The 71,943-nt window shown below is 42.5% G+C and overlaps 3 protein-coding genes across 8 annotated transcripts; 2 read left to right on the top strand and 1 right to left on the bottom strand.

Moving 5' to 3' along the window:
• Nucleotides 1–5,107: 5,107 nt before the first annotated feature.
• On the top strand, nt 5,108–9,797 carry Armcx2 (armadillo repeat containing X-linked 2). Of its 2 annotated transcripts, none has more exons than XM_038316828.1 (4): nt 5,108–5,190; nt 5,690–5,794; nt 6,079–6,128; nt 6,412–9,797. In XM_038316828.1, the coding sequence occupies exon 4, from the start codon at nt 6,534–6,536 to the stop codon at nt 9,432–9,434; it is 2,901 nt and encodes a 966-aa protein (XP_038172756.1). In that variant the 5' UTR covers nt 5,108–5,190; nt 5,690–5,794; nt 6,079–6,128; nt 6,412–6,533; the 3' UTR covers nt 9,435–9,797. The 2 variants fall into 2 exon arrangements, with proteins under 2 accessions (XP_038172756.1, XP_038172757.1); XM_038316829.1 differs by having other exon boundaries at nt 6,063–6,128.
• Nucleotides 9,798–48,988: 39,191 nt separating this feature from the next.
• On the bottom strand, nt 48,989–53,709 carry Armcx3 (armadillo repeat containing X-linked 3). 4 transcript variants are annotated; one of them, XM_038316384.1, is made up of 5 exons: nt 53,574–53,709; nt 52,994–53,070; nt 52,622–52,687; nt 52,285–52,356; nt 48,989–51,983 (listed from the first exon to the last, which is right to left on the bottom strand). In XM_038316384.1, the coding sequence occupies exon 5, from the start codon at nt 51,835–51,837 to the stop codon at nt 50,698–50,700; it is 1,140 nt and encodes a 379-aa protein (XP_038172312.1). In that variant the 5' UTR covers nt 51,838–51,983; nt 52,285–52,356; nt 52,622–52,687; nt 52,994–53,070; nt 53,574–53,709; the 3' UTR covers nt 48,989–50,697. The 4 variants fall into 4 exon arrangements, with proteins under 4 accessions (XP_038172312.1, XP_038172314.1, XP_038172311.1 ...); XM_038316386.1 differs by having other exon boundaries at nt 52,273–52,356; nt 52,994–53,082; nt 53,574–53,706; XM_038316383.1 differs by having other exon boundaries at nt 52,994–53,082; nt 53,574–53,706.
• A 5,309-nt stretch (nt 53,710–59,018) lies between these two features.
• Nucleotides 59,019–61,400, top strand: LOC119805269 (protein ARMCX6-like). Of its 2 annotated transcripts, XM_038317204.1 has the most exons (4): nt 59,060–59,111; nt 59,432–59,508; nt 59,846–59,923; nt 60,246–61,400. In XM_038317204.1, exon 4 carries the CDS (start codon nt 60,389–60,391, stop codon nt 61,316–61,318), a length of 930 nt encoding a protein of 309 aa, XP_038173132.1. In that variant the 5' UTR covers nt 59,060–59,111; nt 59,432–59,508; nt 59,846–59,923; nt 60,246–60,388; the 3' UTR covers nt 61,319–61,400. The 2 variants fall into 2 exon arrangements, with proteins under 2 accessions (XP_038173131.1, XP_038173132.1); XM_038317203.1 differs by lacking the exon at nt 59,432–59,508 and having other exon boundaries at nt 59,019–59,111.
• The last annotated feature ends 10,543 nt before the right edge of the window (nt 61,401–71,943 follow it).

Below are 71,943 nucleotides of genomic sequence, written 5' to 3'. Positions count from 1 at the left end.
AGAATACATGAAGCTCTCTGACCTGGTAGATTTATCACTCCCCTGTGGCTACCAGGACAAGTTGTTTCCACTCATTGATATTATTTATGAATATTACTTTTGTGTGATACCAGTAAACAAGTAAAAATAACCTTGAAAAAGATGTATGTTCCACTAAGGGATAAAACAAAGGAGAAAAATGAGGAGGCTCTCGAAAAAGTAATGGTCAAACCAAGGAAAATAAAGAAAAGGAAACTTGAATATTAGAAGGGAAGAAACAGCCAACATAAAAAATCTTAAGGTTTCATCCTATTTTGGATTTGGCATGTATAAATTGGAATTACGTGTTTTGTTGGCAATTTAATTCTAAAAGTAGTACACGGAGAGAGACTATCAACTAATGATAACTCAGGGTTAGGAACGTTTTTTATACCTTTTTAATATATGAAAATAATTTCTATTTCTGATTTCCTATTTTTTAACAGACATTTTCAAAGTTTGTATGAGTATGTGTTAGTATTTAGTTCTCTTTTCTTGACATAAAATCATTTTGTCATTTCTGTATAATGGTATGCTAAAAACAAAAACAAATCTTGCCTTTTTATTTATTTATTTATTTATTTATTTATTTTCCATTCAAAAATTTACACTTCCCTCCTCCCATTCCCCTCCAGCTCTCCCACTCTCCCTCCTTCCTCCCCCTCCCTGCTTGAGAGAGAGCTGGGAATCCTGCCCTGTGGGAAGTCCAAGGCCCTCCCCCCCTACATCCAGTCCTAGGAAGCTTTGCATCCAAATAGACTAGGGTCCCAAAAAGCCAGTCTATGCAGTAGAAACAAGTCCCAGTGCCTTTATCAATGGCTTCTCAGTCAGCCCCCATTGTCAGCCACATTCAGAGAGTCCGGTTTGATCACAGGCTCGTTCAGTCCTGGTCCAGGTGGATTTGATTAGAGTACTACTCAGCTGTAAAAAACAATGACATCTTGAATTTTGCATGCAAATGGCGGAAATAGAAAACACTATCCTGGGTGAGATAACCCAGACCCAAAAAGATGAATATGGTATGTACTCACTCATTAGTGGACTCTAGCCATAAACAAAGGACACTGAGCCTATAGTTCACAAGCCTATAGTTCACAAGCCAAATAACAAGGTGAACCCAAAGAAAAACATTTATAGATCCTCCTGGAAATTGGAAGCAAACAAGATCGCTGGGCAAATCTTGCCTTTTTATAATCGAGAGTGCTTGTCCAGAATGTCTCTCGATGGAAATTGAATTTCTCAATCAAATATTTTGATTGAACATTTGGAATTCATAAAGGATGAATTTAGGAAGAATATAAATTTACATTCAGACTTATCCATATACTTGAAAATCACTGCATCTTTGTCCTATTTAAAATTTATCCCTGTTTTGGTAATAATAAAAATAAAATTTCAGGGCTGGAGAGATGGCTCAACCATTAAGAACACTGACTGCTCTTCCAGAGGACCCAGGGTTCAATTCCCAGCACCCACATAGCAGCTCACAACCATCTGTAATTCCAGTTCCAGGGAACCCAACACCCTCACACAGACATACATTCAGGCAAAACACCAATGTACCTAAATATAAGTAAAGAAATTATAAAACAATAAAATTTCAAAAACAGAAAGGAGGAAGCATTTAATATAAAACTACTCAAACCGAAAGTGTCACCTAAGAACTATTGGAACTATTAAGATATCAAAAACTTGGCAAGCAGAAAATAAATATACAAGTAGAATATTTTCTCCTAAATATCAAGTTTCCTATCAGAAACTGTAGTTCTAGAAATAGTGGTTGGGCTGGAGAGATCAGTCAAGGGTGAAAAGTGTTTGCTGCTCTTGCAGAGGACCAAGTTCCGCTCCCAACACCCGTATCCACTCACTCATCACTGCTGCAACTCCGCCTCTAGGGAATTCAGCCTCCTCTATGGCCTTCACAGGCACCCATATACTTGTGGCATGCACACACAGACACACATACACCTAAAAAAAGTAATTTTTTAAAGAAGTGGTGTTTTTACCATGAAGATGACTAATAATTTAGAAAAATTAGCAAATAATGTAAATTAGATAGCTGAAGACATGTGTGAAACAGAAAAGGTAACATGAAAATGGACAGTCGCTCACGTGCATGCTCCTAGGGAGGAAGTCTTGATTTTACAATAACGAAGTTCCACAAGTGAATCTGCAGACTTACTGCTATTACAATACAGAGACCAATGCCTATTCCTGTTATGATCTCTGCTTCATTTGAACTTGATCAATACGCATAAATGTACTTATAAAAATGTGCTTTAAAAGAAAACCAGAAATTGTTAGCTGTGGCTGGGAATAGAAAAGCTGCAAGATTCTTTCTTCCTATATATCTTCTGTTATTTCTTTATTGTTTGATTTAGTTTTTCTCTCATGCTGGGAGGTTAAATCAGGACTTGAAACCTGCTTAGTAATACTATTACTAGGCAAAAGAGAATTATTTTCATTTTTGGTTTTGCAAGATAGGGTTTTCTCTGTGTAGCCCTTTCTGTTCTGGAACTCACTCTGTAGACCAGGCTGGCTTCAAATTCAGAAATCCTCCTGCCTCTGCCTCTGCCTCCTGAGTGCTGGGATTATAGGTGTGAGCCACCATCATCTGGCTGACAAAAGAGATTCTTAAATCTCAACTAATACACAAACTATTGTTAGGCCATTCTATTAGCACTTAATATCAGAGAGATGGATTGCAGACCCTTTGAAAAACTGTCGAGGTCAAGAACCTCTAATTCCACCTCCTAAAATCACTTTAGATCCACACACAATCAAAAACAAAGCCTTTAGTATGAATATAATTCAGATTGACCACAGAGTTAGCTAAGAATCAACGCCTAATAGAAGTTAATCACTGTGGCCACTGGACATTGTAGTTTTTGGGTCTCGACATATATTTGGCGAAGGGAGCACCAAAGTAGATGAGGACTGGCAGTTACTCTGCAGCAAAATTAGGATCCTACTGGTTGCTTGAAGAAAAGGGAGCCAGAGGTCAGAGGTCCAGCAGACTGCAATTTTCAGACCAGGTAGTAGTAGTACATGGGATATTAAAGAAAGCATTCACTATGACACTGTGTGAAAGGATATACATCAAGCCAATCTAACAACTGCTTCCCCCAACAATCAATTCTGTATTCCTCGAAATATTCAGCTCCAGAAGCAGATGGGAAGAGAGCAATCTCTTCCATGCATTGCTGAGTTACCCCTAAGAGAGGAATGTCTAAAGGCATTCACCCATGTCACCATTTTGATGACCTGTCCATGGATATTTTGGGAGTAAGCAACCGAGTCAGATGACTGCAAGCAGGGAATAACATTAAGGGCTCAGGAGTGTGGGAGGGGGTTTTGAGACAGCAGCTTCTATCCTTCTTACCAGGGCAAGAAGGAGTTTACAATCCTGCATCCTTCACACGATTACTTTTCTTAGCCCTGAAACTCTTCTTTCCATCTAAAGATGAATCACTGAGCAGGAATCTAACCCATGGACAGGTGTTCAAAATTGTCATGGTTACAGCCATGAAATTACAGGAGAGTCACACAGCAGAAAGCAACAGCATGATAATGTTAAATAAATGTATTTCTCTAACCGGACCAGAGGAGATCATTTATTTACTCAACTTAAAAGCTATACCAGAAGAAAAGTAGGATATTATTTATCAAAAATAAATAAGACAGGGCAACTGAATGCATCTTCACGGATCAATTTACAGATCATATGGAAATATGTTGATATCATCAAGAAAAATACATTTTAGCATGCTTCGAAACCTATTTCCCACTTGGCCAATAGAATTCATTTTCTGTGTGATTTGTTAATTTTGGCTAATTTTTATCACACAGAAAATGAATTCTGGTTTTAAACAAAACGTTTCTGCCGGTTTTTGATAGTATTTCCCACACTTAGTTCTTGTTTTGTTGTATCTTCTTCCTGTAAGAATAAAGCTGTAGTCATGGTTTTTTAAAACAAAGGAGTCTTCCAGAAGTACAGATCTCACCTCCAATCCTTGTCTCCTCTCTGATGCTCACCCCTTATCTAAACAGGAGCAGAAACTCAAACACAAGGGAAATGGTGGGAACTGGGCAGAGACTGGAGGATGGGGAATGGAGGGGAAAGCTTGGAGTAATGGGAGTGGGGAGTGAAAAATGTCAACAATTCTCCCAGAAGCTGCAGCTTCTCCCCAGTAACTAGAGAGAACAAATTCATAATAGAGAGAAGGGGCTGCTTTTAGCCTGATGTTACAAAGGCAATGAATGATTGACAGGACCTGATGTGGTGGGATAAGGCAGGAGTGGGGATAAAGGAGGGAGCTCCTGCTCCTGGTGGGAGTGGAATTCCGGGACCCAAGCTTACTGGCAAAGAGTCCCTCACGTGACCAAGAGCTGACGTGGGCAAAGGTACTTAAAGCCTTGACGGCCATCCCTGCCATCTTCCTCCGGGTACCAACGCCATAACGCTGCACACTGCCAGGCGAGAAGAAAATTCCCTCAGAAGTGGACAGGTGGGTGTGAGAATGAACATTCCCGGGACCAGGGAGTTGCAAATAGCCTAGGGTTACTGAAGGTCAAGGCCTCGGGTGCTTCTGCATCCTCTGCCGGCCACGGTTTTCCAGACCCTAGGATCTCCGGGGCAGCGGACGAGAGGGGAGGAGGGGAATGAAAGGACTATCCGTTGTATGGAAGAAACCGCTTACTTCTCTCCCGCTGTTTTGCGGTTTTGTTTTTGACGCTCAGGCTCGGTTCTCTACTTACGGTGCTGTTTTGAGAAGGGCAGGCAAGAGAAATAAACGTGGCAGCTCATTCAAACCCAACAAGGAGGTGGGGATCGGGTGGCTAGATGGGCTTGAAATTTGGAAACAATCGGTATTTTTCATTCCCATCCTCCCTTTTCAGACTACCTTGCTGCCACAACCCTGCCCCCTCCCCTCCCCTCCCCTTTCCCCTCCCCTCCCCCCAATCCTTCTAGGGTACTAGGAAATGGGTGTGCCAGCTTCTGTAGGAGAGATGGCGGATTTGGCGTTGTACGGGCTTCACAGGCTGGGGGACCGTGAGCGATCTGGTATTAAATCGTCATGCTAACTGCCAGGCTGCTTTCCAGACACCTGCGGCCCACAGAGCCCTTCATCCTGCCTGGTCTTTTCAGCCCTGAAAAAAAAAGGAATTCGGGTATGCAGGCTATAGAAATGGCGGTTATCTGGGGATTTGGGGTGGGGGAGGGAAGCGGGGCCCAGAGCAGAGAAACCACGGAAAATCAGGACCCTGAAACTGAGGAGGTGGGCCTAGCGGCCCTTGTTCTGCAGGAAGGTGGGGGCTGAAGAACGGCTGAGCATAGGCGAGGAACACTAGAATATCTGGCAGGAATACCCCATGCCGCATCTTAGCCAGCGCTCTGCCTCGCCCCCTCCGCCTCGATGCAGCAGAAGGGGTGTGGCACTGTATCTCAGAAAAATGGCGGCCGGGGGGTGGGGCGAAATAGAAGGGGACGTTGAGTGCCTGGGGAGCCTACGCAAACGGGGGGGGGCGAGGATGGGGGGTCGGGGGGAGATGGTGAGAGAGGCAAGGAGAATTAAAGAAATTGAAAGGTGGAGTTCTTCCTCATCGTGGAGTGCAGATGGGAAAAGGCTAACAGTAGGGCTCTTGTTCTGGATGCTGATATGTCCACCAGGTTCTTAGTCTGCGCCTGCAGTCTCTATTTCTGCCCTTCAGCCTGCCCTCAGCATGAAGCTCAGGCTGAACTAAAGGAAGGAGAAAGACCTCAGAATTCTTGCAGGTCAGTGTTTGGGGTGGCCCTTTGGCAGAGGCCAGAACATGGCACCGACACACCTCCCCCTGCATGTTTTCTTTCTGTAAGATACCTTTGTTCTGGCCTGTTCTTTTTGGTGCAGGGAAAGGGGCATATGGGATCTCTAATTTAAATTAATCGTTGGGGGAGAAAAGGAGGAGTCCTGAGAGATTTTTTGGCCCATCAGAATGCAAATCAGGGGAGAAACAATTGTCTCTCTGCCAAAGGCTCAAAGCCACCTGTCATTTACCCACAGATCCCTCTACCTTTAGGCTCTGCAGCTGCCAGCACGGTGGGAATTGCTCCTGATCCCAGGAACTTGGTATGTATATGTGTACTATCTGAGGGCTTTTGAATGGGGGTGGAGGTATCGCAGGTGAATGTCAGATTTCACACTCTGCCAGATTTCCATGCCCTCCCCGCTTAGGGACAACTAAATGGTAGATGCTGGCACTGGGAAGGTGAACTAGAGGTAAGATAAGACTCTGATCTCCGCATCAACAAGTGTGGCCTTCCACACCTGTGTCCCCAAGCGCTCCCCTAAGTTTAGACACAAAGTGAGCCCAAACCCTGTGCCTCTCACTTCTATCGTTTACTCCTACTAGGTCCAGCTCAGTTTGCAGCCTCAGAAGACCTTTCGAACCAGAGTTTGAGAGCCTCGTTTTGACTGGTGCATACGTTCGTTCCACTTAAGCAACGTGGATCAGAGAATTGTTGCAGGTGTATCATGAGCCGTACTCGGGATGCTGGCTGCGTAGCTGCTGGAATAGTGATCGGGGCTAGCGCCTGGTACTGTGTCTACAAATACACTAGAGGAAAAGACCAGAAGAAGAAGAGACCAGCCAAATCCAAGAACCGGGCTTCGGTGGGTACTGGAGCCAGGGCTAAAGGTGGACTAAAAGCAGGATTCACAATTGACCTTGGGCCAGGGTTCAATCCCCTAGCCTCTGTCAGTGCTGAGACAATGAATAAGACCCAAGGGAAAACATCCACTCGTGCCACAACTGCAGCTGAAAAAATGGTGCCAGCTGCACCCAGCCCTAAGGTTCAGAATGGGGCAGAAAGTAAGGCCCAGGAGGCCAATGGGGCTGGGACTGAGCCTACTACCAAATCAGTAGTCGTGACTTCAGCTGCCAGTGCAGTTACACCTCAACCCAAGGTGGCAGAGGTTCCCACAGCTGCGGGGGCCCCACAAATAGTAGTGACTCCCAAAGTGGCAGAAGCTCCCGGTACCACGCAGGCTACTGGGATAGCAGCACTCCCTGGGTCAGCAGTACTTCCTGGGGTAGCCCAGTCTCCTGGGACAGTAGTACCTTCCCCATCAATAGCACCTTCTATGCCAACAGCACTTCCCTGGGCTGTAGCACCTCCTGGGGTAGTCCAGTCTCCTGGGCCAGCACCACCAACCATGGCAGTACAATCTCTTGTGCAAGCAGCACCTTCCTGGACAGTCGTAGCTCCCCCTGGGGCAGTCTACATTCCCGTGGCAGCCCACTTTACTGGGCCAGCAACTGCCAGGGTAACCCAGTCTCCTGGGACAGTGGTGCCTCCCCTTCCACCCCAGTCTCTTGGGACAGCAATGCTTTCTAGGGCAGTCCAGTCTCCTGGGGCAACAGTGCATCCTGGGATAGGCCAGTCTCCTGGGGTAGTAGTGCCTCCCAGGGCAGTCCAGTATTCTGGGGCAGCAGTTCCTGCCATGACAGGAGTCCCTTCTGGGGCAGCAGTGCCTGCCATGACAGGAGTCCCTTCTGGGACAGCAGTGCCTACCATGACAGGAGTCCCTTCTGGGGCAGCAGTGCCTGCCATGACAGGAGTCCCTTCTGGGACAGCAGTGCCTACCATGACAGGAGTCCCTTCTGGGGCAGCAGTGCCTGCCATGACAGGAATCCCTTCTGGGGCAGCAGTGCCTGCCATGACAGGAGTCCCTTCTGGGGCAGCAGTGCCTGCCATGACAGGAGTCCCTTCTGGGACAGTAATATCTGCCATGACAGGAGTCCCTTCTGGGGCAGCAGTGCCTGCCATGACAGGAGTCCCTTCTGGGGCAGCAGTGCCTGCCATGACAGGAATTCCTTCTGGGGCAGTAGTGCCTGCCATGACAGGAGTCCCTTCTGGGGCAGTAATATCTGCCATGACAGGAGTCCCTTCTGGGGCAGTAGTATCTGCCATGACAGGAGTCCCTTCTGGGGCAGTAGTATCTGCCATGACAGGAGTCCCTTCTGGAGCAGTAGTGCCTGCCATGACAGGAGTCCCTTCTGGGGCAGCAGTGCCTGCCATGACAGCAATCCCTTCTGGAACAGCAGCATTTGCTAGGGCACCAACATCTACCCAGAGGGCAGCAACCACAGGCGTCATGCAGATCCCTAGGGTGGCAGCACCTACTGAAGCCACAGAGGCTCCTAGAATGGCAACACCTGCCATGGTAGCTGGGGCCTCTCTGCCAGTGCTTTCTGGGGCCGCCGAGACTCCTGGGCATTCAGGGTCCTCTAAGACAGCAGCCACTGGCAAGAAAGCTGGAGCTCACACTGGGGCTATACCTAAGTCTGGGTCAGCCGCTGGCGCTGTGCCCAAAGGTGGAGGCAAAGGTGGAAACAGGAACCGGAATGGAGGCAAGGGCAAAAACAGAAAAAACAAGGTTGAAGTGGATGAATTGGGGATGGGCTTCCGCCCTGGTGACGGGGCTGCGGCAGCCGCTGCAGCTTCTGCTAATGGCGGACAGGCTTTCCTAGCAGAGATTCCTGAATCTGAGGAGGGGGAGTCTGGGTGGACTGATACAGAGTCGGATTCTGACTCTGAACCTGAGGTTCAGCAAAGAGGGAAGGGGAAGAGAACCATTCCCATGCATAAGCGCCCCTTTCCGTATGAAATTGATGAGATTCTGGGCGTCCGAGATCTCAGGAAAGTCCTAGCCTTGCTTCAGAAATCCGATGATCCTTTCATCCAGCAAGTAGCCCTGCTCACCCTGAGCAACAATGCCAATTATTCATGTAATCAAGAAACAATTCGAAAGTTGGGAGGCGTCCCGATTATTGCAAACATGATCAACAAAACTGACCCCCATATTAAGGAAAAAGCCTTAATGGCCATGAATAACCTGAGTGAAAACTACGAAAACCAGGGCCGACTGCAGGTGTACATGAACAAAGTGATGGACGACATCATGGCCTCTAACCTCAACTCGGCAGTACAGGTCGTTGGGCTCAAATTTTTAACAAACATGACTATTACTAATGATTACCAGCACCTGCTTGTCAATTCCATCGCAAACTTTTTCCGTCTGCTATCCCAGGGGGGTGGAAAAATCAAGGTCGAAATTTTGAAAATACTTTCAAATTTTGCTGAAAATCCAGATATGCTCAAAAAACTTCTCGGTACCCAGGTGCCGTCATCCTTTAGTTCCCTTTATAATTCTTACGTGGAGTCGGAAATTCTTATTAATGCTCTTACTCTGTTTGAGATTATCTTTGACAACCTCAGAGCAGAAGTGTTCAACTACAGAGAATTCAACAAGGGTTCCCTGTTTTATTTGTGTACTGCATCTGGGGTGTGTGTTAAGAAAATCCGAGCCTTGGCAAATCACCATGACCTCTTGGTGAAAGTGAAAGTTATCAAACTGGTAAACAAATTCTGATTTGTGCCCTCAAGATCTGTGATGTCTCAGTTTTCCAATCTGGAAGCATTAAAAATGAGATGTTATTGCTTTTCTCCTTGTGTGTATAGTAAAGGAGTTCTTTCAGCTGCTAGTTTAGAATAATGTGTCATTCAGAGTGATGTTGTTGTTTGTGACAGTCACCAGCTTTAAGCTGAACCATTTTCTGAATACCAAATAGTCCTGTAGTCCTATAGTACTGAAGACCCATTTGTGATTTCAATTGTGCTGCTTGAGTGGAATATTTTTCCTGAGTCCTCTATGTGAGTTGATAATGAACCTGTCCATGAATGGCGTACTCTGCCCTTACTTGTTTTGACTTGAATTTTGTCACCAAAGACTTCATATGTGTATCACCAATAAAGTTGTGTGTTGCAAATTGGAAGAAATTGTTGTAATGCTTGAATTAAAAGTCTAGCTGCAGAGGTAAGGGACATGAATACAGATGGACTGCTAATAGTACGGGGGCACTTGCTCACTATCAGATACTTGCTAGCTGGGAGGATGGAGCAGAACTTCAATGAAGGATGCACTTAAACTGAGCCTGAAGGACAGAATAAAGAGTGGCCTGCAAGGGAGAAGTGGTCTGAAGAAAGGCCTGGGGTGAGAATTCTGTTCCTATGAGAGGGAGGAAGATAATTTTCCTGAAACAGAAAAATAGCAGCTGCAGAAGAAGAGTGAGAAAAGATAAAGATGAGAACTTGGGGTGAGGAAGTTATTTTGTTTGCTTGTTTTGTTTCGTTTTGAAGGTCTTAAAACACCAGTTTGGGTACCGAAATATCCTGTCATTCAAGGAGTAGCAGGACATTTTAAAATATACGTATATGAAAGGAAACACGGGGAGATAGCTCAGTTTGTAAAGTCTTTACCTCTCAAGTGTGAGGGTTTGAGTTTGATTCCCAGTAACCACTTAAAAATGCTGGGTGTGATAATGCCCATTTGTAATCTTGGCCCTGGAGGTAAAGAGACAAGAGGATCCCTGTGACTCACTGGCCAGCCAGTCTAGTAGCCTAATTGATGAGCTTCAGAGACCCTGTATCAAAGGAAGAATGGCATTCCTGATCATGACACCTCAGTTTGTCCTCTGGTCTCTACACATTTGTGCACACATATGAACACACACGTAAAAGTGAAAAGTAATCTAGCGGTAGTGTGCATAATGGAGTGAAGCTGGCATGGGCCTAGGGGTTGGGATAAAATAAAAGCAATTGTTTGAAAGTTTTAATAAACCAAGCCTGAAATGAAGAATGGTGAAGTGGAGTGGTAGTAAGACACGTTTGCACATGAGAGCAAGTGTATGCTTGCGCGCGCGCGCACACACACACACACACACACACACACACACACACATCCAAGACCTGCCACTTGACAAGTTCTGACAGGGAAGAGCTCTCTTAGGCAACTGTGAGGGCCCACATAGTGACCAAATAAATTCTCATTTAAGATGGGAAAAAATCAGAGCAATAGAATGACCTTTGGTGCTGACCCCTGGTAGCTTTCTCAAAGCTAGAGGTCAGCTCAGCCCTCCTTTGGAGAGGGGGCTGAGATGAGGTTTTTCTTATATCCTCACCCCTACTCCTTAGTTTTCCTCCTAGGGTAGAGCTGAATGAAGGCTTTGGAGCCTAGAATTGCTTTTACCCAGTTTTACTGGTATTACACCCATTGTCATGCAGTAAATAATAGCATTGCTGTAATGAGATAGACTCATGGTTTTCTGAATCCTTAATAAGGAAAGCCTGAAAATATGTCAGTCCTGACCTAGTCGTGCCTTTTTTAAGTAAGTATTCATTATTTATTTATTAACATTTTTTTCATTTATTTTGCATACCATCCCCATTTTCCCTTCCCTCATCTCCTTTCATTACCTTCCTCCCCCCACCTCCCATTTCTCCCCCATCTGCTCCTCCTCCATCTCCATTCAGAAAGGGGCAGGACTCCCATGGGCTAGCATAAAACATGGCACAATCAAGTTGAGGTAGAACCAAGCTCCTCCCACTGAATCAAGGCTGGGCTCATAGTCGTGTCTTTTTCTGCATGACTTCGAGTGTGTATTTATTTGAGCTCATTCACTGCAGACGGGCACACCAGAAGCTGTGAGCTTAATCCCAATTGCCAAGGTAATCCAGTCATCTTCCTTTGCTCAGACTGACCCTGGAAACTTTTATCCCCTTAAATGAAACCTATTCTGTACAAAATGTATATATCCTGACTTATAAATGAGCAAAATAATTATAATAGATATTGTGTTTCCTAAAATCTAGATTTGAAGGTCTTAAATCATGCTCCATGTAAAAAATCAACAGTAGAAAGTAGATATGTCTGAAGCTTGAAATAGCATTCTTTAAAATATTTAATTTAGTATAATAATAGCAATACTCACTAGAAACTGGGCATCAGCTGTGTGTTATTTTATTATCCCTGAAACATTCCATACGAGTTGGATGGGGTCAGATTTTTTTTCTAAGAACACTGAGAACTAGTGAAAACAGTCAGTAGGCTTGAATAGGGGGATTCAACATAAAAGATAAAGAAACCTAGGATACGGACCCCTTTTCCACTTAGAGCCCTCAGAAGACCTCTGAGGGCACAGGCTTCCAAATTAAACCTCTTTATTGCTGAATTGTAATATAGGTTGAATTTACCACCTTGCCTAATCTCTTTAGTTCGACTAAGAATCCTGTAGCTGAAATAAGTGATCTGGGAAAGCCTGAACCTCTTTGGGCTTTTAAGAAAATTAGTTCCCACAGTGTCCTGATGAGGAGGAAAATAGAAAATTGCCTCATATGAAACTCAGATTTTAAAATTTTAAAATACCTCAGGTCTGAGGTTAAGACACAGCAATAAAAGGAAAAGGGAGAGGGGCCTAGAGAATGTCTCAGCAGTGAAGGTCCGGAGCTTGGTTCCCAGTACCCACATTAGGCAGCATTCGTAACTCCAGAGCCAGGGCTTTTGATACTCTCTTCTGGCCTCCGGGCACCTGCACACACTTTCACAGGCCCACATGGAGACACACACATATACACAGCTAAAAATAAAAGAAAATCAAAATAATAAACCAAGAGAATTACAGATTTTGAAAGAACTTTATTTTTAATATAAAATCGGTTAGTGCAAATCATTGAGACCCAAAACTATTATTTTTTCATTATTTTTTTCATTTATTTTACGTACCAACCACAGTCTCCTTCCCTCCTTTCCTTTAGCTCTCTCCCTAACCTTCCATCTACCGGCCCATTCACTCCTCCATCTCTGTTCAGAAAGGGGCAGACGTCCCATGGGAGTCAACAGAACGTGGCATAACAAGTTGAGGCAGGATCAAGCTCCTCCCCTTGCATCAAGGCTGGGTGAGGCAGCATGGGGAATAGGTTTCCAAAAGCCAGCTCAGGCGCCAGAGGCTCACAACTATTAGTGTAAATAAATCCAAAAGAAAATGGGAGATGAATGTGGAACTTTTGAAATGGAAGGACAAAGCACACAATTCAAATGTATTAGTAACCACAATGCATGAAAATAGGCTGCATCCATTAGTTTAAAAATTCCATCCAAATTTGAAAATCCAACTGCATGCTGATGAATAAGCAAAGAGAAATTTCAGAACCAAAAGACACAAAAAGTTAAACTATACAAGCACTAAGTAAAAATCAGCACACAGAGGTAGCAATTCTAAAAAGACTTTAAGAGAGGAAATTTTACTATAATAGAAAGGGTGAATGATCAAGCAAACTGCTTTGCATTGACACCATGCTATACTATTTGTCAGTGGAAAGAAATGTACTATGAGTACAAACAACTTGAATGAATCTCTGGGGCATTGTACTAAGGAACATATCAAACAGTGTATATTGGGCCTGTTAGATATCTCGGTGGGTAAAAAAGCTTGCCATCAAGCCAAAGGACCTGAGTTCAATCCCCAAGACCCACATTGTGGGAGGAGACAAACAACTCAGTCAAGGTGATTGCTATCTAACCTCCACATGAACACTTTGGCAAGAGAACACAGACAGACAGACAGACAGACAGACACACCACCACCACCTCCACTGCCACCACCACCACCACCACCACCACACACACAAAATATATGTAATTTAAAATCTTTTCAATTTTTGTATGTGTATGAGTATTTTGTCTATATGTATGTCAGTATGAGTACTGTATGAGTACTTAGTACCCAGGTGAACCAAAAGAGAGTGTTAGATCCTCTGGAACTGGAGTTAACAGACAGTTGTGAGCTGCCATATGGTTGCTGAGAATTGAACTCAGGACTTCGGGAAGAGCATCTTAACCTCTGAGGCATCTCTCCAGGAACATAAAAAAGTTAAAGTCATATGTTATGTTTCTACTTTAAAACTATTCTTGGCCTGGCATGATGGCACACACCTTTAATCTCAACACTTGGGAGGCAGGGGCAGGCAGATCTTGGTGATTTTGAGGCCAACCTGTTCTACATAGTGAGTTCCAGGACAGTCAGAGAAAATGTGAGACCCACCTCAAAAAAAATCCTTAAATTGTCAAAATAGAGAGAGATGGAGATTGGATAATGGTTGCCAAGGATCAAGGATGATGGAGTGAGAAGATACAAAGCTATAAGGGGGCATCATAAAGATCTGTGGCATGGTAGATGAGACCTATATCCTGACTACAGAGCTATGACATTGTTATATACAGATTTTGCACTAATGTCAGTTTCTTAATTTTGATATTGTACAATAGTTCTGCGCAACTTAAACATTGAGGAAAAACTATGTGAAAAGTGAGATTCCTCTATGCTGTTCTTGCAAATGCTTGTAAATACATAAGAATCTCAAAGAAAAAGTCTTTAAATTACTAGAAAAATATAAATATGTATTCAATAAAATCATCTCAAAATATGTGAACAAAAATGTTTCCCAGTATGTTGATGCATGCCTATATTCCCAGCATTTGGGAGGCAGAGTCAGAAGATTCCAGAGTTCCTGGCCAGCCTAGGCTATGTAGGAAGCTCTGGGTCCTCTCTCAAGAAAGAAAATTTTGCTCAGTACAGTCGACAGCACAATACCCACATGCATGCAGGCAACACTATTTGGACTCAGTAGGTTACATAAAAGATATAAAGTTGGGAAAAGGGTGCAGTGAGAAGTATCAGAGAGAAATTGGAGGGAGAAAGAGGGCTGGATTTGAACAAAATAAAACATGTTCATGGATGAAATAAAAAAGTACAACTAGAAAAAAAAACTCGTACAGAGCTATAAAAGAAATCATCAGATCATCAATCACATAGAAGAATTGAACATATTTTCTCAATATTTAAACATAGAGAAGAAAACACACAGCAAATATACAGAATACTGAACACTGCAACCAACCAACTGATTTAATAAGATATACACAGAACCCACCTGGGCAGCACAGTAGAACTGACCCTATTGGTGGGGGTGTGGATGAGATCTGGTCCTACCCCTCGTCTGCCACATGATTGTGTGGGTGGGGGAGAAATGCCACATCACTGATAACACTGCCCCACCCACCCCACCCACCCACTCCCAACACCACCCCCTACTCCTCCACCCCCACCCAGCCACCTGTGGCACGTGGTAGAGCTGGCCCAGAGGATATAAGAGCAGAGCCAGAGAGCAGTCCCTGCCCCTCATCAGCCGCAGCACTTGGAAAAGTAGCCCCTGCACCTCGCCTGGGCAACACCATAGAGTTGACCCTGATGATGTAGGTGTGGGTAAGCTGACCCTGAGTGCGTGAAAGCAGGAGAACCGTCCCACCCCTTGCTCATTGCTGCAATGGGGTGAACTAGCTGGGCAATGTTGGAGAGCTCACCCCCGTGGTGAGGACAGGAGAGAGCTAGCTGGCTGACCAACCCTGCAGCTACCCAGGCCCATAACCAGGGTTATGAGCTGGCCCACCCCAACATCCACCCCATCAGTGATCTGCTGGAGCATGTGAAAGAGCCGGTCCTACAGTCCTCAAGCTGCAGAACCTCCACAACACAGTATAGCAACAGGATATCCAAGAGGAGTACCAGGGAGGCCCCAGTATTTATGTTATGGCAGAAACCAAAGGCCTCAAACCATACTAATGACTGATTACCAAACTAATGACTCTTTGCAATGAACATTTGAATGCAAAGATATATGGACTAAAGGCTACACTGTGTGACTCACTGTGTCACACTATAACTTCCATGACAAGATCTTCCTTCCTTCCTTCTTTCCTTCCTTTCTTCTTTCTTTCCTTCCTTCCTTCCTTCCTTTCTTCCTTTCTTTTTCTCTTAAATTTTATTTTATTTTATTTGGGGGGTTGCAGAGGTCAGATATGAAGGGATGGGGAGATAAATGGTATCAAGCTACATGATGTGAAAAACACAAAGGATAAATAAAAAGAAAGTTTAAATTAAAAAAGAAATATACAAAATCCAATAAAAGTAGAATATCTCCCTTTTAAGTAAGCATAGTACATTTACAATAACTGGACATGTACTTCGGTATATGCCAGTTATCAACAAATTTGAAGAATATCATAAAGACTAGCTTATTTGACCAAAATGCAGTTCAGATAGAAAAATATTTTTTTTCTTTTTTTTTCTCATGGTTTATTTTTTTTATATTTAAAAATTTCCATCTCCTTCCCTCCTCCTCCCCCTCCCTCCCCTCAGATAGAAAAATATTAACATTATTTTAACCCCATGAACTAAAATGAACTTAGTGGAGCAGGCCTATAATCTCAGCACTTGGAAGGCTAAAGAACGAGGATTAGAAACTGCAGCAGAAGGATCATCGGTTCAAGGCTAGCCTGAGTCATGTGGATACACGGTCTCAAGCAAACTACTACACCAACAAAACCAAGTGCTTGTACTCTGGGTTTTTAGAGTATGTCTTTAAATTATTTTGTGGGTTATAAAAGGAAAGATAACCGGAAATTTTAAATGTTCACAACTGAATGACGAAAATGACGATGGTCGTCCCCTCCATCACCAGTAAAGGTGACATAGAACTCTAGTGTGGGGGCAGTAGAGCCTAACAGACAAAACCAGCTCCAGTACTTGAAGATACAAGCAATCAAATGGCTCCAAACTCTTTGTGTGCTGGAAGATAAAGAGTCAGCATGCATGAGAGATAAAAACCCATTCCAAAATCTTTTTTTTTTTTTTTTAAAAATGAGGAAGGGTGGGCTGGACACTTGGCTCAGCAATTAAGAGCACTTGCTGCTCTTGTAAAGAATCTGGGTTTAGTCCCAGGACCCACATAACAGGTCACAACCATCTGTAACTCCCATTACAGGGGATCTGACACCCTCTTCAGGCCTTTGTGGACACCAAGCATGCATGTGGTGCATATACATAAATGGAGGCAAAATACTCATACACATGAAAATTTTTTTTCTTTTTTTTTATTTTTCTCATTTTTTTATTCAAGATTTCCATCTCCTCCCCTCCTCCTCCCTCTTCCCTCCCCTCCCTTCCACCCATACCCCCACTCCACCCCTCTCCAAAGACAAAGAGCCATCAGGGTTCCCTTCACTATGTTAAGTCCAAGGTCCTTCCAGCTCCCCCTAAGTCCAGGAAGGTGAGCAACCAAACTGACAAGGCTCACAGTGAGCCCGTCCATGCTGTAGATTTCATGCTCATCGCCGTTGTCCTTGGTTTCTCAGTCCTCCTCCACCGTCAGCCACATTCAGAGAGTCCGGTTTGGTCCCCTGTTCCATCAGTCCCATTCCAACTGGACTTGGTGGTCTCCCGTTAGATCTGTCCCACCGTCTCAATGGGTAAAAGCACTCCTTGCGGTCCTGGCTTCCTTGCTCATGATCTCCCTCCTTTTGCTCCTCATCAGGACCTTGAGAGCTCAGTCTGGTGCTCCTATGTGGGGCTCTGTCATTTTCTCCATCCAATGCCAGGTGAAGGTTCTATGGTGATATGCAAGATATTCATGAGTATGACAATAGGATCTGGACATTTCTGGCACCCTCTCCTCAGCTGCCCAAGGAACTAGCTGGGGGCGTCTTCCTGGACACCTGGGAACCCCTCTAGAGTCAAGTCTCTGCCAACCCTAGAATAGCTCCCTTAACTAAGATATATAATTCCTTGTTCCCATATCCACCCTTCCTATATCCCAACCATCCTATTCCCCCAAGCTCTTCCCATCCTCCACTTCACACTTTTCTCTCCCCATCTCCCCATCCCCCCATCCCACCCCACCCCCATGTTCCCATTTTTTGTCCGGCAATCTTGTCTACTTCCAATATCCAGGAGGATAACTATATGTTTTTCTTTGGGTTCACCTTCTTATATAGCTTCTCTAGGATTTTTTACAAATTATAGGCTCGATGTCCTTTATTTATGGCTAGAAACCAATTATGAGTGAGTACATCCCATGTTCATCTTTTTGGGCCTGGGTTACCTCGCTCAGGATGGTGTTTTCTATTTCCATCCATTTGCATGCAAAATTCAAGATGTCATTGTAAAAATTTTTTTTAAAATATTTTTTTTGCAAACCTTAAGGGAGATCGCTCCTTTTTCAGTAGATTGGAGTCAATGAGTACAAGAAAGCTTCAAAGAAAATATGATAGGGACAAGTCCAGAATGAGCTCACGACAGAGCTTCACCCCTATTTCTTCAAAAGAATTCTAGGACCTTGCTGAAGGTGAAATTGTGAGCATCGCCTGTGAATCTTTAGAGCCTGCGCTTGTCAATGTGACTGACTCTGTTGTGATTGTTGAAGAAAGAAGAAAGACAAGGAGGAATTTGAGGAGGCTGTACCAACACCACCCTGGAAGGTTCATAGTGAGTGGAAATGATGAAAAAATTATCTAGAGACCTGTATGCAACCACCCACATCACCCAAAGCATGGGGAAGGAGTTACAGGAGTCAGGCCCCTTAGTGCTCTCGGTTATCAAATGCTGAGTTTGTTCGGAATCGGCATCTTGTTTCTGCACAAGGTACCCACATCTTTATAAATCGTGTGTGTGAGTGTGTGTGTGTGTGTGTGTGTGTGTGTGTGTGTGTGTGCATGTGTGTGTGCAAGCACAGGCACGCATGCAAGCATGTGTGTGCCATAGAAGTGTGTAGATAGGAGGGTAAACTCAGTTGTCAGGCCCCACCTTCTATATTAAGACAACGTATGCTGTTTGCAGCAGCGTGTACCAGGCTAGATGGCCCATTAGCTTCCACTGGTTCTCCGGTCTCTGTTTTGCATACTACTAAAAGGTTTCTGCATTTATAAACACACACTGTCAAATATCGCCTTATGTAGTGTGCAGGTTAATGACACAAACACAGACATGCGTGGAAAGAGGGTATCTCAACTGAGGACCCAACTGTGGACATGTCTCTGAAGGCATTTTCTTGGATACACATTTATATAGGAGTTAATCCAGTGTGGAAAGAGCCATCTCTGGACAGGTGAACCTGGACTGTATAAGAAAGATAGTTGAATAAGCCAGGAGAAGCCAGCCAGTAAAGCAGCACTACTCCATAGTCTCTGCTTCAGCTCCTGCTTCCAGGATCCTGACTTGAGTTCCTGCCTTGCTTTCTCTCAACGATGGATTATAACCTGTAAACAAAAATAAGACCTTTTCTCTCCAAGTTGTTTTTGGTCATAGAAACAGAAAAGCAAGCAAAGATACATGAGTTCTGGGGATCTGAACTCAAATTGTTATTCTGGTAAAGCAAGTACTTTTACCCATCTCCCCAAGCTGTATCCATATCTTCTATTAACACCGCCTCCACGATTCCCTTAGAAATAGCACTTGCCTAACACTCTGGGAAAAGAGAGACCATATGTGGTGCCAGCCAGTTTACATATGAAGTGTTCAGAACTCTTCAGGAGAGACCATTGGACAGACATTATGACTGCTAGGTTGGCCTCTGTGTGGTATCTAACTCCAATTTCCTGAAATTAAAAAAAAAATGTTGAGAAGAACCAATGTGTGATATAAAAACTGTTCATTTCCAACCCTCTTAGATTCCATTGCTATCTCCAGTTTGAGGTTATAGAGTTGGACGCAGGGGTCTACTGGGACAGCTCTACATTTCTTCTCTGAGTGGTCTGGTCTCAGAGAAGGAGCAAAAAGGCAGGTCCCTTAGGGCCGAACACCATGGCTTCAGCTCTGCTGTGGAGCCTACATATTTGCCAAGAAGTTTCCTTGTTAGGAAATTTTGCACCTTTATTACATTTAAACTATGCCCATAGAGAGGCTGGAGAGATGTCTTGATGGCTGAGAGCTTGCTGTTCTTACAGCGAAATTGAGATCCCCAGCACCCAGGTTGGGCTCTTCACAGCTGCTAATAACTCCAGCACCCAGGGATCTGACACCCTCTTTGCCCTCAAAGGTTGCACATTCCTGTAATCCCAGGGCTGGGAGAAATGAAGCAGATGAATTGCAAATTTGAGACAAGCCTGAGCTACATATCTCAGTCCCATGTCCAAAATTGAAAAAGAACAAGAAACTGTTAAGTCTTGGTACCTCTTTTATTAAAAGATGCTCTTTGCTAGTTGCTAGCAAGTTCCTATTTCTTACAGTCAGGGCAAGCATAAAGTAGCTGTATCTTTTGTTGCCTGATCTCCTTTGCCTAGATCTCTGTCCCCTCCATAAATCTCTACACAAGTGTTCTCTTTTGAGTTTTAATTGCTTTGGTATGCAAAATCTTGTGATAATGATGTGGGATGCCCTTCTACATGCTGTGACTAAGTATTTCTCTCATTGGTTGATGAATAAAGCTGTTTCAGCCAATGGCCAGGCTGAATATACATAGGTGGGAAATCTAAACGGGGGGAGGGATGGAGGGAGGGTAGGAGGGATGGAGAGAGAGAGAGAGAGAGAGAGAGAGAGAGAGAGAGAGAGAGAGAGAGAGAGAGAGAGAGAGAGAGAGAGAGAGAGAGAAGGTGGGAGAAAAGACACCACCATGAAGCCACCAGGGAAGCAAGATGTGAGATAACAAGCTATGAGCCTCATGGTAAAATATAAACTAATAGGAATGAGCTAATTTATAATTAGAGCTAACCCAAAAAAGGCCCGAGTCACTGGCCGAACAATTGTAACTGATATTAAGCCTGTGAGTAGTTATTTGGGAACAGGCAGACAGAGAGAAACCAGTCTAGCTGGACCAGAGGACAGAAAAGAGCCTTCCAGCCACGTGGTAATTTTGATCTGTTCTTTAAAAATTCTTTGTAAAAATTGCTTTGTGCAGACAATCTTTAATCTTTAATTTGTATTACTTCACTGTGGTGATACGAATTTAAGAAGACTGTAACATGCTTAAATTCCTTGTGCTATTTTAAACCAATATTTAAAAAATTTAAAGGATCAAATTGAAGTACCTGGTGACTGAAATTTTAAAAGAAATTATATTATTTCCATTGCCTATTTATTCAATAGTATATGAATCCAATGGGGTTTTGAATGTGTTAAAAATTTAAAAGCAGTATTTAAGATGGAAAACTAGGTATTTCCTTACCTATGCCCTTGGACATCAGCCTGCTTTGGCTGCCCACTAGAGTTAAAGATGCAAATAAAGCTATTCATTTAAACAGAAAATGATGAGATAAAGGAATGATGGTTAATAAAAATAGTATTTAAAGAGAAATCATTTTAATTTTCATATGATATAAAGTCTCTATAATAAGTGCCCAAGCTTCTTTCTTTAGTCTCATCGTTCTCCCAATTCAGTATATGGCTTGGCAAACAAAAATGTAACTACTATGGCCCAGAAGTCATGCAGTCATGCACACTACTTTTACTTAAAGTGTTTTTACAGTGTTTTGTTTTTTTTGCTTTTTTTTTTTTTTTTTTTTGGTTTTTCGAGAACGGGTTTCTCTGTAGCTTTGGAACCTGTCCTGGAACTAGCTCTGTAGACCAGGCTGGCCTCAAACATAAAGAGATCCACCTGCCTCTGGCTCCCAAGTGCTGGGATTAAAGGCATGCGCCACCACCACCCGGTTTTACTTACAGTGTTTTGCCCAATAATCTGTATACAAAGCAAGTAGAGAATTTAAGTACACAGATTTGGTGAGCACCATATGTCCCTTCCATGCCAGAGTAATACCTGTTGTACACATACATGGAAAGGCTTATAGAACTTATAGACTTAAATAGAAAAGCAATAAACTGCGAAATTGGCACCACAAATCAATGGGAAATAAATGAACTATTTATTATATAGAGTTGGCAACACTGACCCATTAGTCACCTCTCCCTAGTACCAAATATATAAATTTGAACTCTAGACATTGAACAATCTAATCATGAAAGCTAAAAATATGAAACTCATAGACAATCTGTACATTCTTAATGTATACATTTTTATAATTGTACCTTTTTATACCAAAATTGACATTTATTATTTAAAACATACCAGTGTTCTTTGTCATCGAGGACTCTTTTTTGTGCAGGTTGACAAGTAGTTACCTTTCTCAGTACTTTTTGCAGAACTGAGTTTGGCTGTCCTTGAATACTTATATACCATAATTGTTCAAGCCAATTCTCCTTTAATGAAACTTTGAATTTGTTGAAAAACAATACATGGGTTGAAGAGATGGCACAGTTGGTGAAGTGCTTATGAGCAAACGTGAGAGTCTTATTTTGATCTCCCAGAATCCACATTTAAAAATCTGGGTGGGGTTGTGCCTGTTTGTAACCCAACACTGGGGCTGTGGAGACAGAAGAATCTCTGGGACTCACTGGCCAGTCAGTCTAGCCTGCTTGGAAGTCCATATCCCTGGATATGCTTGGAAGTGAGATTCCCTGAGTCAAATACCAAAGTGAATGGCACCTATAGGTTTGACAACCAAGGTTGTCCTCTGGCTTCCACATGCATGCTCACACATTTCCACCTGTGCACACACAAAAAAACATACAAATTAATGAATCAATTAAAAATGATATAGGAATATCTTTTTATGTCTTAGAAGTAGATAACAGCTCCTTAAACCAAATCTTGGAAATAGCAGTAGGGCTGGGCATATAGCTCAGTGATAGAGCACCTTCTTAGGGTGTACAGGATCTTGGGTTTGATGCCCACTAAAACACACACATGCACACACCACACACAAACACACACTCAAACACAAATGAAAAACAGATACAAAAAGACTGAAGACTAATAAATTTGATTATATAAAAAGAATTTATGCTTAAATGTGGACACTATGGACAAAGGTAACAGATGACAGATGGGAAAATATATTTGCAATAGTTTTAACAAAAGATTAATAATTGACATATGTAAAATACTCCCAGAAAAAGAAAACATACTGCCCTGAGCTGATAAAATGTATAAATTTATACTTGGAGGAAAGAAAAGCAAAATTTTTAGAAATAGTCAAAGAGATGTTCAAACTCATTATTATTCAGATGATCAATAAATAAAATAGCTAACATATTTGTTTTGTTATCAAAATTAGAAAGCTGAGCTATATGAATTGCTCCTAAGAATGTAGATAGACAAAAACAGCTGATTAAAGTTTAGAGTGGAATCACTATTTGAAAGAGCAATCTTGCAGTTATTAAATTAATTATACAAATACCCTGTGGCCCAAAAATCCCATTTCTTTTTATATATGTATTCCAAAGCACCTCTCATATAGATCCATAGGGAGATATGCATGAAGACATACTGCACAGAGTTTGAGGTAACAGGGAATTGGAAGCAGACTAGATTCTGTTTTTAGGAAAATGAAGAAGTAAATTAGAGTAGATGAACACTAATACATTATTCAACACTAGAAACCAGCAGGAGGGTTGTAAAAGCAGCCAGTACCACAGATAGGCATGAGGAAGGTGTAGAAGTGAAACCCTGAAATACAGCATCTATCCACTGACAAGAACTCAATCTCATGATTTCATCCAATCATAAGAGACCTTGAACCTGGGTTCCCAAGAGAAAGTAGGAAACATGGGAGAACCAGCATGCTCTCTTACAATGTACAAGACCTTTGTGGAGGGGATTATTCAATGTTATAAAAAGGCATGCTCTGTGTTCCCGTTCTTAATGCTTGCTTTTCTAGAGTAGACAATGGTTTTAACCCTATTTCTCAGTGTTATTCTGATTTCTGTGTTCCTTCATCTGGCTTGAAAGTCCATGTTTAATAATAACATTCATATTCTCTGTAACCTTATGTCAATTCACCGAAATGTAAGAGGAGAGTGGCAGATAAAGTTTGGTGCCAGAATGGTGTTAAAATGGGCATGGTGGTAATTATAGAATCTGCTAATAAACATGATTTGTGCTTACTCTCCATATTTTCAGGTACTATTGTTGCCTTAAAAAGAAACATCAGTGTGCAATCATTTTTACAATCAGAAACAAAAGCAATGAGGATATCTTCATTTAAAAAAAAATGCCAAGGTGGGGGCAAAGCCACTTGCCTAGCCTGATGGCCTGAGTTGGATAACTGGAACCCACAAGGTTGAAGGAGAGAAATGGATCCTGCAAATTGTCCTCTGACCTCCACACATACACAATGGTGCACATATGTGTGTGCGCCCATGTGAGTGCACTTGCAAACACACATATGCACACACACACACACACACACAAATAATCCACCATGCTCATTTCTTCCTCATGATCCTCAGATATACCTGCTCTCTCTTCTGCCTTTGCTGTCCTTCAGTGACCGAAACAGTTACTTTAATGTTTTTGCCATACTGGGAAAAAAAAGTAATATGATCCTGTTAGCTGCTAAAACAACATAAAGCAGCCATCTCTCAGTTACTTTTGTGGAGTGGAGATCGAATCTAGATCTTTTTGCAAGCTCTGCACATGCTCTACAGCTCAACTACAGCTCCAGCCTCCTAGCTCTAAAGCAGCATAACATGGCAATGAATATGGGAGGAATAAAGCAGATGACAGAGGCAAACTCAGAAATAGAAAGAGAAATCGCCCCAAGTGGAATGCTCAAAGATGAAGTGGTAAAAAATAGAAAAGAGGAGTTAGAATATATGGCAGAAAAAAAGGAAATTTCAAAAATACACCTGGAAGGAGTTCCATTAAGGGACATTTAATATTTGAAGAAATTGTGACATACAATTTTCAACAGCTGACACAAGACATAAATCTTCATATTGAGCATGTCAGTTTTGAGCAAGATAAAACAAAAAAAGAACTGTAGCTCGATGTGTTGTGGTGTGGCAAAGTAAAATACCTATAATGATATTTTCATGAATTTAGAAAATTTATTGTCCCTCTATAAACACCTCCCCTAATGCAAAGAAGACAGAAAATGGAAAAGTAAGAAATATAGTGAGATGGGAAAACAAGAACTGTCATTTACATATAAAATACAGTATCTTGTCATGCATGTATACATGAAAATATTATCTGTAACAATATATAATGTTAAATATCTATTTTTCAAATGAAGAAGAAATGATCATCAAGAAAATATGGAAACAGCACTCTTCAGGATTTCAGTCAGAAAGTACATGATTGTTTAATAGTTAATTGTGTATGTCACTCATCACTTAGTAATTAACTGTGCATTCTTTTTTTCTAACTGTTCTGGAGTTGGTTTTAGGGATATAAACAGAATAAGCTGGTAGGAGAATGGTGTCATCTATTGATCCCTGGTTTTTCCTGAGTTCACTGAATTCTTTTTAGAAACAACTAAGGTAATGATCCTCCTCCAACACTGATGCTAGAGCACTATGCTAATGTGAATGCAGGGGCTTGGAGGGGTTGGGATCAAGAGAACAGATAATTTATGGATAACAGCCTAAAAATACTTTCTGAAAATCTTTAATCTACGACCTAAGCCTCTCTGGGTACGTCTAAGAAAATAGTGCAGGAGCCAAATGTTCATACAGTGAAAAAGACACTGAGAAGTGCAAAATTGTGTCCAATCGACTCCCAGTTCAGCTTATCATCCAGTTCCTTGTATTAAGAGGCTACTCTATTCAATATCTATGCATTATGACATTTATATTGTCTTTCTAAGAGGCAGGACAACTAAGTGAAAGATACTGAAGTAATTAAATTTCACCAACTTTAAATGTAGTCATGTAGCTGAAGAGTGAAGAGCACACGAAGTTCTAGATAAGATTAATATAAGAAGTTTAAATCTTTTAAATTGTCATTACTAAAGTAGAAATTCCATACAAAGGAACAATCAGGGAATTACTGATCATCTGGAGGCAAAAAAAAACACAATGGAAAGACAGCAACTCCCAAGTAGTATGTTTAATCAGGGTGCTCATCAGAAGTTAAGGTGTAATAAATAATCAGAGAGGCAAAGATTCAGGGAGAAGACGATCCATGTCTAAATTATCATGCGTAGCATTTATGAACACTTAGATACTGATCTAAGCACATCACATACCTTATTAAGCCTCTCAACAACCTTATAAGATTGATATTATTCCTTGCTTCATGCTACACATGTAGAAATTAAATTCCATAGTGTTTAACAACTCACCAAAGAATAAATGGTTTTCAAATAAATAATTTTTAACTCAGTCATCATCATTCTAAGGCCACAAATTTAATTGCTATATAGTTACTTATACTTTGATCATAGTGTTAATTGCATAAAAATATATTAACAGAGTCTAAAAATGAATGAAAGTATGTATAAGGCATATCCTATTAAGAAACTAAAATTAGGGGCTGGAGAGATGATTCAGCAGTTAAGAGCACACATCACTCTTCCTGAGGACCTGGGTTTAATTCCCAGCACCTACATGGTGGCTCAAAACCATTTATAATGGAATTCCATGCCCTTTTCTGGCAGGCAGGCATACATGCAGCTAGAGCACTCATACAGATAAAATAAATAAGTATTTTTTAAAGAAACTAAAATTAGAAATAAATGATAAAAGATGATTATAAAATAGAACTACCTGATAACATAACAGTGGTCCACAAAATAAATTCAAAACAAAATCAGAAGCCACATGGAAACCAAAGAAACTGAGAATGCACTATATCGAAACCTATGGGACATGACTAAGGCTATACTTACGTAATTAGGAATATGTACATATGCATACACATATACATTATACCTATATATATGTAGCAACAATTAATGAAAAAAAAGAAGACGAATTTGAAAGAGAGCATGCAGTATTATATGTGAGTGTTTGGAGGGAGGAAATGGAAAGGGAAAATGATATAATTATGCTATAATCTCAAAAAATAAAAACATTTTAAAAAGGAAAAAGCACACATAAAAGGGTAGAACCACAGAAATAGATGCAATTAAAATTAATATAATTTTACATGTAAGTCTATTATATCAAATTTGAAAATCTAAATGTGATATATTAATTTCTAATGAATTCAAAGTTACCAAATTTAATGCAAGAAATAAAAAATAACTAGACCAACTACTATAACTAAGATTAGAAATGTGATTTCTGGGCCATTGGGTGGCACACGCTTTTAATGCCGGCCCATGCTTTTAATCCCAGTACTCAGGAAGCAGACGCAAATGGATCTCCAAGTCTGAGGCCAGTCTGGTCTACAGAGAAAGTTCCAAGACAGCCAGGGCTACAGAGAGAAAACCTGTCTTGAAAAAAGAGAAAGAAAAGAATAAAAGAAAAAAGAAATGTGATTACAGACCACCCATTTAAAAAGTAGTAACCTATAGGCCAGGTATGGTAGTATACCTTTAATCCCAGACTCAGGGCTACTTAGGGATACTTGTCTTAAAACATTTCATTTAAAAAAAGTAGGAATCTGAGGGAAAATGAAGCTGGGGTGTAGATGTATAAACTAAAATTAATGATGTATGAAAAAAGGCCATAAAGAAATCTGATACTTGATAAGCTAATAAAAACCAAACTTAATTTTAAGAGTTTGGATATGGGTGCTTGGTATGGGCAAATAAAGCTGCTCCCAGAAGCAATAGGTTATTAAATGAAAACCCCAGTGCCAGGGGTTGACTTCTTCATTAGAAGCTGAAGCCTCCGAAACTATACAGGCAACTGGCATAGAGGCTGTTTGCCCACCAGAACTAGAAGGTAAGACTTCATTGCTCAAGATGGCATACCTTGGTTGCACAGACATCGAGCTAGAACTGGGCTGGAATCTTCCTCCCTTCTGGTTAGAGCTAGAATTCCAGAAGGAACTGTGCATCATCAACAACCACAACAAAATAACAAGAATTACCAATCATTGGTCATTGACATTTTTCAATATCAGTGGACTCAATTCCCCAATAAAACAATACAGACTAACAGAACAGTTGCAAAAACAGGATCCATCCTTCTTCTGCATCTAAGGAACACATGTTAACATCAAAGACAGACATTATCTCATGGTAAAGGTTTGGAAAAAAAATTTCCAAGCAAATGGGCCTAAAAACCAAGACAGCCATTTTAATAGCTAGCAAAATAGACTTCAAACCAAAACTAATCAAAAAAAATAGGGGAAAACACTACATACTCATGAAAGGAAAAATCCACCAAGGAGACTATGCTGGCAAGTCTTATGTCAACTTGACACACAAACTAGATTTATCTGAAAGGAGGGAACCTGATTTGAGAAAATGCCACTATAAGCCATTTTCTTAATTAGTGACCAGTTTGGAAGGACCCTGGTCATTGTGGGTGATGCATCCCTGAGACAGTGATCCTGAGTTCTATAAGAAAGCAAGCCGAGCAAGCTAGGGTAAGCAAACCAGTAAGCAGCACCCCTGCCTCCAGGTTCCTGCCCTGTTTGAGTCCTGTCCTTCAATAATGAACAGCAATATGGAAGTATAGGCCAATTGGATCCTTTCCTCCCCAACTTGCTTTTTGGTCACAGTGTTTCATCACACTAAGATAGTGACATTTCAGTTCTTAACATCTGTGCCCCCAAGGACAACCAAGTTTGTAAAAGAAACACTACTACAACTTGAATTATTTACTCTCACACACACTGATAGTGGGAGACTTACTACCCTACTCTCACCAATGGACAGGTCAGCCAGACAAAAACTAAACAGAGAAATGCTGGAGCTAACAGACATTACAGATAAAATGGACCTAAGTGATGTTTACAGAACATTTCACCCAAACAAAAAAGAATAAACCTTCTATTCTGCACCTCATGGAACTTTCTCCAAACCTGACCATATACTCAGACACAACGCAAGCCTCAACAGATAAAAGAAAATTGAAATAACTCCCGGTATCCTACCAGACTACCATGGATTAAAGCTGGCTATCAACAACAGAAACAGCAGAAAGTACAAATGCATGGAACAACTCCTCTATTGAATAAAAAATGAATCAAGACAGAAATAAAAAATTAAAGGAATTCAATTAAAATGAATACACAGCATAGCCAAACTTATGAAACACAATAAAAGTGGTGCTAAAGCCCTAAGGGCCTACATTTAAAAAAAAAAAAAACAGAGAGATCTTATACTAGCAACTTACAGCGTATCTGAGAACTCTAGAACAAAAAGGTTTAGTCACACCCAAGGGAGTAGACTGCAAGAAATAATCAAACTGAGGGCTGAAATTAATGAAATAGAAGCAAAGAGAACAATACAAAGAATAAGTGAAACAAAGAATTGGTTCTTTGAGAAAAATCAACAAGATTAGCAAACCCTTATCCAAAGCAACCAAAAGACAGAGAGATATCAAAATGAACAAAATGAGAAACAAAAAAGGGACATAATAACAGATACTGAGGAAATCTAGAGAATAGTAAGAACATACTTTAAAAAATCTATACTCCACAAAACTGGAAAATCTAAAAGAAATGAATATTTTCGACAAGTACCACTTACCAGAGTTAAATCAAGATCAGATAAACAATAAACAATTTAAATAGAACTATAATCCCTAGTGAAATAAATGCAGTCATTAAAAATTTCCAAATCAATAAAAGCCTAGGCCAGATGGTTTTAGCACAAAATTCTATCAGTCTTTCAAAGAAGGGTTAATACCAATACTTCTCAAATTAATCCACAAAAAAGTAGCAGAAGGAACACTGCTCTATTCATTTTATGAGGCCACAGTTATCCTGATATCCCAAACCACATAAAGACTCAACAAGGAAAGAGAATTACAGACCAATTTCTATTAGGAATATACATGCAAAAATACTCAATAAAATAATTGCAAACTGAATCCAAAACACATCAAAAAGATGAACCATAATCAAGTAGACTTCATCCCAGAGATGCAGAGATGGTTCAGTTTATGAAAATTAGTCAATGTAATCCACCATATAAACAGGCTGAAAGACAAAAACTAGTTGATTATCTCATTAGATACAGAAAGGCCTTTGACAAAATACAACACCTCTTTATAATAAAAGTCCCGAAGAGATTAGGAATAATATGGACATATCTTAACATAATAACTTCAATTTACAGCAAGCTTATAGTCAACATCAAATTAAATGGAGAGAAATTGAAAACAATTCCACTGAAATCAGAATAAGACAAGGTTGTCCACTCTCTCCATATCTATTCAATATAGTAATTGAAGTTCTAGCTAGAGCAATAAGACAACTGAAGGAGATAAAGGGGATACAAAATGAAAAGGAAGAAGTCAAAGTATTATATAAATCCACACAAATATGGACACCAAAGCTTATTTGCTTTTTATTTATTTATTTATATTTTTACATCTTGATCACAGTTTCACCTCCCTCCTCTCCTTCCCCACCTCCCCTCTAATCCCTCATCCACCACTTTTCCTTTTCTCTTCAGAAAAGGGCAGGCCTCCCATGGATATCAACCAACCATGGTATATCAAGTTTCAGTGAGAGCAAGCACCTTCCCCTCTGTTAAGGGGCAGCCCCTTTAACAGGCAGCCCCTGTTCCCATTGTTAGTAGTCCCACAAAAAGACCAAACTACACAACTGTAGTGTGAGTTTTGATTTAAAAAACCAGAAATATACATTGGAAAAAAAGAGAAAAACAGTATCTTCAACAAATGGTGTTGATCAAACTGGATGACTGCATGCAGAAGAATACAAATAGATACATAAATATCACCCTGCACAAAACTCAGGTACAAGTGGATCAAAGACCTCAACATAAAACCAGATACGCTGAACCTGTTAGAAGAGAAAGTGTGGAATAACCTTGAATGCATTGACACAGGGGGGCAACTTATTGAACAGAACACCAATGATGCCAGCACTAAGATCTAAGACAAACAATTAATAAATGAGACCTCATGAAACTGAAATGCTCTGTAAAGCAAAGGACACTATCAATTGGACAAAGCAGCAGCCTACAGAATGGGAATAGATTTTTACCAACTCCACATCTGACAGAGGGGTAATATCCAAAATATATAAAGAACTCAAGAAACAAGATATCAAAAACAAAATAATCCTATTTTTAAATGAGGTACAGATATAAACAGAGAACTTTCAATAGGGGGAACTCAAATGGCTGAGAAACACAAGGAAAAGGTCAACATTCTTAGTTTTCAGGGAAATATAAATTAAAACCACTCTGAGATTCCAATTAACACATATCAGAATGGCCAAGATCAATAAAAGAAGTGACAGATCATGCTGGCACGAATGTGGAGAAAGGGGAACATTCCTTCATTGCTTGTGGGAATGCAAGTTTATATAACAACTATCTAAATCAATATGGTAGCTCCTTAGAGGGTTGAGAATCAATCTACATCAAGACTCAGCTATACCACTCTTGGGCATATACCCAAAGGATGCTCCATCCTACCACAGAGACACTTGTTAACAATGTTCTATCAAGCTTTATGCATAAAGTCAGAAACTGGAAACAACCTATATGTCCCTTAACAGAAGAAAATATGGTAATTTACACAATGGAGTATTACTTGGTTGATTAAAAAAATAACAGCATGAAATTTGCAGGCAACTGGATGGAACTAGAAAAAAAATCATCCTGAGTGAGGTAAGCCAGACCCAGAAAGATAAATATAGTATGTATTCACTTATAAGGAGATATTAGCAGTTAAGTAAATGATAACCAAGCTGTAGACCCAAAGAAATTAGGTAAAGAGGAGGAGTCTAGGGGTGATGCAGGGATCTCTCTAGGAGGAATAGAAAAGACTTTTTTGGCCAGCTGGAGATAGGCAAGGATGGAAGATAGGGATCAGGTTGGGGAGATGGGGTGGAAAGAGTGTGGAGAGAGAGAGATAGAGAGAGAGAGAGAGAGAGAGAGAGAGAGAGAGAGAGAGAGAGAGAGAGAGAGAGAGAGAGAGCTGGAATTTGGGGGTACTTGATAGATGGTGTAGAAAACTAGTCCAGCAGAAACTTCCAGGGATCTATGAAAATGGTCCCAATGAGGACTCCTAGTAATGGGGGATACAGGGTCTCAACAGGCCATCTCTTATAGCCAGGTAAAGCTTCCAGTGGCAAGACTAGGTTGTATTCAGTTCAGCTGTTGGCCTAGAGGGTCCTAGGGAAATCACTAAACAACCTAAGCTGCTACTAAGGCATAAGGTTGATCTCCAAAAAATTACAGTGGAGCTGAGGACAACACCCATACAACTCATTAAACATGGAGAAGTCAAGCTGGTACCAACATGGTATGGGAAGGTACTCTGCAAGCTAGAGAAAAAGAAATGTGGACACCAACTCAGTCACAAAACCTTTGACCTATAATCTGTCCTGCCTGTATAACATGCTAGGGCAGTGGTGGTACAAAACTTGTGGAAATAGCCAACCAATGTCTGCTTTGACCTAAGACCCACTCCATGAGAAGGAGCCCACACAGGACATTGCTTGAGTAACCAAGAACCAGAGACTAGATAGCCCAGAGATCTAGCATAAAGCCAAACACTATTGATAAATCAATAAAATGATTCCTAATGATATTCTGCTATACTCATACACAAGTGCTTTCTCCAGTCATCATCAGAGAGGCTTCCTCCTGCAGCAGATGGGAACAGATGCAGAGACCCACCGTTATGTGAAGAGAATCTAAATTGAATGTCTCCACCAAATCCCTCCTCTCAGAGCTCAGAGAATCCAGTGGAAGAGGAGGGGAGAGATTTTAAGAACCAGAGGGGATGAAGGACACCATGAGAACAAGGCCCTCTAAATCAACTAAGCAAGGCACATATGAACTCACAGAGTCTGAGGCAGCAACCACAGGGCCTGCTTGGGTCTGCACCATGTCCTACATATATATTATAGTATTGGCTTAGTATTTTTATGGGACTCATCACTGTGAGAATGAGTGGGTCTTGAGTCTGAGCTTGGTACTCTGTTTCTCCTGCTGGGTTGCCATGCCCAACATCAATATGATATTTTTTACTTCATCTTATTATATTTTATTTTGTCATATGTGGTTGTTATCTCTTAGAAGCCTGTTTTTTTTTCTAAAGTGAGACATATCTGGAAGGAAGGAGAGGTGGGGAGGAACTGGGAGGGATAAAGGGAGGAAAAACTATAGTTGGGATATACTGTATGAGAAAAGACTATTTTCAATAACAAAGAAAAAATGTAAAAATACCATATGGACAATGTGCAGGGAAGAAGGTAAGCAAAAGGTTAGGATAGTATATGGTGGATGGTGGGGGGAGTAATGGGGGGAAATTTCAACAAAGTACAATGAAAATGTAATCAAATCCATTGTTTTGTATGGTAACTTAAATTAATTAAAAAATAAAGCAAAAAGAAACAAAAATATAACTGTGGGGATTTGAATGAGAATGACCACTATTCTTATGGTATACATAAAATGTTGCCATTCCTGAGTGGCAGCAGCAGGCAGCAGGCCATGAGACCATGGTGGGCCATGGCGGACCATGAAGGCAGCTGGTCCCAGGTAGGGAGCCATGCAGCGGGTGAGAGACAGAGATAGATAAGCACACCATGCAGAGAAAGTGGGTATTTATTTAGTGGGTTATGGAGGGGAAAAGAAAAGGAAGGGGAGAAGGGAGAAGAGTAGAGAGAGAGGCAAAGAGAGAGGAAGAGAAACAAAGAAAAAGAGGGGGAAGGGAAGAACTGGGGAGAAGGGAGAAAGGCAGAATCTGCCTCTTCAGGAGAAAAACTGAAAGAGGAAGAAACTCAGACTGGAACTGGAAGGGAGATCTGCTTGCCTCGGCAGACAAGGGAGGGGAGTGGGCAGGGTTTGTCTCTTAAAAGGACAGAACAGACCATTGCATTCCCATCTCTTTTTTATAATAAAAAGGCGGGAGTTTAGGCACAACAGGTTAAAGGAAATGGGGTGGCTGATTCTCAAGACTACTTCCAGCTTATTTGTGGGTGTCGTCTTGGGGAGAACTTGACCAGCATAGCTGGTCTCTTTGTGAAGTGTGGCAGTCGGGCAGCAATTGGAAATAATCAAAAATAGCCTTGTCCAAATTAATCAGCTTTAATAAAGGAAGGAAGTGGGGTAAACTTACAGAGCCAAGGTTCCAGCGAAGAGCAGGGAACTGTAGTGAGGAGCTGCGGGCAGGCCTGCTTTTTGTCCCGCCCTGCTCCTGGTCGCCAGCTAGCTTAAAACCCAAAATAACAACACACAAATTGTATTCATTTAAACACTGCCTGACCCATTAGTTTCAGCCTCTTACTCACATCTTGACTAACCCATATCTAATAATCTGTGTAGCACCACAAAGTGGTGCCTTACCAGGAAGTTTCTAGCGTACATCCATCTTGGGCTGGAGCTTCATTGCGTCTGGCTCAAAGAGCAGAAGGCATGGCAGTCTGTCTAACTTAGGAGAGGCATAGCATCTGACTGAGCCATCTACCTCACTTCCTTCTTCCTGTTCTGTCTACTCCACCCACCTAAGGGCCGGTCTATCAGATGGGCCAGGCAGTTTCTTTATTAATTATCCAATGAAATCATCAGATAGATAGAAAACACACCTACATCAGGGAACCAAGAAGGGAAGAGCTTACCAAAACCCGGTTCTTTTAAAGGTATTTTTTTGCCCTGGAGCGGCCACGCCCCTCAGACAAGGGATTGGTCAGCCTCCCCAACATCTCCCCCTTTTGTCTAAATAAGACAGATTCAGAACCAAATACAACTATATACAATGGGAACAGATCATATAAAATTACAAGAAGCAAACAATATTAAGCAAGAAACATATAACAGAAGTTTTACTAAGCATTCTACTTCAAGGAGTCTAAATAATGTAGAGGGTAGCTACAATTATCTAATCTTCAACCCCATCAAAGATCTGAGAAGGGAAGTAATATTACTTAAGCAACCAGGAAGTACAAATGAGAAACTTCCAAAATGTGCAACAGATGACAGAGACAACTGACTACCTGGGCAATCACACAAAGTCTCGTTAGCAATGTTGAGGCAACCAACTTTAGCTAAGGCCTAACACAACCTGACATACCATTTTTCAAAGGCAATGAACATTTTGTAGAACTATCCTATCCTGTCTTGGCAAGATAAGACAATTCTGTTTTATCTACTTATGGATATTCTGTATCTTTGTCAGTAGTCGAGGTATGGGCTTTTCTTTGCCCAAAGGCCAGTTCTGCCAAGAAGAAGACAAACTCCCAGTGGAGTGCCTTTGGTGCTCGACGTTCTCTCGGGAGTAGAGCATTGTTGCCAGGAGTGATTGTGTCTCATAAGTACAAAACTCTAGGTTAGAATAAAGGTCATGTTCTACAGCTCTTCAAAGAGGTCGAAGATTATACTATCTATACTAAATATAGTCTCTATGTATCTAAAAAACCTGATTATCCTAAATATAAATATGACAAACACATAATTCTCAATACCTATCTAACTTGAAGACTTAGAGAATAAACAACTGTGCAATAAATGAAGACAATGATTTCCAAATGTAAATAATGTCATTACATAAATAATATCAGAGGTAGAAATGTACATTGCAATATGGTATATATCTCAATATAACAATTGTTTCAAACAGAGGTAGGTGCATACTCTCATACAATGTTCAATATATCAATATACAAGAATCAGCACCAATACAGTTTTCTAAAAACAATAACTCACAAATATCAATCATCCCTTCAGACCAGTTACTCCCTCCTTTTATATATATATATATATATATATATATATATATATATATATATATATATATATCCACCCCTGAGGCTGTGTCCCATCATCCGGCTAGCTTTACACCCGAAATAATTACACGGAAACTGTATTCTTTTAAACACTGCCTGGCCCATTAGTTTCAGCCTCTTATTGGTTAATTCTCACATCTTCCTTTAACCCATATTTAGTAATCCATGTAGCACCATGAGGTGGTCGCTTACCAGGAGAGATCTTAACCTGTATCCATCTCGGAGAGGAGAGGCATGACGACTGCATATGGCGACTGCCTGAAGCGTCTCCCCAACTCTGCTTCCTTTCTCCCACAATTCTGTTCTGTCTACTTCGCCTACCTAATTTTCTGTCCTCTTAAAGGGCCAAGGCAGTTTTTTATTAATCAATGAAAGTAACACATAGACACTCCTCCATCATCTTTGCTCCTGTCCGGTGTTTGTAGTATGGAAATGTCTAGTGTCTGGTGTTTAGGGCATTGGCAGAAAAGAGGAAGAAGTTAAGTTTAGGGAAAAAATAGGAACAGGGAATGGAGAGGGGTATATCTGACCTATTTAAGGTCGATCCTTCAATTTGGCTCCTTAGAACTCACAAAAATGTTTTGGGGTTGTAAAAAATAAGTTTTAAACAGCAGCATATTTATATCAGAATGACTGTGACAGATATTTTTGAATAATGAAAAGTATCTTTAAGACTATGAAAGGCAGCATGAGAGAGAAATTTGATAGCATGTACTTGTCCTCACACCTTTATAACTTGCAGGTACACACCTTAATATCTTGTATTTGTATTTTGCTGAAATTTGTTTGGGAATATTGTCCTTTTAAACTGACAGAACCTATCAGCTGTCAAACTGCATCAGAGATCTTTGAGAAGGATAAAATTTACTTGAGGTATTGACTGAAAAACGACAGAGAATTTACTTGGTTGACACCTAGAGCTACTCCTCAAGGTCGTCCGTGGTCGCTGAGGGTTGTATTTGTCTTTTGCTATACAGTGCAGGGCCTGCCAGGCTCCAGACCATCCTGTGGGCTACAAAATCTGGAGGAAGACAACCCTATCTTGACCTGAGCAGCTAGGCTGTTGATTCCAGAAATTCTGTCCACTGTCTGGAGATCTTCAGTTTAGATAAAAGGCAGTTTTGCCCAGTGGTCAGCACTTGGCTGTTGAAACGAATTGTGGATGGACACTGTTTTGTGCCCAATTGTCTTCTGTCTTCTTTGGAATAAATAGAGTGCTGCTGCTAGGAGCCAACCTGTCTCTTTTTGTTATGGTAAGTTTTTTAATAATTAAGCATTTAAATGCCATATTCCCCAGATCTCTGAGCAGTTGAGGGCTGCTTACCAGGTTTAGATAAGTTATAACTACAGTAGAACTGAGTCCAAGCTTGACTGTATTGGCTCTCAACTTAACAGGTGATATTTATACTTGTAAAAGACAGAAAGAAGAAAAAACTGCTTCCAATAGAAGTTTAATAATGGTAGAACTGACAATAGTAGAAGGTAGCTTAATATATTTTAAAGTAGGGTTAGATTAAATATACTGTATTTCTGTTAAGAGACTTAAAAGTCATACCAATTTAAAACATGAGACTTATTGCTACAATGAACAGACAATTATAACATTTAACAGTAAACATGGGTACATTTAAATTGCATGCTTTTGGTGGGCCTTACCAAAGGCATGCCACTGCACAAAACATTGCAACCAAGTCAGCACCGGGGAACCAGGCAGGGAATACCTCAGTAAAGATGGCAGGAGTTTGTCACCTGACCTGGCTCTCAGTTAAGATGGCAGTGAAGTTACCTGACGTCAGTTAAGATGGTGGTAAGGTCATCTGACCTCAGTCAAAATGGTGGCGGTCATGTGTTGGATGAAGAAACCACATTTTTTGAGCCACGGGAGTTTTAAACATAATAATAAGAGAGACCTAGGGGTGTGATCCTCCCTGTTGCAGAGCCACTGCACTACAGGCCACGGCGGGGAGCAAAGGCTGGAATTGAAAACAGCTGTCTTGCAGATCCAACTAATCTTTTTGGTTTCCGTGCGACGAACGGTAGCGGTGGCAGGGATAGTTTGAGGAAAAGCGGAGGCAGCAGGATACAGGCAGAGCATTTATGGGCAAGTAGCTGATAGTTTGAGGGTTTGTATTCCAAAGCTGAAATACGTGAAAACTTGCAAAAAAAAAAAAAAAAAGCAAACAAACACTGTAGGGCCTATAGAATGATGACTCCTCTCTATAGGCAGGGTTTTAATAAAACAGTGATACCACAAAGCCTATAGAAAAATGTCTCTTCTGTACAGGCAGGGTGTCGAAGCATAACTGGTTCCAGTCTGGATGACTCGGAAGCCAGAGAGGCTAGAGGCCACTTTGAGCAGTCTCTTACAGCGGGGACCACTTACGAGTGGTCGAAAAGAAAAAGAGAAAAAAATCTGAAGGATGCCAGGCTCCAAAACAAATGCACTGCTCAGTGTGTGCAGTGCTAGCATGGGAGGACTACCCTGGGTCATCTGATCATGTTTTTAGCTATGGGAAGCAACTAGAGATGAATGTCAGTGAAGGGCTCAACCATAACTGTGAAAGCTGTGGTTGGGGGCTTTCCCCCCATTTCTAGGAACATCAGAAGACTGCCAGGAGCTCAGTGGTAAATCTCTCGGGTTTGGAGAAATGGTTAAGCTGACCAGAATGGGGAAACTTGCCAATTGAAGTCAGTGGTATGCATAGAGGTCATGCTCAGGCAGATGGAACACATAGTTGTTGTGGAAAAAAACAGGTTCCCAAGGCCAGGGTTCCATGTGTCCTCAGCTGGCCCACCTATGGGCAGGAGGGAATGTGGAGAGAGCCTGGCTGAGTCACAGAGCACCAATGTTATGGTAAAAGATAACAGCACTGGACCAAGGTGCCCATGGGCCACGAGGGGCAGTGGGCCATGAGAAGCAGCAAGTCCCAGACAAGGAGCCACGTGGTAAGTGAGAGAAAAAGATCTATTAGGCACACCATGCAGAGAAAGTGGGTATTTATTTAGTGAGTTATGGAGGGGAAAGCAAAAGGAGGGAAGGGAGAAGTGAGAACAGAGAGAAAGGCAGAGAGAGAGAGAGACAGAGAGACAGAGAAACAGAGAAAGAAAGGGGGAAGGAGAGAAGTGGGGAGAAGGGAGAGAGGCAGAAGCTGCCTCTTCGGATAAGAGACAGAAAGTGAAGAAACTCAGGCTGAAAGTGGAAGGAAGATCTGCTTGCCTCAGTGGATGGGGCACGGGAAGTGGGCATAGCTTGTCTCTTAAAGGGACAGGACAGACCATTAGACCTACAGTTTTATTTGTTTGAATACTAGATCCCCATTTGGTGGCTATTTGGGAATGGTTAGGAGATATGGATATAATGGAGGAGGTGTGCAACTGGGGGTGGGTTTTAAGATTTCAAAAGTCCCCTTGGTATATGGTTTTATCACAGCAATAAAAAAGTAACTATGACAATAACCATAAACAAATATCTATAATAACCTTAACTCTGAAAACCAAAATAGAACTCACCCGTGACAAAATCACGCTATGTTACGACCTAGTAGAACTCCATGTATTAGTTACTTTTCTATTGCTGTGATAAAACAACATGACCAAGGCAACTCAAAGAATGGAGGGTTTATTTGGGGCTTATGGATCCAGAGGAATGAGTCTATCACCATCACAGCAGGGAAGCATAGCAGCAGGCAGACATGGTTAATGAAGCAGCAACTGGAAGTGCACTTCTGTCTGCAGAGCTACAAAGAAAAAAACAGATCATGCACTGGGAAGGGTGGGGAGGTTTGGGGAATCTCAAAGCCTATCTCCAGTGACATGCTTCCTCCAGCAAGGTTAATCTTCCCCAAACAGCTCCATTAACTGGGGACCAAATATTCAAACATCTAAGTATATGAGGTACGTTCTCATTCAAACAACCACATTCTACAAAGGCAAAAATAATCTAACCAGGAGTTTTATCAGTATAATTAACTGTATTAGAATAAAAAAGAGAACCAGTGAGATGGCTCAGTAGGTCAAGGCACTTGCCATCAAGCCTGGCGACCTGAGTTTGTTACCCAGGATGTACATCCTAGGAGGAAAGAACTAACTTCCCCAAGTTGTCCTCTGATCTCCACATGTACACCATAATATTCATAATCCACATGCATACATACTTACAAAAACATGCACATACACAACAAGTAAAAATGTAATAAAATAGATTTTAAAATTATCCATGTAAACCCTCAAAGAATGAAGAATACAGTTTAATAAATAAATGTGAAAATAATAAATAATAAATAATAAAGGAGAAGATAATTCTGTCAATATGTTGAAAAGACATAAAGTGGGAAATCAACAGCTTACTCTAACAGGCATTAATAGAAATAAAAGGGACTAACAAGTATTGAAAAGATCTTTTAACAAAAATCAATGAGTAATCTTCATGCTAACCATAAAAGTGCCAAAAGCACTTCTGATAAAACCAGAAACAAGTCAGTGTCACCTATACTCTTCCCTTATACTCGAGAATACTTTCAGCCAGGCAGTAGTGGCACACACCTTTAATCCTAGCCCTCTAGAGGCAGAGGCAGGTAGGTCTCTGGGTCCAAGAACAGCCTGGTCTACAGACCAAGTTCCAGAACAGCCAGGGCTACATGGAGAAACCCTCTCTCAAATATTCCACTCTCCAACCAAAAAAAGAGAGAACATTTTCAGAGATTATACTTGCAGTAGGATAAGAAAATGACTCGTATAAATTGAGAAAAGATAAAATTATTCATTTATTCTTAATATGATTGTATGCTAAAATACAAAGAACTATTTTACAAATTGGAAAGTTAATAAGCAATTAGAAGTGGTCATACATAAGATAAGCACAAAAAAGTCAATAACTTCCTTCTATTGTAGCAAGTTTGGAAAACTGAAACACTGAGAACTCCTGTGCTACTATTTATACTATTTTTTAAAAATTTTTCTTAGAAGGACATAAATTACTGGTCCATGGGGGAATCAAGGTATCATAATGAAAAAGTGCACTAGTCACTGATTTAATCATGTAATTATCAATGTCTCTTTAATACTTACTTTTTTCCATTATATTTATTTCTCTGTTTAGGTATAAACCCAGATGAATTTTATAAATTTAACCCTTGCCTGGCAGTGGTGGCACAAGCCTTTAATCCCAGCACTCAGGAAGCAGAGGCAGGTGGATCTCTGTGCGTTTGAGGACAACCTGGTCTATAGAGCAAGTTCCAGGATATCCAGGACTGTTTCACAGAGAAACCCTGTTTCCAAAATAAATAGATAATCAAGCTATCAAACAAATCTAAATCTTTATCAAACCCAGACTTCCAAACTCTCAACTTCTTAGATCCCTCCTTTTTATATGTTCAAGAATAGCATCTAGGGCTGGAGAGATGGCTCAGAGGTTAAGAGCACTGGCTGCTCTTCCAGAGGTCCTGAGTTCAATTCCCAGCAACCACATGGTGGCTCACAACCATCTGTAATGAGATCTAGTGCCCTCTTCTGGCTTGCAAGTATACATGCAAGCAGAACACTGCATATGTAATAAATAAAGATTTATTTAAAAAAAAAGAATAGCATCTAACTTGTTTTTAGTGAGCTGTCCTACTCTCTTAGGTCACCTCTTAGGACATCTTTTATAAATCATGTCATCTTCATAGTCCCAAGTTAATTTTACTTATTTCCTTAGTTTTAAACATTTTTGTAGTACACACATAGAACAATGAATCATGGGAATCATGACCTATGCTATTAATTGCATTCTTTATATTTTAGTGATGCAGAATGACGCTCCAATGGTGTGCAGTGCATTATAGCTGTATCAAAAGCAGTGAAAGAAGAAGAAAGGGGAAGAGGAGGAGGAAGAGGAGGATGAGGAGGTTTTAGGCATCACCTATGACTAATAGCATGTGAAAAATCCTGTCAAAAAATGGAAAGATGTTTGAGGCTAGAGTTAAAAAATAAAATGAAAATGGAGGGCAGAGGAAGTGGGGAAAAATGAACAGGTAGAGATGTATGACATGTTGATGTAAGGGGTAAAGTCTGAGAATAGAACAATACGTAAACTGAGCTCCATTTCTGCTAACAGGGTGAGTGTGGGACTTCAGATAAGATGGAGGAATAGGAACTGCTACCGTGTCATCTGATGAAGGAAAAGATCAATCAATAAAAGTAATAGTAGGTTCTGTTCCAGAGAGAGAAAGAGAAAATTCACCAAGATGATGATAGACTAGCTGAAATGTACCTAGAAGCAAATGAATATGCCGTGTGGGGTGGGACAGTCATATAATCTCAGCAGTTGGGAGGCTGAGTCAGGAAGATTAAGAGTTCAAGGCCAGTCCCAATGACACAGTGACTCAGAGACCAGCCTGAGGTATATGAGATCATGAAAGAAAGAAGGTGTAAGGAGAAAAGGAGCAGGGAGAGAGAGAGGAAATGAGAAGGGGGAGAAAAGGTGCGATAGAGTTCCGGAAAGAAGCCAAGCCAAACGTAGCTCCAGGGGAAAAACTCAGTCGTGGGGAAAAGAGAATCAGAACCCTCATCGAAAAGGTATGCTAAGTAGTCCAAGGTAAGAAAAACAACTGTCAGTCCTACCTTCGGGACGAGCCCAGGGCCCTCCTAAGCCTCCAACCTAGATGCATGTTTCAAGGAGACAACCACTTCTCTGGTGGATAGGTCATAAGTAGAGAAGGATCCCATTTTCTCATTACATGACTTGGAGGGCAGTAGCCAAGCTGCCATCTTGAGGAGTAATCTACTGTTTATAAATTACCATAGGTACCTGAGAACAGGGGACACCAAAACACAAGTAGCACGTAGAATCCGAAATATCATGACAAAGAAATGCCTCACCATGACTTTATAGTACATATGTCAAAAATACAAAGTAAAATAAAACAATATTAATAGCCTTAACTGGGAAAAAGATACCTTACCTTCAAAGGTAAGTGATACAAAAAAGAATCAGATCTCATTATCAAAAAAGTTAAGAATGAAAATAGTGGGGCTGAAGAGATAACACAGTAGTTCAAAGCATACACTGCTATTCCAGAGGATCTGAGTTCAGTTCCCAGCACCCAAGTTGGACAACTCATAACCACCTCTAACTCCAGCTCCAAGGGGTCTGATATCCTCTTCTGGTCTCTGCAACCAACTAAATATATGTAACTTACACAGAAATATACATATTTTTTATTTTTAAAAAAGTGCCTTAACAGCAAGGGTTAATATATTTAAGTTACTAAAATTAATTGCCAATCAAGATCCTTTCAACCAAGCTGTCTTTTCAAAGGGATGGAGAATATGTCTATTTCAAGGCAGCAGAAATTAAGGCAATTATTGACCACTAAGCCACACTAGAGAAGAAATGTAAATGGGGTTTATAGACAGTCTCAATTATGAGAACACATGAGAGAATAAATGAACAGAAAAAAGATAGAAAGCAATCCATCATGGCCAGCATACTAAAGCAGCATACCCCCAATTCCAACCAGAGAAAAAACAAGCAAACAATAACCTATCACAAGAGCAATGAACATAATTACATAATTACAAGAATTAGAAAACTGCTCTTGATAATTGCCCTAAATAGATACAGCCTCAGCTCACCTATAGTCTACAATGAAAAAAGCCAACCATGTGTTGTCTCAAGAAAGCACACCTCCCAGACAAAGAGACCAGAGACTGAGAGTCAAAGGATAAGTCAGTCTGCCAAGAGGATGGATGCTAAAAGCCGGATGAAGTAGCTAATCTGCTGGCTAATAAAGTAGTTTTCAAGGGAAAATTGGTCAGAAATAATAACAAAGGACACTACCTACCAATAAAGGGAACACTTCAACAGTTGACCATTACAAATACAAATATGTATACACAAATGTTGGAGCTCAAAAATTCATAAAACAAATATTATCAGGATGAAAGATCACATAGGGTCCTGACTGCCCCACATGCAGGCCCCTCCCACTCCATAGCTAACCTCTCCACCTAGACAAATTCTACACATCCTTTTCTAGAGTCCAGCAGGTAAAGTCCACCTGATCCTTCCTCCACATACAACCCCAAACCCCAGATCTACCTCCAAACTCCATCCTTGGACCAGGACATACATCATACTCAACAGCCAAGTCCCGCTGGGCGGCGGTGGCGCACGCCTTTAATCCCAGCACTCGGGAGGCAGAGGCAGGCGGATCTCTGTGAGTTCAAGACCAGCCTGGTCTACAAGAGCTAGCTCCAGGATAGGCTCCAAAGCTACAGAGAAACCCTGTCTCGAAAAACCAAAAAAAAAAAAAAAAAAACAGCCAAGTCCCTTGTGTGTACCAGACTTCATTCCACCTAAACCAAATCTAACTTCTAGGCCCAACCCGATCTACGTATCCTATTTTCTGCCCCAACCTGTTCCATCCATATTAGACACACAACTAACAAAACAAATCCACATGCCCAGATCTCATCACAAAAATACAATATGAAAAGTTAAAACAGTGTCCCCCCAAACCCAACAATCATGCAAAAATGTTTTCCAATATCCTTAATGAACATAGATTCAAAAATGTTCAACAAAATACTTGCAAACCAAATCCATACATCAAAAGAATTATCCACCATAACCAAGCTGGATTTGTCCCTGAAACATAGATAATGTTTGATATATGCAGCTAAATAAATGTAATAAACCATATAAATGAACTTAAAGACAAAAATCACATGATAGCTCAATAGACGCCAAACAAAAAACCTTTCACAAAATCTATCATCCCTTCATGCTGAAAGTACTAGAGAATGTATGGTTAGAGGGAAAATACCTCACCACAACAAAAGCTATATATGAGAAACCCACAGCCAACATCATCCTAAATGGAGAGAAACTTGAAGCAACCTCATGGAAGTCAGGACCGAAAGAGGGGTATCCACTATCTCCACTCCTTTTCAATATTGTGCTCATAGTACTTGCTGGAACAGGAAAGCAAGAGACCAAAATAAAGGGGCTACAAATAGGGACAGAAGTCATACTATCCCAATTTGCAGATGATATATTACACATTAGAGATCCCAAAAATTCTACCAGAAAACTAGAAACAGCAAGCCAGTTCAGCAATGTGGAAGAACACAGAGTCAGCTCACACCAATCCGTAGTCTTTTTATACACAAAGAGCAAGCAGAGAAAGAGGTCATGGACAGAATCCCATTCACAATAACCTCAAAGAAAATAAAATGTCCTGAATAAACCTAAGCAAGGTGTTGAAAGACCTCCATAATGAAAGCTTTAAACCTCTGAAGAAAGAGGCAGAGAAAGACCCTAGGAAATGGAAAGCTCACGAATTGCTAGACTTCACATTGTGAAACTGACCATTTGACCAAAAAAAATTCACAGGCTGTTAGGGAAATAGAAATTAAAAATACTTTGATGTTTCATCTTACCCAAGTCAGAATGGGAACAAAAATCAACAAAACAAACTACAGCAAATGCTGGAGAGGATGCTAGGGTGGGGAAGAACCTTCATTTACTGCTGATGGCATCGGAAACTGGTATAGCCACCCTAGAAAACAGTAGTGAACCTTCAAAAGCAAAATAATAAATACAAGCTACCATATAACCCAGTCACACCACTACAATATGTCCAAAGTACTCTACATCCTACTCCACAGATACGTGCTCAGCCATGTGATGTGGGAGAGTCTTCTGTTTGTGTTGAAACTGCCTTGGCCCATTTAATAGGCCAGTCCTTAGGTGGGTGAAGTAGACAGAACAGGAAGAAGGAAGTGAGGGAGATGGCTCAGAAAGTCGCCATGCCTCTCCTCTCTGGGGCAGATGCCATGAAGCCAGCCATCAGGTCAGACATGCTGAATCTTTCCCGGTAAGATACCACTTTGTGGTGCTACACAGATTATTAGAAATGGGTTAATCAAGATGTGAGAATTAGGCAATAAGAGGCTGAAACTAATGGGCCAGGCAGTGTTTAAATGAATACAATTTGTGTGTTGTTATTTCGGGGCATACGCTAGCCAGGCAGCAGGGAGCCAGGCAGGAATGCAGCCTGTGGCTCCACACTACAGCCATGTCCATTGTTACTCTATGCACAATAGCCAGGAAAAAGCAGCAACCTCAACGTCCTTCAACTGAGAAATGCACAGTGGAAATGTGCTATATATGCAGTATCACATTGATACTGCATCAGAAAAATGAAGACCTGCAGGCGAATGGAACTAGACGAGAGAAGAGTGAGTGATGGGACCCAGACCCAGAAAGACACCAGTGCGTGTTCTCTCATTTGAGGCTCCTAGCTCCAAATCTTCAGAAGTGAGAGTGTAACCAGGAATAACTGCAGAAACCAGGAAAGTAAAAAGGGACCATTTGGGGGAGAAAGAGGGCAAGTAATAGCAAGGTACACGTGATCTGAAGGGGAAAGGGGAAAAAACAGTGGACCTCAATCGGGAGCAAGAGGCAAAGAGATACAGAGGAAGGTGGAAGGGCAAAAGTAATAATAAAAATGCCCAAAAATATCATAAGGACTCACAATATTAACTACCTAACTATATCTATAATACTTAGTCTATGTATACAAATACATACATAGTTTAAATGAAATTTTCCATCTAGACTGACAATGCCACCTACCATGAGCCAAAGACCACCTAACCAAAACCTCAACATGAGGTTTCAAAAGCCCTTTGGAGTTGTTGGGCAGTGCTGTCCAACAGCCTCCCCCAAACATTAGAGGCCATTGCTTTTGCCTTCGGTTGCCACACTATACATATCAGACACAGAGCTCCGAGGCCCCTGTGCTGAAACTGATCTGAAAGCGTCCTCCCTGAGCACTAGTTCTCTTGGTATCAGAAGCTGGGGCCACGTGATAGCTTCCACCTAGCTAAAAGAGAGTATGTATCTCTCAATTTCGAACAGCCAGTGCTTTTCATTTATTTTGCCATAAAACTAACGTGCACTAAAGTTTTTCCTCTACTCCAGAAGCACGTAGGCAGGCAAAGGTTATAATTATGTTTGAGGAGAATTGTGCTTTTGAGCTTTTGGTTACAGTTACTGGGTTTTAACAGCATGGCCATGTCCATGGCAAACATGATGCACCAGGCCGTCTCACCTAGACAGAACCAGCATTTATCTAAGTTGGGTAACTTCCCTGAGTGCTAAATAAACCATACATCCCTGTGATCATTTCAATTCTGATCTAGATCTTATTCTCTTAGGGAAAGAACGTTCAGAACAGCAGATTCTACAGATCTGATATGTTTGTGTCTATTTCACACAGTAATAAATTGCCATTCTGGGTTTTATTTTGAAAAGGAAGTCCCATTTTATTTGACAACATGCTATCCCCTCTGCAAGCTCAGCTAGGCTGAGTAAATGAGGAGGCCACAAGCTCAAACAAAGCTGCCTTTATTAGAGCTCCTCTTTCACCTTTCAGGATGGTAATGGTCAGCCCACTCTCAATAGGGGATCAAATTACAGTTGCAGGAACCTATGCAGACAGAGTTAGCCCTCCACCAGGGCTTCCATCCCTGGCCTTCCCTCCCAATCCTCCCACACCCCTCTTCAAGCACACACATTGCCCAAGCTCTCAACACAAACCTGACAAGGCCCCATTGGAGAGGGTGAGGCACTGTAGGTTGTAAATACCCCTTCCCTGCCCCCACCTCGCCCTCAGCCTGAGCACACAGAAGACCTAACAATAGAGCTGAGACTGCTCTGGCTTAAAAGCAAGGAAGAGCCACAATTTAAACAGACAAACCAGGGACAAACTTCAGTCTGGAATGTGGTGTAAAGGTAATGTAAGCAGCCAGCATGAAAACATAATCTTATGTTTTCGTTATGTTCAAAGCCACTCTCCAGAGAACCTAGCAAAACCAGAGAGTCAAGAACATTAAATGTATGTCACCTGCATCAATTGTCTACCCCACGCTGGAGTTTCTTTAGAAACAAGGCCGATGACATATGAATTAAAGAAAAGAAGCCTGTTTCCTGAGCCTTGAAAAGTTCGGCTTTGTGGGGAGTGGGGACGATTTAACCAAATGAGCCCCATTATTAGAAAATTATCCTTGAGTGCACATTTAGATGGACACAGATCCTAAAAGTGTTTGATGAGAAAATCGAAATAGCAGGCTATCCCCTGAGTCTCTTAACATCATCCCTAAAAGAGAAGAAACTGACTTCTCCCTGACCTGCCCCATGAGCTCCACGGACAGTCACAGACCAGGATGCTGCTCTTGCTCAAATGACTGAGAGCTGCAACCTTCCAGGGAAATGCTGGGATGTCAGGAAGTGGCCTGGCCATGCCCCACACTAGGTTTACCCAGCACTTGCCCAAAGAGTGTGTTACTCAACCTAAAATGTACCAGGCACTGGGGCATAAAAATGAATGCAGAGCACACAGGGTAACAACAAGCCAAGAATATTTCCTTCTGTGTCCGCTCTGTTCAAGAAGGGTTCAAAAAAAATCAGAGTTATTTTATGGTCACCACAATGACAATTATTATGTATATAAAATGCCTTATGTGGATGCACTGTGTCATCAAAATTAAAGGCACCCCTGAAAGGCACAATAGAACGGACTGACTACCACCAATTAACTCCCAGGGGGAAGTAGAGAAAGAAGTGCGAGAAAAGGAGAGAAGGAGGGAGGCAGGGAAGGAGGGGGAGGAGCGAAAGGGACAAGGAGTAAGTAACACGGAGAAAAGCAGCAGAGGATGCCAGGCAGGAGTGTGCCTACAACACTGGGGCTTCTCATTATTTCGTTTGCCCGGTAATAAGCAAGACACTCTGAGTCTCAAGCTCAGCATGACTTGATCTGAGCGCCTGTGTATGTGTTCATACTACATAATTGAGTTGAGGGACATCTTTCTGCTCCTCGCCTCTATTTTCTGAAACATCTCGAAGGACAGTTATTTGTGGGGGAGGGGGTGATAAGAAAATATAAAACAGGCTGACTAAATTCTGCGCCTCTCTCCCCAGCTGCTAGTTTCTTATCTAGTTCTTTTAGGCAGTCCTCCATAGACTGCATCGAGGCCCCTGTCCTCAGTTTTCATCTAACTTCTGACAGCTCTCTGCAGTTCTTATTTGCAGCCTACACGTCTTCACTGAAAGCAGGACTAATTCATTCAAATGATAATGCGGTATCTGAATATCACACAAACACTTCCAATTCCATTTATTTTAAGTGGATCTGCTCCTGCCCTGGTCCTAGCAACCCTTTTTATGCTACTCAGCATGGGCAAGAATAATTTTCACTTCATTTCCTATCATCTCATCCTCTAAAGAACTATCAAATGAGTCCCTATACATGAATGACTTAGTGTGGTGACCATTGTCCAACAACTTGAAGCCAACCAGTCCCTCGTCCTGCTACAGACATTGGAGGACATATGTGAAAACCTGAAGCCCCAACCTAAATCACAGCTAGACACAAGACTGCACCATTTTCTGGTCACATTCAAAGCAGGAGAGCATTCTCACACCAACGAGGAACATGTCATGAAGGCAGGAGAGATCATGACTGAGGTGGCACTTTTAGCCCTAGAACACTTTGAGAAATTATTTCTACAGGTCCCTTGCAAGAATGACCGAACTCTACACAGTAATCACTTAATAAATGTTAACCTTTATTATTATCATTATTATTTGTTAAATGACATTGAAACATAGAAGGATGCCCCAGCAAAATGAAAGTTAACCAAGACCCATCAACACTACATTCTGGGTAGTACTTAAAGGTACTCACATTTCTTAATTAACTGCTGCTATATGCAAGAATAGTGTAGCTACTTTGCATAGGTTCTCTCGTTCAAATCTGATAGTCAGCCTTATCTTCACCATCGCCTCTCATTCTGAGGTGGAACCATCAGACCACCTCATTTAGGGCCTAGTATTTTCCTCTCAGTACACATCAAATTAGTCAGCCGCTACATTCTCTATACTTTCCTTTTTCCAAACCTTTCTTAAAAATCACTATTAATTTTTGATAAATAAAAAACATAGATGAATAATAAGTACAAAAAGTAAGTATCACTCATTAGCTGTCATCCAAATATAACTCTTAGTACTACTGGGTGCATATAATTCCATAGATTTTAGTGTCTTTTTAAACATGATTTAACCCCCCCCCATATGTAATCATACTCTGAATACGGCTATCTAACTTACCTCGCTCACTTAACAATGTATGATGAGTGTCTTTTTCGAGCAATACTGAGTTCCATCAGCACATTTATCACACAGCATGGACATTCTTTAATCTACTTAGTCAGCGCAGTGTGTGGAACACTGAAGGTGTTCCCAATGTCACTACCTTAAGACAGTGCCGACACGAACAGCCTTGCACATACAATCTCTGGCGAATTATCCATCTATCTCCTTAGGGCAAAAGAGTTACAGATTTTAAGGCTTAATGATATGTATTGCCAAATGCCCACCACCAGAGTTGGAAAGGATGCATTTTGCCACACCATCCTTGATGACACAGTGTGGGGAGGACATTCATATTGACCCCAATTCTTGCCTAGTTAAAATACATTCAACAAGCCTTCTGCAAGGGGTTTCACACAGTTTTCCAGAATTATTTTGTTCTATTTCCCACACTCTTCACTCGAAGGAGGCTATTTTGACTACCATAAGGCTTCCCAAATTAATGCTTTTCTTACATCATTTCTCCTCGACTCTGGGCTCATGGAATGCACTAACTTTGCTACCCAATTCAGGACTCCCTTTCAATGGCTCTGTCCTCCCTAAAGCTTTAACTGACTCATGTAGCCAGCCACCAAAGCCTTTGCCTCTTCTCTGTTCTGAAGGCACACATCTGACAGAATGTATGCTTCAAATGTTCTCGGGGTTTGGTTTTTTTTTTGGTTTTTTGTTTGTTTGTTTGTTTCCTATCTCTAAAACTAGATTATAAACCAGAAAAACAGGATAGTTTCTTTCTTCTTCTGTTATTTCTTTCCAGCATTAACATAAATCTTTATTGATGATACACAAATAAAATCGATGCAAATGACAGAAAGGAGCCTACTTAGGATGAACTGGTTCACTGTCACTTATGTAGAGGAAACAGTAAAAATATCTCCATCTAGGCAGCGAGATAAAAAGCAACAAACATGTTTTCAGGGCAAGTAGTGATATTCCTTTATCCAACTTAAACCTGAAGACAAACTCGGTTAAATATCAGTATCAATGATATAGTATGATATTCATTATTCAAAACTGGCAGCTGAAAGGATTCCTTTGCCATATAAACAAGGTGGAGAAAAGAAATAGTTTACAAGGTGAGTTGCTGCTATACTACAAAGCCACCAAGTTATTCCTGGCTTTTGGGGAACATACGCTCAGTCAGTTTGGCTGCAAATTTTCCAACTTTTACTTTCACTAGAAAATCCTGGTGGCTTTCTATTCCCAGAACCTTATCGGCACACACTTGAAATTCTTTTAAAAAGAAAAAAAGCGAATCCTCACTAAAGTGATTCTGAACAGGCTCATTTTCTTCCCACTTGAAATTGTCATTGATGTTCTCAAAAATGATCAGAAGTTTAAGAATAACCTCTTTGTTCTCCTTCTTACTAAAGAGGGAGCCCAGCGAAGCTGGCACCTGAGCCCTGAGCAGTTCTCTAGTCATGGCTGGGTTTTCAGCCAGATTCAAAAGGAGTTTCAAAACCTGAAGTTTGGTTTCTTCATTTCCTGCTGAAAATAAGCGAAAGAAGTCTGAAATGGAATTAGCAAGTATGTGCTGATACTCATTAGTAACAGTCATGTTCGTAAGCAATCTGAGTCCAGCCAGCTGCACGGACGAGTTCAATCGAGAAGTGATTGTGTCGTCGCACACTTGATTCATGTATACCTTAAGCCTACGCTGATTTTCTGCATTCACACTCAAGTTATTTAGGACAATTAAAGCCTTTTCCTTCACGATAGGATCCCGCGTGTTGAGAATCTTTGCAACAATTGGGAGACCACCCAAATCCCGAATAATATCTCTGTTAAATGCATAAGCAGCATTATTACCTAGAGCAATTAAAGCTGCTTCAAGAATATAAGGCTTTTCAGACATCTCAACCAAACAAAGTACTTTTTGTAACTCTTGAGGGGACAAAACAGTATCATCTGAGTTAGGAGAAGCCCTTTTCTGGACAGCTCTCCGAGCCCTCGTAGCCCTGGCTCTCGCCCTGGCTCTAGCTCTGGTCCCTGCTTCAGTACCAATCCGCGCCCAAGGTGGGTACCAAACTATACTCTTGCTCTCATTACTGTCATCATCATCATCAGACCAGTCATTATACCTGGCCCCAGAACAGTCCCCAGCATCATCCACATCAGCAGAGCCACCCTCGGCCATTTTCTCCTTGTTCTGCTTTCTTCCTCGGGCCAATCTGTAGATGCAGTAGCAGGCTCCAGCCCCAATCACCAGGCCTGCAGTCACCCAGCCTACTTTCCTGGCGTAGCCCATGCAATCGTCCCTGACAACGGCAGGGACCAGGAAATAGAGTGGCCACTCAAAATAGGGGAAGAGGGCTTCGGGCCTGAGTGCAGGCCTATGGAGAACGCTCTTCTTCAGTCACTTCAAAGCTGCAGTAACTAGTTCTGGAGGTAAACCTAGAAAGAGAAGAAGAAAATAGGGCTTGGCTTTTTCTTCTCTTTGTGCTGCCCCATGCAGACAATTGCATGGAGGGCAAGAAAGTAGGAATTGAATTCTGGATAGCGAATACAGATTGTTGACAAAAACCTTTATCTCCCTCATTTCAGTCTCTCCCTACATGCTTCTCCCTCCTTACCCCTACCCCCAGTCACTCTTGCCTCTAAGCACAAAGTCAGTTGAAATCCACAAATTTTGCTGGGCTCTCATCTGTCAGAGACTCCTGTGTAGCCCCCATGGGATACGCACCCTTATACTAACCTCCTGGGAACAAGCAGCTTGCCCCTTCTTCCTTTACTGTGAGGTGTTGCCACACCCAACAATCTTTCTGCTCTGCAGAGATACCAGAAACAGTGAATAACGAGGGCTTGTTGCAGGGACTGTATATTTTATGCTTGCCTAATTTACCATCCAGGTTGTCAGATTTTTGTTAAAACCCTATTGTGCCATCCATCCAAAACACGCACAGACTTAGCCCCCTCCCTCGTCTGAAATGGGTGGGTGTAAGGAAATAAAGTAGGACTGAGTGAGCCTGACTAAACCCGGACTGATTTCGAACCCCTCCTCCATTCCAGGCTACCCCCATGCCCACACCGACCTCCACTGATCCGGGGGGAGAAAAGTTCCTTTCTTGCTTCAAGCAGTGCCACCTGCTACAGCAGACCTGCAGGATGACAGATCGAAAACATGGACACGAAGTGCTGTTGAATGAGGACTATGAACAAACTATCTGATAGGTTTTTCTGCCGTCATCCCGCCCCCCACCCCCCGCCCCCCTTCCTCCGCCCCCCACCCCCACCCCCACCCCTGCGAGCACATTCACACACACACACACACTCAGCGCACGCCATTTCTCCACAGTTCGGGGAGTGTGAGAAACACATTTAGACTCAAATCTAAACCTAGATTACCTTTTCTGGTTTTTCCCCTTTCTACCCCCGTCGCTCCTAGGGTCCCCAGATGGTCTTACCCTCAAATCGACCTTCACCGATCTGGTTAATTTCCTTCCTCTTCTCTTGCCTGGCGTGCGGGAGAGGCTTGGACCCACTAGACACAGAGCTATGGTAAGGAAGACACGGCCACGGGCAGAAAGACGGGAAACAGCCGCTACAGAGTGCTTGGTGGACGGACAAGTCCCCAGAGAACGAAACTCTTTCCTAATTCGGAGCCCTGGTTGTTAAAGATTTCCCGCCCGATACCCGGCTCAGGGTTTGGCTGACACATCACATTGCACCCCACGCCGGACCCCATGTCTAGTTTTTCCCCGCCGGCACAGTCTGGTGGACCAGGGGCCAACACCCAGGCCACCAGCTCCCTTTCCGGATTGCTGGCCTCCGCCCGCAGCAGATTCCCATCTCCGGATTTCTGGGCGCCTGCCCAAACACCCCCTACTCACTGTTTTGCAGCATCGAAATGGGCTGCGGGCGGGACATATATCTTGGAAAGAGGGCGGCAAGTGGGAGAGACGACGGCGGCGCCCCCGGACCTGCGACGGCCTCCGCCCTCCACCCTCCACCGCCCCTACTTTATGGAATATCCCAGGCACTGACCTACAGGGATCCGGGACAATTTCTTTTCCGCCTCCTTTCCTCGGCTGCAGGCCCGCCCGCCCTCAGGGTAACAGGGAGCTGGTACTCAGACGGGAACAACGACCAGGACAAGAAGGACTTCTGCACACGTCAGCTCTTGGTCACGTGAAAGCGACGTCATCCACCAACTCGGATCCCCACTTTCCCCTCCCACCAGCAGTGCGGCAGAAGAGGACCCGCCCCCCTTCATTCCCTCCCCCATACTAGGCCTTTTACTCTTTCTTCTTTGCGGCTAATCCCATTTTCCTCTAGTTGTGTTTCCCTTCCTTCAATTACCAAAACAGGACAGCATCCTCCCCTGGGGCTACTGGCCACTTGTACTTTTTTTTTAATTGACTCTTCCTTCCCTAGAATCCTGGGACAGCAGTTTCTCCCTCTACCTCCCCTCCTCCCAGCCATGAATATCTACCATTTCCTCTGAAATATAGTCCTAGACCTGAAACGAATAAGTCACCAGAAAAGGAAACCTGAAATGAGCATGTATCTTTTACTTTCTTAATACTTTTTTGGTTATTTTCACCTTGGCTTTCCCCTGCTCACAGTCTGCATTCTATTTATGAGGGAAAAGTACAATAAAAATACTTCCGTGAAGGAAAAAGAAGACTAGAGGTGGCAGATCAGTGTTGGATGATGGTCTCTAAAAGTCCTAACATGGCTCACTTCTTGGGAAGTGTGACTCGCTTTACTCAAAGGAATTTTAATGTCTTCTGGGGACTATCACAGAATGCAGCTGAATGAACAGAGCCCAACTTGACTGAACTAATGAGCCTGCCTGAGAATATGCAAATCTTCTGACTGAGCAACAGGTTTTGAAGAACACGAGTTAACCAGGACGAGGCTGGGGCTCTCCAAAGCCAGGAACAGGGAAGATAGAGGAGAAATCAAGTCTGTTCGATGAAAAGGTGCACAGACCGATTGTGACTGCTGTGGGATCCTGGGGTACAAACAGAGAACAGCATCTACAAATGAAATGGTGTGTTGCAGGAATACAAAGACCAAGGCAAACATGACCGAACCTGTCATCTAGCAATTAGTGTGAAGCCATTGCACTGATCAGCTTGATGGGCACAATTCACTTGCCATTTTCACTTTCAAAGACAGAAAAAGGAATGAAGCAATTACATCCTCTCATTGTCTAATTAACCAGGTTTGGTATGAGTCACTGGCTGCCCAACAAGGTGAACTTAATACATAGTACAAAAACAAACAACACAATACAATGTGTAAGGTAGCTTTCCTAAACCTAAGCTCTTCGGTGAGAAATAGCCTTGTAGTTTAGATACAAGGTTGGTATCTGAGGAGAGGTTTCAAAATCCACAGGAAAAAAACATGGGAGAAAACTAAGAGTACAAAGAGTTTAGGAACAAGCTCATCTCCAGGAAAATTTCTCACTGTAGCTTCTAGAAAGCAGAACTGAGATGTGATTTTGGATTTAGTAAACTGAACCAAATCAGCTGCATGGCTCTGTATTCAGAGGAAGGGTAAGTGCAACAAAGAGACTTAGTCATGCACAAAAAAAGGCTTCAGAGGAAAATGTTAATAGTTCCCATAAAGCACTGTCTAGAAGAAAGGAAGCGCTGGCTAAGGTGAAGGGAACATTTCATCCTTGGCAAAATCATTCCCATAATGTGTAAGAATGCTGCAAACTTCCTAAGCTAAAGGTCTCTCTTTCAGATGAATGGATGAGCTGGCTCTGATCTGATTCTAGGTTCACTAAGCTATCTTCCGAAGCTGTGACTTCCCAAGCCAGAGCTTGTATGCAGGGAAAGAATGAACAGGCAAAACAGGTAGGAACCCCTTCTGCCCCCTGACACTTGAACTTCTTAAGGTAAAGTATTCCCTTGTTACTGCTGTTGAAACATAACTTTCACTGTAGCCTATTTAACAGGAGGAGAATACAGAGGCTGATGAGCGTGACATTCAGATCTCGGTTTATATGTGTGCCTTTGAATTAGAGTTTATCACTGGCAGACGCGTCTGCTCTCTGCTTAAAGACAAAAGCTGGGGTAGATGGTGCAACACTCAAGACCACACCCTGAACTGGATATGCAACCCTATGGAATCCTGTCAGGGAAGCCAGGTGGCTTTGGTTCCAAGGGCAATATTATGTATTGTCATTTCATATTGTATCTTTCTAATGATCAGGTAATGTAGAAGTTGCAACTCAAGCATGTGGTGGTAGGCAGGTTCCCAGCAACTCAGTGACAGCTGAATAAAGGCTTGTTATGCAAATAATTAAAGGACGCTATACAATAGGACTGGAGATGTGGACTAAGTGTCCAATAACACTTGCTGTTCTTGCAGAGGACCCAAGTTCAGTTCCTAGCATCCACATGAGGGGTGGCTCACAATTGCCTATAACTTCAGCTCCAGGGATCTTGCCCCTTCTTATCTTCACTGAATGTGGAGCCATACAGACAAACAGGAATGCACACATCACATAAAAAGTAGAGTAAGAGCCGGGCGGTGGTGGCGCACGCCTTTAATCCCAGCACTCAGGAGGCAGAGGCAGGCGGATCTCTGAGTTCGAGGCCAGCCTGGTCTACAAGAGCTAGTTCCAGGACAGGCTCCAAAGCTACAGGGAAACCCTGTCTCGAAAAACCAAAAAAAAAAAAAAGTAGAGTAAACATTTTCGAAATAAATCCCCATTTCAAACAACTTACACCTCATACTAAAGAAGGGAAATGAGCGCATTGCACATTTCACATACTCTGCGTTGCCCTAGCAAAAAGATGGGCACTGTGCCCAAAGCACACCAAACAGAAGCTCTCCTGCTAAAATTTTAATCTCCAGCAAGGAGATAAAAAACCTGAAACCAGGTAAACTTATGTGCAGCAATCATCTTTCAGTTTCTCCTACCCAGATCCCCGAAAGCTAACCTTGTTCTTTAGCGTTTGCCCTCTGTGCTAACCAGACTTGGATAGGCTCTTTGCAGTGAGACAGCCTTAACTAAGCTAACATCCGGTAGCACAATATCCAACGAAAGCTTTTCAAATGCCAGCCTTCTCTCCTTTGTCTCCCTCCATAATCCATAGTGGTACCAACCACTGATTCATCTTTAATTTTGGACACTTTACAGGTCATATATTATGTGTGGCTACCAGAAGGTTTCCTTGGGAAGTGACCTTATCAACTTTTGTTTGTTTGTTTTCACAGGCTCCGAAAACATTAAGCAGCCTTGCCTGGGGACCGAAGCATTTACCCTTTTCACTTTTAAGGTGATATCTCAGATGTCTAATATGTCCTTTATAAAGTACTTATGGGTGCACATAATGGAGAATGAAGTGGTTTTAAATCATAGCCCCTGTGCTTTGTTGGGAAGAGCTATGAATTAAAGTGATAAAGATGTAAAATAACCGAAAAGCTTCATGCTCCTGGGGTTTAAGAAGTTTTAGAGAGTAGATTAAAGCGAGAAGGACCTGGTAAGCTGAAAAGGGTGGTGCTTTCTTCTGTGTTTTATACTGAAATGACTGGATGATACACCTACCAAGGGAAGGAGAGAGATTTTGTAGCAATAAAGAGAAGTAGGCGTGAAGCTATTGTCCTTGAAACTTATCAGAATGTGAAAATGAGCTCACATTGCAGAATCAACCACCTGCCTATAAAAGCTCGTCATATTTCTTAGTTCTTCTTCATGTTTATATTCAAAATGAACAGGAGTCTCTTGTACATGCTCATAGTAGCCCAAAACTAAAAGCACAGTTTGATCTGAATGGTTTTTTTTTTTTCATACATTTTCAGAGACAGAATTCACTTATTTAAGAAAATCACAGAAAGGCAGCCTAAGAGCATGGTGAGAAACGGAAGGAAGCAGAGAGCTGGAGAAAAGGGAACAAGATGTTGGTAAATGAGTCTAGCTGTTAGGAAGACCAGAGAGGAATGGCATATTCCTGAGTTCTTGCATTTGTCAACAAGGCATTTATGGATTCCCCGGCTCGCCTCCTGCAAGGGCCTCCTCCACACACAGTCCTTCATAGGGAAGGCTCTGGCTGGCGAGTCAAATTTCAATATTCTAAGAAAGAAGCAGCCTGGGGGTCTATATTTAGAGTATGACTCCCAGCAGTGAACAGGTGGCGCCTGGGGACTCACACTTTCATATTTTGTCCCTGAGTTCTGAGGGGTTTGTGGGGATGGTACAGTAAAATTGTTAGGGAAGGCAGGGAGTGAAAAGGTCTCTTTCTCCTGGGGACGAATTTAAATACTGTATTTTGTTCTTCTACCTATGAGAAGGAAAAGAAGGTGATGTCACCAGTGTTGTAACCATCTACAGTCATCCACAGACCCTCATTATCGATGTCACTGGCAAATGCTGAAGACTCACCATCGACATGGTGATAGAGTACATGAAGGGCAGAACTGCGGCCACCTCAGTAGTGGTGATGTGAACTCTCCACCTGTCAAGTATAGCTCTATCAATGGGACAGCAGAGAGTTCCCTAATTTCAGGGTGGTTCATGGGTTGGGTCATGAATCTACAGTACAGAATTTAAATTTTCTGGAATGAAAAGCAGGAAATCTGTGATGTTACTAATTTGTAAAGTTCATCTGAAACCTGAGTTGGTGTCTGCATAAAATCTACCTTTTGGGTGAGACTGAAAGTCATTATTGAACCCTGTACAAGATCTCAATTTTCTGACACCCATGAGTTCAGTCAGTATAAAGAAAGGGACAAATAAATGGATCACACCTTTATAAAATGGTCAGAACCTGACCATCCTCACCACTAATCCATTTATGTTCCGTCGATCATATTGGAAGCATGCTGGCTTTGTTTGGAAGGATACACTTGAAAACTGTAAGGCGCTATTTTAAAGCTGCTATTGAGAAGAAAATGTTTTCGATGTTGTACTAATGAACTTTGCCAAATCAATGAGATCTAGCTATTAACTAGCTATTAAAATCTTAATTTCTCTTTTTACATACAATTTAAAAGATTTGGAATTTGTTTATGGAGATAGCTTCATTTTGTCTTATGATAACAAAATAGTAGTCTACCAAATAGAAGAGATGAAATACAACATAAATGGATCAAAAGTGTTCATACAAATTCCACTCACACCTGGGATTCCTTCGCTGCTTCCTCTCCCCAACTTTGATGCAGACTGAAAATAGGAAGGAGTAGAAATTAAAGAGCGGGATGCAGGAGTTTGAAAGCCAACGAAAGGATCAGACAGTTCCCCTGAGAAGAAAGTGTGAATGCGCAGTCATTCGAGAAAGTCAAACTCAAACACGAGAAACGGTAACTTGTGGTTTCTGGTATTGCTACTGAGAAAAAAGACTAACAGGGCCCCAAGAACTGGGGGAGGTACGGAGCCTACTGGCGCCTGCCGCACTGCTTGTGGGAGTGGAAACTGGGGGCTAGAGCTCACTGGTGACGTGGCTATCACGTGACCCAGAGCCGCCTAGAGCTGAAGTCCTGTTAGTCGCCTCCGACTGGGTACCAACCCCCTATTACTCTGCAGGCGCGTGAAGGAGAAGGAAACTCGCTCGGACCGTACAGGTCGGTGGAAACTGCTTGGAAGGTGATGTGGGTGGGAGAGGGCCAAGAGCATGTCGCGTTCAAGTTCCGCAGATAGGGGCTATGTCCGTTTCTCACCTACTTTTTTAAATACCTATCCCCCGACCCGCATCCCACCCTCGCTTCTTTTGATAGGAAGAAGTGGCGGGCTTCAGGTTGAGGTGAGAGGGGTGAACGGTACTTGCACGAAATTCAAGCAAAGAAAGGATCCACAATCCGGTCACCGTGTCCTGGGTGCTGGTCAGTCCACCAAGCACTCTGTGTCTCCCCCCACACATCCCAGGTCCCCTGTCCGTTTGCAGGTCTTTGGGTCTCAGCTCAAGCCTTGGCTAGAGAGGGCGAAAATCTCTTTGACTGGAACCTTACTGCAGGTTTGAAGGTGGGATTCATCCTGAACCCAAGGAGTGGGTGGAAGAAGAGGGGGGCTGGGATCTTTACGGGCCAGGTCCTAGTCGCCCTCTCCTGGCCCCTTCTTTCTCCACACCCCCTCCCATTTCGGTGCAGGGAAAGGGGTGTGGCGGCCTTTGCTGGGGAAATGGCGGACGAGGAGGGGGCGGGGAGGCACTCGTTAGCAAAGTCGGGAGGGTGTGAGAAATTATTTTTACTCAAAAATCCCAAATTCAGAAAAAGCACCTATCGGTGTAGTTAGATCTGTCCGACTACACTTTCAGTTCTCCATTGCTGGCTACTGAGCTTTTCGAATGTCCTTTTGCCAGGCTCGGTCCATCCATCACCGTGCAGGGAATAAAGCAGAAGACACGAGAAGAAAAAGGAATTCACTGTATATTTCTGAGGTTGGTTAGAAAGCATGTTATGGCTTTTGGGTGAGGAGGAGGAGGAGGCAAAGTAGGTGGGTGTTAGAGGCGACCGCATGAGGGTCAGCTGTCCCTGTCACCTGCCTTCCTGTCACATCACAGTCTCCTCTCCTGTCTACCTCTGAGAACCCTGGAAGCCTAAAAGTAGAATCGGAGGGTAGAGATGGGAAGACAGAGAAGAATAATGACATCATTACCTAATAATCCAACTTTCTCAACAAGAATCTGAACTCCTCTCTGTGTTGGCAGGTATGAACCCAGTCACACATCAGAGCCCTAATGCTATTTCTGTCACCCTTAGAGTCACCACCAGAATCACAGAACCTAGGAGAGGCTGAAGATTACTGACCTGCACCATAGTTCACGCAACTGCTGTGAACTCGCTTCAATCCGGTGAAGAAAGGCCCTCTCCTGTCTGGTCAAAAGGCTCACACCCATTCAAGTATGGGTCGGGCCCGGGAAATGGGTTGGATGGCAGCGGGACTGATGATAGGGGCTGGCGCCTGCTACTGCATGTACAAACTGACCATAGGAAGAGGCAAGGGAAATGAACTGGAGAACGAGGAGGAAGATGATTGCAACAACGAACAGGATATGGATGAAGAGGAGGCAAATATTTGGTTTGATTTCACAACAATGGCTCGGCCCTGGAGTAAGGATGGGGACTGGGATGAACCTGGGGCCCCAGGTGGGACTGAGGACAGACATTCAGGTGGGGGGAAGGCAAACAGAGCACACCCAATAAAACAGCGACCATTCCCTTATGAACATAAAAACACGTGGGGTGCTCAAACCTTTAAATCCTTCAGTTGTGCTCTGGATCTGACCAAGTGTGCTTTCATTCAAGGAAGAAAGATGTTCACCAAGCCCACAAATGCTGGCTTTCCCCTTAGCCATAATGTCAGTAGGCACTGGGCCAGCCTCTCAGTGGTTGCAAACAGGATCCCCACCCCACAGACCACTGTGAAGGAAAAGGCTTTGTGTGTCCCAGAAAACCCGAACACCAGTATTGGAAATCAGGGCCAGATTGAGATGTCCATCGATGAAGTGTGTCGAGACACAGTGTTACATTGCTGCAAGACATTTCTGGAGCATGGCGGATTAAATCTGCTAATAAGCATGACGGTTATTAATAACATGCTTGCCAAGCCGGTTTTAGACCTGAAGTTTCCTTTGATATCCGAGGGCAGTGGATGTGCAAAGGTTCAGGGTTTGGAAGCACTGCTGGGTTTGTCTGAGAAGCCAGTGTTGGCTGGGGAAGTGCTGGCTGCCCAAATGCTGTTCTCCTTCGTGCTCCCGTTTATGAGAGGTGGGAACAGAGAGATGCTCCTGGAGGCCTTCAGAGAGATGCTCGTGGAAGCCCTCTCCACATAAGCGGCTGTCTCCAGCAGAAGGAGACTGAATCCACCCAGGGCCCCAGCAGTTTACTGAGGGCAGAGAAGCTGCAGTGGGTGTAAGCAAGGATGCAGCCTTAGCCAGTCAGCTCCTCCTTGGGCAAAAGTTCCAATAGCTAAAAGGAGGGCCACACTCTTTTGGGCCAGGCAACGGCTCCCCGGAACTGTGGGCAACTTGTGGGGTTTGTAGTCTGCAGGAAAAGTGCATTGTAAATTGCTCCCTTGCAGTCTTCCTCCTGTGGTAAAAGGTAAAGGGATCACCGCTGGCTGCTAGCTGCAGATAACGCACATCAAATCACAGCATCACCAGTGCTGTCGTTGCCCGTGGTGATCTCCCTGTCTAGGCAGGACCACTTAGCAGAAATGACACCCACATGGGAGCTCGTGTCGAACTTGCATCTGCTGCCGCTGCTAAGGTTGAAGTATTTCCCCCATTCCTCTTTCCTGCACTAGCTGATGAATGGCTAGCATGTTAATCAAAAAAATGCACCCCCTCCTGTCCGTTGTACCTACTGACCCTGTTCCACCCAAGCCCCCACCTGTGTGTATCATCAATAAACTCGTGTGCTTTGATTGGCAAGAAAATTGAAAGGGGGCACGGGCCTCATCTTTGACTTTGGTCTGCACAAGCAGGGAAGACAAAATGCACCATAGAGTCCAGCTGCCTGGGGCCCCTGCTCCCTGACAGGTGCACTTGCCAGTGCTCAAGGAGGCAGGGGCAGAAAGGGATTGCTGCACAGGGGTGAAGGAGCTGCAAGAGGGGCTCAGGGGAGGGGCAAGGGCAGGGGTAGATTCAAGGCCTGTGTGCAGATGTAGGGGAGACAACACCCTTGAAGCAGTCACCCTGGGGCCCTGAGTACAGGAAGCCCTTAAGCAAGAGGTCTTCTTGACTGGACTCCTGTGTACCCCGCAGTGGCTGTGCCACCCACCTGTGCCTATCTAGTGGAGGCTTCTCCCAGGAGGGATTGCCACTTGACTGGCCCCTGCTAGGTTCGTATCTATCTGTCCCCTTAAGATGCTGTCAAAACCACTTCCTGCTCCCTTCCTTCCCCGGGGTCCCAAGCACTGCTTCCTGGCAGGGAGAGAGGGTTGGCAGCTGCTCTACTTTGGGGGAACCTCCTTTCTTCTCTAGCCTTCCCTAGAGGTAGAGCATCCAGGAACTCCCCACAAGGATAGTGAGGCAAATGCTGTCAGTGCAGTTCATGACTTGCCTACTGAGATCCACATAGCCAGGCTCCACCTCTGAGATGCACACAGCTCTGCAAGGAAGAGGAGGCCCCTGTGCACTGAGCCATGCATCTGGGCCTGCCCCCCCCCGTTTGTGTGTCTCTCTCTGTCTCTCTCTCTGTCTCTCTGTGTCCTCTCTCTGTCTCTCTGTCTCTCTCTGTCTCTGTCTGTCTCTCTCTCTCTCTCTCTCTCTCTCTCTCTCTCACACACACACACACACACACACCCACACACAATCACACACAGACACCCTGCCCACTTCCAAACCTCTGTCTCACTCCCCTTAGCTCCTGCCTCACCAAGCCTAGCTTCCCTGCATGGTTGCCATGTAGGAGGCAGCAGAGAGCTTCCCAAAGCCATGGTAAAGCAGGAGATCCACGAGCTTCCTATGTGAGGCCATGCTGCTGCTGCTGCTGCTGCTGCTGCTGCTGCTGCTGCTGCTGCTGCTGCTGCTGCTGCTGCTGCTGCTGCTGCTGCTGTTGCTGTTGCTGCTGCTGCTGCTGCAGAACAGGTGTCATGTACTGGTTGTTGACCATGGGGTGCTGTTCTGGGTCATTGTGCCCTGTGCACCAGTGGTCTGTGTGCAGAGTGCCCTGCCTTCAGCCTGCTCTCCTCTGTGCGTCTCTTCATAGCTTCCATTTCTTCTTCTGCCTCCATAAACCATTTAGGTTCCAAGTCTCCTGTTTGTATCCTCTTCCCAGCAGCATTCCATGCTGGCCAGTAAGCTGGGGTGCCTGCCAGGCCCCTGGACCAACTCTGGGAAGTTGTCCAACCAGGAGTGGATACTGACCATCTCCAAGGTCCTGGGAAGCTGGATGAGGCCAATGGCCTGTGATTACTGCCACACCACACAGCCATCACAGTTCGTGCCTTGGACTGCCTCGGCTGGCTGAGGGACACTGTCTTGCTTCTCAACAGCTGCTGGAGGATTCTTCCCCCAGCAGGCATCCCCACCACAACCATCTGCATCCCCTTTGAGCCTAGAGTTCCACGTTTTGACTGGGTGATATGCATCGAAGGAGGATTTTGTGCACACACCTGCATCCTCTTGTCCTGGTCCAGTCTGCCTTGCCAGTGCTGTCTTCAGTGACAGCTCACTGCCAGGCCTCTTTAACCTCAGCACAGAGGCAGGGCACAGGCTCCTGTCCTTGCTGAAGCTTCTGGCCCAAATTAGCATGCGCTTCCCTACATCTCTGCACATCACAGACTCTCAGTTCCCGATCGCGTGCCGTGGTCAAGCATCTCCCAGGCACTTGAGGCTTGAACAGTGCAGCTGTCTCCTAACCCAGGGAGGACCTCGGAGGCTTCTAGCACACCTCGTGAGCAGCTGTGCCCCAGGAAAGCCACCTGGGACCAAAGCTGCTCCATCACATACATGGTCCTGGCTCATGTCGCCCCCTCCTGTTCATTTGCTGGTAGTGCCTTCCAGAAAACGTTGCTTGAGTGTTCATGCAGAGCTTTCTTGTCTGCCCCCTCATCCCTTGAGTGGTCCTGGTGTGGAGCCTAAGTAGGAGGCCAGTTTCAAGGGGGGGGGCTTCTGATTCAGGAGGAAAACGAATGGAGTCGTGAAATAATACCCCCGAGACCCCATCCTTATAGGTACAGACAACGCAAGACCAAAATAGCTCTGGATCACAAAATGTGCCTGTCTGTCGCTGGGCTTTTTCCCCACAAACACTGAACTAGGTCACCCACGCTGCCTTGCCGCCCCCGTCTACAGATCTGTACCCTGCTTGGCCTGATCTACCTCCTCTGTTGTGTGAGCCTGCCGCAGATTGCCTTCAGTTCCTGAAAGAGCCCTGGGCTTGCTGCTGCTGCTCCTGAGTACCTTCCTGTGTGGTGCCCTAGGGCACTGCTTCTCCACCCTCCTTCTGGAGCCCTCCCCTGCCACCTGTTGCTCCTGGGGATTTGGTGCATTGAGGCCCCTGCACTCCATTTCCTGGAAATGCAGGCAGGATTGCTGCTTCCCTCTTGGTAATTCCACTCTGCAACCATTCACTTTTACTTAACCCCTTTGTGTCACTGTCCGAGCAGTTTTGACTCCACAGCACACACGTGTAAATGCTTCTTTCGGACAAGCAGTCTAATCACCAAGTCCATCTCTGAACATGAATGCAGTCTGATTAAGGGACACTGGCAGGTTCTGCCTCAGCCAGCGTGGGTGCTTGCTGCTGCTTTCCGTGTGCTGATGTGTTGGCGGGGAGGGTTTCTTTCCTGAATATTAACAAGCTTCTACCCTCCAGCCTCTCAGGACCTACTCCAGCCTCTATGAAGCTCATTGAGAACCCCACTCTTTCTGATTTTAGCAACATAGCAAATTGGGCTGACAGGTCGGAGGTTCAGAAGGATACTGAGTCAGAGTTCACACAGCCCTACAGAACATGACTCTTCCCCTGCTGTGCCAGATGTGGCATTTGTCCTTTACAAAGCTTCCATTCTCCAGATATCTTTGCTCCAGACCTGGAGCTTTATTTTCCTCAATTGATACTGTTTTCAGGACTTTTGGGGGTGGTGGTGGTGGTGGTTTGGGATACCTTTTGAAACTCTTTGATTCTGGAATTTGTCCTCTTAATATTTGTGGTAGATTCCTTTTGCTACTCTTTGATTGTGGAATGTGCCCCCTTAATATTTTATCAGCTATCTTGTGCTTTATTATTATGGCTCTGCTAAGAAATGGACTGTTAGGATGGATGGTCATGATGCACACCTTTCATCCCAGGAGCTAGACAGAGGCAGGCAAATCTCTGTGAGTTCCAGGACCGTCAGAGCTGTTCAGAGAGACTCTCTCAAAAAGCAAGACAAACAAACAAACAAACAAACAAAAGCAAAAGAGAAGTGTACTGTTCAGCAAAATGGGATGAAGTAATGCAATATGTCTTATTCTTCTGCATGAACAGTTGAGGGTCCTGTCATCACTGGTTGAATGGTCCATTCATAGCCTAAGGCAGCATCTTTATCTACCAAACCCAGCATTTTGTCTGTGGCTTCCTAACATGGCATCCCTCTGAGACACACTCCTTTCTCCTAGCCTACTCTGATTGGCTTGAGGAATCTCAGCTTCCTGTGTGGCCAATGCAGGTGGTATGTGTTTTGATGAGAAGGGTTCCTTTAAGTGCGTGTGAACAGGCCTCTGCCTAGCTACTCTCTCAGGTACATTGCAGCCTGTGGGAATCTTAGGAAGCCTCATTCTGCTGACTTCAACATCGTGTGATCTCTTTCATCTACCAAAGTCATGTGTCTTCAAGACATATTAAGTTTCAAAATACCGTGCTGCGCTGCCATCATAAACATCACATATGCTATATTATAATCTAGCCTATGCAATTATGCATTTTCTAATGTAGTGTCAAATATCTACAAACACACCCCAAAATAGGACCTACATTTTTTTTATGCTGTCAGGTATATTGAAACAGCAAAGACAAATTTTGCCAGGAGCCTTTCCTTTTAAGTTGAAAGGAATACTTATGTATTCTTTCCCCATCCAAAAATAAATTTACTAAGCAGCAATTGTTCTTGGTTGATATATAAGGTCGTTATACAACATTATTCTGTAGTCAGGTTCTTTCAGTAAACTCATCATTTTTGCTATTTTGCCTCTTTATTGCCTCTGACTTCTTATGTAGATAAATGTAGTTTACAAATTATGGCAGTTTTATCTCTTGCTAGCCAATAGTTCATACATAGCTCATTCCCGTTACTTATCTCTTCACGCTGTCAAGGACCTCCAGCACAATGGCACTGATGATACAGTGCATATTTGTCTTCTTTCTGATCTTAACGGGCTATGCTTCAGTGAAATGTTGATGTCTCTTGGAGGATTTTGAATAATACGTCATGTATTTATATAATAGAATTTATAAAACAGTAAAAAAATAAATGTACTAGATATCTCTCTGTATATCGGTCTAGACAATTCCCCAGTACCTAATATTGAATGAAGTATTCAGTTTCCAAAAAGATACAACAAAATGTCATTTATATAATTTTAAATATCTGAAATAATACTATATATTACTTTGGAGATACGTATTTCTAGAAAAATTTAAAATGGGCTACTGAAAGATGTACATCAATTTACCAATAACATTTGTGTCTGGGAGGAAGTGTCAGAAAATGTGACCCTAACAATGCAAGCAGCTTAATTTTATTAATTATTCTTAGCGAATGTAAGGAAATATTGCAGTGTATTAATGTCTGTTGTTAACTATGTTTGATTTATACTTAGATCATCACAACTTGTTTTCTGAACTCTTTTACAATTAAAAAGAAATATATCTAATCTACATGGGAAGTAGAAAAACACAAGATCTCCTGAGTAAATTGGGAGCATGGGGATCTTGGAAGAGGGTAGAAAAGGAGGGGGGAGGAAAGGAGGGGAGCAGAGAAAAATATATAGCTCAACAAAAGCAATAAAAAGGAAAATAGTCTCTATGATAAAAACAGAAAAAAAAGAGAAAGATATAGCCAGATATAGCCAGGCGTGGTGGCGCACGCCTTTAATCCCAGCACTCAGGAGGCAGAGGCAGGTGGATCTCTGTGAGTTCAAGGTCAGCCTGGTCTACAGAGCAAGTTCCAGGAGAGGCTACAAAGCTGCAGAGAAACTCTGTCTCAAAAAAAAAAGAAATACATATTGTGTACCCAATACAACAACAAAAAAATAGTGCCCTTGCCTAAACATTTCCTCAAGAAACTTAGAAAAATTAACATTGAAAAATGATCCTAAAAACTTCTCTTAAAAATTAGATTGGCATTAGACTTCTTATTCATAACACTGATTGTGAAATATGAGGGCATGAATACTTAGAAATCCGTAAGAATACACCTTCTTCTCGTATCTGTCTCTAAAAGTGCTATTGATTAGGGCACTTGATAACAACCAGTACATTTTCAAGAGGCTTAATGGTAGAGCACATGCTTAGCATTCCTGAGACCTCTAAAATCTGCAGCCTAAAGGTGGGGGGAACCAGGAATGGAAGTACACAGAAAATTTACATCTTACAGATCTTCACTTAGGAAATATCTGAACATGTGCTCCGAGAAAGTGAGGTACTAATCATGTCTAAGACAAATAGAGAATACGGGAACTCCTGACCATGGCTGAGCTAGATAACGGTTGCTTTAACTACACCAAAGTTGAGTAGGATGACACAGGACTTGAAGGAAAGGATGAAGTCATGGACAGTTGAGGAACTGGGATGTTTGGAAATGACGTAGAGATTAGACAAACTAGATTAAATAAAGAATAATGAGGTCATGGCTGGTACTGTAAACTAGGTAAAATTCCCAAGGCCAGGGAGGTCATAGGTCCTAGCGCAAAGCCTACTATTCTTGTTTTGTTAAATTGTCGTGCTAGCAAACTACCATCTAAAGATTTGTGTTTATCTGAAACTGAAAAGCTTCTGTAAAGCAAAGGACATGGTCAATAAGACAAAATGGCAGCTTACAGAATGGGAACAGATGTTCACTAGCCCCACATCAGACAGAGGTCTGATCTCCAAAATATGCAAAGAACTTAAGAAATTGGTCATCAAAAGGACAAATAATCCGGTGGAAAAATGAGGTACAGATCTAAACAAAGAACTCTCAACAGAGGAATCTAAAATGGCTGAAAGACGCTTAAGGAAATGTTCAACATCCTTAGTCATCAGAGAAATGCAAATCAAAATAACTCTGAGATTCCATCTTACCCCAGTAAGAAAGACCAAAATTAAAACCACTGATGACAACTTATGCTGGAGAGGTTGTGGGGAAAAGGGAACACTTCTGCATTGCTGGTGGGAGTGCAAGCTGGTACAGCCCCTTTGGATCAGTCAGTGTGGTGATTTCTCAGAAAATTGGGAAACAACCTTCCTCAAGACCTAGTAACACCACTTTTGGGCATATACTCAAAGGATGCTCAATCATACCACAAGGACATATGCTCAACTATGTTCATAGCAGCATTGTTTGTCATAGCCAGAACCTGGAAACAACCTAAATGCCCCTCAACTGAAAAATGGATAAGGAAAATGTGGTACATTTACACAATGGAGTACTTACTACACAGCAGAAAAATAATGACATCTTGAAATTTGCAGGCAAATGGATGGATCTAGAAAACATTATATTGAGTGAGGTAACCAGACCCAGAAAGACATATACCATATGTACTCACTCATAAGTGGCTTTTAGACATAAAGCAAAGAAAACCAGCCTACAGTTCACTACCCCAGAGAACTTAGACAACAATGAGGACCCTAAGAGAGACATGGATCTAATTTACATGGGAAGTAGGAAAAAGACAAGATCTCCTGAGTAAATTGGGAGTATGGGGACCATGGGAGAGGGTAGAAGGGAAAGGGAAAGAAAGCGAGGGGAGCAGAGAAAAATGTAGAGCTCAATAAAATTAATAAAAAAGGTTTCAAAAGTTTTGTGTTTATGCCCATAGATCAGCGCCTGTATCAGCCTTACTCCACGGAGCTACCCTGCACAGTGTGCAGTGGTTAGTGCAGGGATCAGAGCTGAGAATAGGTTAACTGTGGAGTGCCAAGCCCTAAACAAGTCATATTTATTACTCTCCTCCCCAGGCTCGGGGAAACATCACAGAAGAATGCAAGGGACAGAGAAAGAGGAGGAATGTTGTGTCTTCTGGCAAGGACATGGATGTCATGAACTCACGGAGGCTGTGATGACCTGCACCAGATTAAACCCTTTAACATTTGCTGCTGGATTGTGGGTCTTATGAGGCCCGACTTCTGGCTGAGGTGCTGTTGTTAGTTAATGGCAGGAGGGGCGAGAAGAGAGAGAGTCACTTTTCTTCGGGGCTGTAGCCACTGGAAGGTTGTCCATTTTCCAGTAAATAAGCCCACACCTATGCTTATGCAAGCAATTTAGCGAGCTGTTAAAAAAAAAAGCACAAAGGCAGGAAGGGGGCTTGCTGGGAAGAAGGAAGGGTCCAGAGGAAGTGAGAAAGAAATAAGAGTGGGTGGTAGGGTGAAATACATGATAAAAAATATAATATCATATACATGTATGAAAAGTATCAAAGAACAAATAAAAAGAGGTAGAAACTTAAAATCATAGAAAGGCAAATAAAGGCAAAGAAGAGCTTCCGAGAACAATGCACAGTATCAGCTCCCAGTGAGACAGGACTCTGTCCTTTCCACTGCTTAGTTCGCTTTCATGTGGACTTGGGCTGAAGTGTGTGATTTGTGTTGGTCAGTTTAAACTTTGGCAAACATATCCCACAAAGCAGCTTCAATAGAACACTTTCAGTGAGGTGCGCACTCTTCCTCCTCTGAAACCATCCTCTGAAACCATCCTGCCCACGGTAGTCTGTGGTTGATGTAGCAATGCACAACAGAGATGAACTATTTTAACTGAAGACCCAAAGACAGAGCTACTAGATAAAATAAAGGACTTCCAATTACATTTAAATTTTAGTTGAACATCAGATAAATTTTAGTGTGTGGGTGTGTGTCTGTGTTTATCACAGATGTATGGAATATGCTTTAACTTCAAATATGAATTGTTCATCTGGAAATGAATTTTATTTTTTTATTTTTTTAAAATATTTATTTATTTATTTATTTATTATGTATACAATATTCTGTCTGTGTGTATGCCTGCAGGCCAGAAGAGGGCACCAGACCTCATTACAGATGGTTGTGAGCCACTATGTGGTTGCTGGGAATTGAACTCAGGACCTTTGGAAGAGCAGGCAATGCTCTTAACCTCTGAGCCACCTCTCCAGCCCTGGAAATGAATTTTAACTAAGCATCCTTTATTTCCACTTGCTAGCTATGACAATCGTAGCTCCAGGAAACTAGCCCCCACCTGATCTGTCAGCTGACTCTAGCCATGCTAAGTGACATCAGGAAACAGCAGCAAATCTAACAAAGTAAACCTAGCACAAATCACTGATTCATAAACTAAAAAGCAATTAGGGCTACTGCTCAAAGCCACTGAGTTTTGGAGTGGCTTCTTATGCACCAACAGATAACAGATACCCCATGCAAAATTGTGTTTGCTCCCAAAGTGTGGCTAATTGAGGCCAGAGAGTGTTTGATGGAACGTAAAGGAAAACAATCTATTGAGCTTTGAGTGTGAGAACAGTTTTTCTAAGTGACATAATACCCTTGACCTTGGAGCTTAGAATATTTCCAAGCAACTATTACAGGCTGGACTAAAACAAAAGCCAAGCTTTAGGTGTCCCTAGGAGTTGGCCACGTCATGTAGGATGGAGCAGGCTTGAAAAACTCACACGTTTCTCAGAGAGATGCAGGTAAATAAGCATAGAATAAAATGCATTCCTAATTCTGTGTGGCCGATATATGCCTTGTATTTGGCTTGACTATACAAAAGACAGTAAAAGAAATAGAACACATCTACATGCTCCCAGGACAGTCTGAAGTGACTGAGTGAATGTAAAGATCACCCCCCCACACATAACTCAGCAAAGACTTAGGTTCTGTTTGTTGGATTCCATGAATAACTGTATAATTAAACTAAAATAATAATAGCAGATTGTGTCTTTGTCAAATTGATATCTCCAGGAGTCTTAAAATCAAGGAAATCCCATCCTTCTGACGGAAACAAAGCACTAAGCTTCCCTTTTCCTAAACATCTGCATGCAGCTAAGTTCCAGTTTAGTTTTTATTGTGATCTAAAGGCAGCAAGCTTTCTACCCTTAACTGAAGCCATCGATAATCATGGAAGTTATTTAGATGGCTATAAATGCAGTTCATTCTTGAGCCATGAAATCTTAGAACCAAAACCATCTCACATAGTTTTAGAAAACTATTTCTAAATCCCCTGGGTGGATGGTAGTTCACACAGGCATGGGACTTGAATGGAGGCCTGACACAGAATGAGATACAGAAGATGAAACATGGTGAAAGAAAGAACACCCTCAGTGGAATCTTAATCATGACATGGCTATTCTGATAACTCATGGTCAATTTTAAGCTAAAATTAAGTAGAAGAGATGATGAAGGCCACTACATATTAGCAAAGGGGACAATTCATTAAGAAGTTATAAAAGGGGCTGAGAGAGATGGCTCAGTGCTTAAAAGCATGCACTGTTTTTGTAGAGGACCTGAGTTCAATTCCTAGCATCCATGTTAGAAGTCTAATGGCTTCCTGTAACTCTAGCTAGAGAGAGTCTGACATCCTTTTCCTGGCTTCCATGGACACCTTTCTCTTTCACATTTACCCATCCCCCCAACACACACACACATACACACACACACACACTTAAATACAAAATTTCTTTTTTAAAATGTTGTAAGAATCGTAATATATATGCACCAAATATTGAGGCTCATAACTTCACCATAGTGAAAAAATAGCCCACAGAATAGGGAAAAATGCCAACCATGCATCAGACAGTTTTAC

The sequence above is a fragment of the Arvicola amphibius genome, chromosome X (genome assembly GCF_903992535.2).
Source record: "Arvicola amphibius chromosome X, mArvAmp1.2, whole genome shotgun sequence".
Lineage (NCBI taxonomy): Eukaryota > Metazoa > Chordata > Mammalia > Rodentia > Cricetidae > Arvicola > Arvicola amphibius.
The sequence above is the reverse complement of the archived record's forward strand: the minus strand, read 5'-3'. Positions and strand labels throughout refer to the sequence as shown.

Excerpts from the sequence above, each read along its gene's own strand:
- Armcx2 (XM_038316828.1), top strand. The coding sequence starts at position 6,534 with ATGAGCCGTACTCGGGATGCTGGCTGCGTAGCTGCTGGAATAGTGATC.
- LOC119805269 (XM_038317203.1), top strand. The coding sequence starts at position 60,389 with ATGGGTCGGGCCCGGGAAATGGGTTGGATGGCAGCGGGACTGATGATA.
- Armcx3 (XM_038316384.1), bottom strand. The coding sequence starts at position 51,837 with ATGGGCTACGCCAGGAAAGTAGGCTGGGTGACTGCAGGCCTGGTGATT.